Source organism: Dipteris shenzhenensis, chromosome 3, assembly GCF_047967505.1.
Source record: "Dipteris shenzhenensis isolate YYH24624 ecotype China chromosome 3, Dip_SZ_1.0, whole genome shotgun sequence".
NCBI lineage: Eukaryota > Viridiplantae > Streptophyta > Polypodiopsida > Gleicheniales > Dipteridaceae > Dipteris > Dipteris shenzhenensis.
In genome coordinates, this window is record NC_141598.1 from 59,952,213 (window position 1) to 60,024,301 (window position 72,089).

At 42.3% G+C, this 72,089-nt stretch overlaps 2 protein-coding genes and 1 pseudogene across 2 annotated transcripts; 2 read left to right on the forward strand and 1 right to left on the reverse strand.

Moving 5' to 3' along the window:
- The first annotated feature begins 18,087 nt into the window (after positions 1–18,087).
- LOC147904097 (uncharacterized) lies at positions 18,088–18,970 on the forward strand (annotated as a pseudogene).
- A 14,271-nt stretch (positions 18,971–33,241) lies between these two features.
- Positions 33,242–34,347, forward strand: LOC147904098 (S-adenosyl-L-methionine-dependent methyltransferases superfamily protein). Its single transcript, XM_087372807.1, has one exon. The coding sequence runs from the start codon at positions 33,308–33,310 to the stop codon at positions 34,115–34,117; it is 810 nt and encodes a 269-aa protein (XP_087228933.1). The 5' UTR covers positions 33,242–33,307; the 3' UTR covers positions 34,118–34,347.
- Positions 34,348–53,615: 19,268 nt separating this feature from the next.
- LOC147904099 (large ribosomal subunit protein eL43z) lies at positions 53,616–55,354 on the reverse strand. Its single transcript, XM_087372696.1, has 5 exons — positions 55,219–55,354; positions 54,944–54,983; positions 54,773–54,861; positions 54,000–54,082; positions 53,616–53,861 (listed from the first exon to the last, which is right to left on the reverse strand). The coding sequence occupies exons 1-5, from the start codon at positions 55,219–55,221 to the stop codon at positions 53,798–53,800; spliced, it is 279 nt and encodes a 92-aa protein (XP_087228822.1). The 5' UTR covers positions 55,222–55,354; the 3' UTR covers positions 53,616–53,797.
- Between the last annotated feature and the right edge of the window lie 16,735 nt (positions 55,355–72,089).

Genomic DNA, 72,089 nt, shown 5'->3' on the forward strand with positions numbered 1-72,089 from the left:
GGAAATCAGTATAATCACCCGTGCAGGTACAAAGCCACATGGGTCAACCATAAAGAAAGATGGCAAGATGATGGATTGGCCAATATAGGAGCAATTGCAACATCAGGTTTGAGATTTGGTGGCAAATGAGTCCCCCTTTTGATGATGACAATTGAGCCAGAAAGGGTGCCCGAAGGATCACGCAAGGTTTAGTTTGCAGATTCGGTTGCTCAACCAAAGTTAGAGATTGCACAATAAAAATTCAAACTTCATTTACTAGGAAATGGTCCAAAGGTAGTTGAAGCGGCTCCACTATTGGTGGCTAATCAAGCCCAAAAGCGGGCAACTTATCCACAAAGGCAGTCGGAAATGGAATTCATTCTGGAAGCACCTATCCAGATTTCTCTTGGGAGGTTTCTCAACTTGGTACCCGGATTCCATCGACAATTGTTGTAATCCCTTCACAAGGAGTCAGAGCTGGAAGAGGTTGATGTATGCTAAGATGATTCTTCTTCGGTACCAGCAGTTCCTCTCACAGATATGAGAATTCTAATGATCATGGCAAAATCACAAGGCCGGACATTCAAGCAAGTTTTGGTTGATGGAGGTTTTGGAGTCAACATCGTCACCTTGAAGACATGCCAAGAAATGGGATGGATGTCATGGGAACCGAGGCCGTTCCTAGTCCGCGTAGACCAACATAGAGTTTGGCCATTGAAGATCTTGCTAGCGGTTTGGAGGTGGTTGGCATCTCGTTTGTGTCCTTTGTGGTGCTAAATATGGAGGCCCTGTCACAAGAATACAGCGTGCTCTTGGGTAGGCCCTGGCTGTGCCAAGCAAAGGTCAAGTAGAATTGGGAGCATAATGTCATCTTTGTGTAGAGAGGCAAGAAGAAGGTACAGGTTGCGATGGCAATAGTGGCGCCCTTGGCAGATGCAGTGCGACTAGTACTATGGCAGAGACGGTGAATATGGCAGATTGCCTAGATGATGATGAAGAAGAGCCATTCCTCAAAGCTAACCTGGAATTGGTCCCGATATTTTTGGTTGATGTGGAAGGAAGTAAGGAGCATTATCTGCACTAGAATCTATTTGCAGGCTCCATCAGTACAGTCCATGATGAGGTGTTCGAGCAGCAACAAGTAGCACACCTGACATGGATTTGTAGGATCTTTTGCAAGCAGGAGCAAGAATTCGAGGAATGGATGAGCAAAATCACAAGGGTGTAGGAAGATGCGCTAGATACATTATTTTTTGGAAAAGATGGCGCATCAAAACCAGTGAAAATTAGCACTCTTCTGATAGTAGATTTTCGAACAGCACTGATCACACTACTGAAGGACTTCTCCAATGTGTTCGCCTGGGACTATGTTGACATGAAGGGCTTGGATCCAAAATTCTACCAACATCGGGTCAATTTGAAGCCATATGCACCTCCGACCAAGACACAGTGGTATCAAATGAATCCGCATGTGGCTAAACAAATGTGAGAGGCATTGGAGCATTTCTTGAAGGTGGGATTCATCGCACTAATTGAGAATCCAAAGTGGATCTCACCTATTGTCATCGTGCCTAAGAAAAATAAGAAGTTGCAGATTTGTGTGGATTATCGCAAGTTGAATGTGGCCACGGTACCAAATCCTTTCCCTCTACCATACATGGACTCAATGCTTAATGAAGTGGCGGGTCATGAGGTGTACTCCTTTCTAGATGGGTATAGTGGATACAACCAAATATGGATGGCCCTGTAAGATTAGCCAAAGATAATATCTATCACATCGTGGGGAGTATATGTATGTACAGTCATGTGGTTTGGATTGCAGAACGCTCCCTCCACTTTTCAAAGGGCAATGCAAGAAATTTTTGGTTCATACTTGACAAAGTTCATGTAGATCTTTCTAGATAACCTCAGCATGTTCAAAACTTTTACCGAGCACTTAGAGCATCTGTGGAAGTGTTTCCAGTGATGTCGGGAGGTCTCTTTAAGTTTAAATCCCATGAAATGCGCATTTGTAATGCGCATTTGTGGTACATAGCGGTGGGCAACTCTTGGGTCATGTCATCTTGAGGGAAGGAATTGTGGTTGATCTAGACAAGGTGGCCGTGATCATCACCCACAACACCTAAAGAGTGCCTGCGGTTCCTGGTCCAGATCCGATGGCATGGCAAACATTTGTGGTTCCTAGCTCATATGGCTATTCCCTTGAATGCACTCGCCCATGTGGGGCCAAAGGCATTTTTGTGGACCGAGCGACAAAGCATACCGAAAACTCAAAATTCAACTCTCACAAGCACCGGTGTTGATGTCTCCCAATTGGGAGAAGAATTTTCATGTGTTTGTTGATGCTTCAGATAGGGCTAGTCTTGATGCAGGAGGATGCATACAAATGGTATCGCCTAGTCTACTATGTGAGCCGATGACTTTCAATAGCTTAAAAAAATTATTCCGTCACTAAATGAGAGGATGCATACAAATGGTATCGCCTAGTCTACTATGTGAGCCGATGACTTTCAATAGCTTAAAAAAATTATTCCCTCACTAAATGAGAAGGATTGGGAATGATTTTATTCAGTCAACAAATTTTGGCACTACCTGTTGGGCCGACCTTTTGTGTTTCATGTTGACCATTCTATGTTGTTGTACTTAGTTAAACAGCAAAATCTTACGAGTCGATTGGCACGTTCGGCGTTATTGCTGCAGGAATATGATTTTGACGTCATTCATTGGCCAGGCTTGCAGCATGCGGTAGAGGACTACTTATCTCGATTAGAGTCTGGGGAGATGCCAACTGGAGTGGAAGATGAGTTCCCCAATGTAGAGCTTGCGGCTATCTTTCAGGTAGATCCGATAGACATGGAATCTGAGGTGGTTCTGAAAGGTCTGTGGTCTTGGTATGATGAGATGCTCTCGTTCTTGACTACTGGAGTAATGCCCAAGTACCTAAATCAAGACCAAAGGAAGAAATTGGCATTGCGAAGCCATTCTTTTGAAGCAGTGCTAGGCCAACTGTACCGACGGCATTTGATGAAAGCCTTGCTGTGGTGTTTCCAACCTCATGAGGAAGAGGCAGTGCTAATGGAGGCCCATTGCGAGGTTTCAGGTGGACATTTTGCGGGGGCAATAACCACAAAGAAAATTCTACAAGCAGGCCTATGGTAGCCAACCATGCAGAAGGATGACCGGTGGTTCACAAAGAGTTGCAATCTTTTCAAAAATGGGTTCTGGACTTCATGGGTCCATTTCGGCCAGCTACTACCCGCATGCAGAATTGTTACATGCTAGTGGAAATTGATTACTGTACCAAATGGGTGGAGGCACGAGCTTTGCGAGATAATACTGAAACTCCAAATTCACAACCTTTGCGTCGATGGACTGAGAATAAATATATACCAAAGGATGAAAGGATGAAACTATGTGTGTGCGTGCCATCACCATAGCGATGCGAAGCAGGGGGAAGCAAAGAGAGTTGAATGCAGGTAGAGGCAGGAAGATGAAGGAAGTTAGAGGACTGATAGTGTGATGAGAAAGAATAGGAACACAATAGGTATATGTAAAAAAATGACCAAAGATTGCAGTCCAAATTGCCAATACCCCTCCTTGACGACAAGGTGTTGCATGGCGGCTGGGATAAGACCTTGTAGAAGACTGTTATCATCATGATCTTACCATCCTACCACATGTACTCCCGTGACTGTTGTCATCATGCATCTTACCATCCTTCCACATGTCCTCCCGTGATTGCTCTGCCGCCTCCACCTCAAACTAGGAAATTTGTGCCTCATTAGATATCAGAAAGGGGCACTGAAGAATCCCGTCATGAATAATATGGATGCAACTAAAAGCCATTAATTGGATGTGAAGAAAACGTGCCCTTCCAAGTCTGCAAGATAAAATGATGTAGACAAGCACTTATGAAATATACAGAATGGTCCCCGACCATCGCAACTTCAGCTTCCCGAGCATCTACCCTAGACGATTGTTGAATAGCAACACCAATTGCCTGCATTCAAACAACTTTTTTTTTGATGCTAAATACACCCTCCGCTTCTGCTTGCTTGAATCTCTAGAGTGAGATAATATCTTTCCATCCACATCATCCAGCTAAGCAAGCACATCTAGACGAAATACCATAGACTCCTGCAGAAGAAGCCTATCCTCCACCCCAATGAGCAAACTAGGAAGTACATGATCAATCGGGATAATTGCTTCTATCCCAAGTGCCAACTTGAAAGGAGTCAACCCTATTGCCACCTTGAAGGATGTGTGGTAAGCCCATAATACTACCGACAACTTTTTGTCCCAATTCGTGTGATGCTTATTTACTAACAGTGAAATAATCCGCTTGAATGTATGATTGGTCGATTCGGTCAATCCATTAGCCTATGGAGGATAGTAGGGAGAAGACTTCTTGTGAATCACCATATAGAAAGAATTCATCCACTTAATGACTTTATTGACAAAGTGGGAAACCCTGTCGTGAGTAGCAGCAGCGACCAGCTCAATTGGGCAACCAAACCGGGTGAACACATCATGATAGGGGCACTTTGCAATAGCATTGATTGGCTGAGGGTGAACATTCACCCAAACACATTAGCACTTTTCCAGTAGCTTGCACTTGGATCGACTATGGAGTTTTTGGGAGAGCATCGGGAGCTAACCACCCAATTGACTTATCAGAGCAGTGATTGTTTTTGCCCATGGATGGGGAGCTGTTTGTACAACCAACATGTTTAGCAGAAGAGATGGTGGCTGAGTTTTGTAATCATGCTTGAGGTGAGTACAAGATAAGCGCATGTAAAGACATTAAAATTCGGAAACTTTATCACTGGATACTAGAGTCTGTGTGTTTGCAAGCAAAGACCTACATGATCACTCCTAGGTCTCGAGGGATGATCGCGCGATAGCAGAACAATGACCAGTGCCTTGGGCACCTATTTTGAACGAGCGAATCCATGCTGAGGGGTGGCAACGGCAATAGAAAAGAAGCAAACTATGAATTCAAAGATTGGGCAGATTTTGGAGATTCTGTTTCCCTTGCAGCTTGACTCTATTGTCCCTCGATGGAACACGGCACTGGTTTTGACTCTTGAGCCCGAAGGACCTCTACAGGATGTGGCTGAAGGCTTGTCTGGTCGAGAGCCTAAGAAGCAAAGATGATAAGGTCCTCGAATCCATGGAGTGCTTCCCTCTATTGCTCCCCTTACTCCTTCCTATGCACTCACGCCATCAGGGGCGTTAGAGATCTTGTTTCACAGTGGGTTGTCCTCAACACAACTCAGTGTGATGCCCCCACCTTCCCCACTGGTAATTGTAGAGCAGGTTACTATTTCGGTGGCACCTGTGTCGACAGTGGTGGGTGTTTCATCCTGAAGTCCGTTGGTTGGTGGGTCACTTAATGCACATCGGCCACCACAGCAGCAACCTCCACTACGGTGCTAGTAGTGACGGACGTAGTTCGAGCAACAATAGCAATAGTAGCAGAGGAAGTCCTTGCAGTGGTCTCTGAGCCTGGGGTGGTCTCTCTGACACCCTCAGTTGGATTTTCAATGCGATTGCAACCAACGCATGTCTAGCTTCAGTTTTGTGCGCAGTTGCTAGATCGACTTGCAACATAGTATTCTACGGCCGGGAACCCCGATCCCTCCAGAGTTGCAGCCTTGGAATATGAAGTTCTTCAGTTGCAAAGTGAGAATGAAGCCCTGTGAAATCAAATATGAGGATGCACAGGTGCTGGCCGCCGAAGCGTACTCAGAGGCTACTCAGTAGTTGTATTCAGAGTATGTTTTGAGCATTCAAGATGAATTATTACGCCAATGTAATACCGATGGACTAGTTGAGTATTTGTGGGCATTCCCTGGTAGGGTCAGTGTCAACATGGAGCAGGTGGGTTTGCTCCTTGATGCTTTGCAAGGGGTTGTGCGTGCGGAGTGGGATCAATAGTTCACACATTGGCGCGATACGATGGTTCCGCAAATGTGTAGGGCTATTGTTCCACACCAACGCTGACCCAAGATAGATGGTGATGCGGGTGCCGGTCGTTCTACAAAGTGGTCCTCAGGCGCAAATGGTCTCTAGTCTCTGATGGGGTCTAGTGCTTCCGCAGATGGGACCCACCTTTCATCTGTAACCACCAATGTTCCATAGTGCCCTTTTGTAAGGCCCCCATTATTAGGAGAAGCTATGGTGTGAGCACTGGACATTGGTAGGATCCTAGTTTTAACACTAGATGAGGTCTCACGGTGACCGTTTGATGGTTAGAAGATGGTTGTTATTGTTAGATATCAATGCTCCACTCTCATGTAACTACGCGAGAACCAGCTAACTCTACTTGTAAGCCCCCCATATGAGGAGAAGGCATTTGAGTAGCTCGGTTATCCAGTAGGTCCTGGTTTGGACACCAGATGGGGGCCATGTGTGGCCTAATGGCTGGACGGAGTTGGCACACTGCCAACTAGGCTACATGCAAGTGCAGGAAGGCATCCCATGACTGACCACATTGAGGGTAGACGGAGCATTTCTCGAGGCAGCCCACACTCGGGTTGCGGGGCCCATTTGGAGTCCCAAATGATCCAGGATGGTTGTGGGCCGAACGGAGTCCATAGGTCAATTGCTCTATTTTGTGCACCGGTTCTATCGTGTGGTCGGTGGCCTATTTCAGGACTGACCCCCAGTTGACCGTTTTGGGCGGACTGGTCACCCAATTGAGCCCAACCGACTATGACTGGTGGCTATATAAGAGCAAGCCCGTGAAGCCCATTTTATCACTGGCTATAGTAACCCTGATTCCTTAGCATCCAGCCTCCATCCTCTACTGTTTCCAGCTCGCCATCAAGGCTTCTTTCACAGGAGCACATGGTGACAAAATATGAAGAGGGGAGAGGAGAAGAGTGGAGATGAGGAGAGAGGGCACAGCTAGAGAGCACACCACAAATGACTAACTGTACACTAGAATTAGTTGAAAAAATAGAATATATACAAACCCTTTTAGGGTTAGGGTTAGGGGATCTAACCCTTTCCTTTATAGCACTCTATAAGGTTAGTGCTATGCACATATGATCACGTGATGGTGCTATGCACACATGATCACATGATGTTGAGCGTGAACTCTCAACACCTTCCCTCAAGATCAACATCATGAAGTAGGCCTTCCCTCAAGATGATGATTCTGGGGAATCGAAGAAGGACTGAGCATTACATTCCATCACACCCCTTTAATGGGAATGTCCTTCCTCTGCATCAAACCAAGAGCTAGTCGGTGTTTCTCGAATAGCTCTTTACCGAGTGGTTTGGTAAAGATGTCTGCAACATTTTCTTTGCTATCACAATGCTGCAGTGTGATGTCACCAAGTAACACTCTTTCTCTGATGAAGTGCTCTCTGACATCAATGTGCTTTGTCCTGGAGTGATATACTGGATTTTTGGCCAATGCTTGAGCCGATTGATTGTCACAGTATATTGTTGTTGGCTTTGACTCATCAAAGTAATCTATTTCTGACAATAGTCTTCTGAGCCATATAGCCTCACATGCACCTGTAGTGAGTGCTCTATATTCTGCTTCAGTCGAAGACAAAGAAACAGTTGGCTGTTTGTTTGACAACCATGATATAGCACCTTGACCAAGGAAAAATGCATATCCCTGTGTCGATCTTCTGGTCTCATGATCTCCGGCATAGTCACTGTCACAGTATCCATGCAACCGTGGATGACTTCCTCTGTATTCTATCCCAAACTGTCTTGTACCTCTGATGTATCTCAAGACTCTTTTGGCTGCATTCCAGTGAGACTGTTTTGGATTTGCCATAAACTGTGCTAGTGAGCTTACTGCATAACAAATATCTTGCCGTGTGATTGTCAGATATATAAGAGATCCAATGAGTTGCCTGTAGTATCTGTCATTGACTGTAGGCTTTTCTGAATCTTTAGTAAGTTTCAAACTCTGTTCCATGGGAGTGGCTGCAATCTTGCAATCTGCCATATGAAACTTCTTCAGGAGACTGTCAACATACTTGAGCTGACTCATGAATGTGCTATCCGAATCTCTCCAGAACTCAATTCCAAGACAATAGTGCATAAGTCCAAGATCTTTCATGTCGAACTCTGCAGATAAGTCTTGTTTTAGTTTTCTGATGAAGCTATCCTTGCTTCCTGTCACAATCAGATCATCTACGTACAAAAGTGCAATAGTAATGTTGTCCCCTTGAACTTTGTAGTAGAGAGTATGATCTGCATTGGACTTCATGTATCCCAGATCAGCAAAATACTTGTCAATTCTGATGTACCAACTTCTGGGTGCTTGCTTTAAGCCATAGAGACTTTTCTTGAGATGGCAAACCTTGTTCTCCTTTCCTGGTTCAACATAACCGGCTGGTTGTTGCATGTAGACTTCCTCATCTAGATAACCATTGAGAAATGCATTCTTGACATCGAGCTGATACACATTCCATTTGCTGAGTGTCGCTAGTGATATCAAGAACCGTATGGAATCCATCTTTGCTACTGGAGCATAAGTCTCATCATAATCTTGGCCATATTGTTGTGCAAATCCTTTTGCAACTAATCTGGCTTTGTATCTCTGAATACTACCATCTGGATTGTACTTCACTTTGTATACCCATTTGTTGGCTATGGCCTTCTTTCCTGGTGGAAGGTCGCATAATTCCCAAGTGTTATTTTTATACAAAGCATCCATTTCTTCATTCATAGCAGTTTGCCATTCTGGCTTATCTACTGCGTCTTCGAAGTACACTGGCTCTTTTGTAGCCATGATGGTAGTCATAAGAGCAAAGTTGGTGGTTTCCACCTGAATTGCTTTGCCTTTCTGAGCATATGTCAATCTGGCTGGTGGTCTGCTTTCCCTAGTACACCGTCTGAGCTGCTGTGGCGCTGCTTGGGGTGTTGCTGGCAATTCTTGCTCTTCTTCATCAACCTGTTCTGTAGATGATTGTGAAGTCGATGCTTCTATCTCCTGTGTAGGTGAGGTTTTCCATTCTGATTCCTCATCAAAGATTACATCTCTGGAGATAATGACTTTACGGTTGATGGGATCATACAATTTGTATGCTTTGCTTTCTTCACTGTAGCCAACCATGATGCATTTGCATGACTTCGCATCCAGTTTCCTGCGATGATCATCATGTATGTGGGCATATGCTATGCAACCAAATATGCGGAGATGCCCAATGCGTGGCTTGTGTCCAGTGAATGCTTCATAAGGAGTCATACCTTGTATCGGTTCGGTAGGAAGCCGATTAAGCAAGTAGTTAGCTGTAGCTATTGCTTCTGCCCAATACTGATTCGGAAGATGCTTTTCACTAAGCATTGCTCTAGCACTGTCTGCTAAAGTCCCATTCTTCCTTTCAGCTCTTGCATTCTGCTGAGGAGTATCTGCACATGTGAATTGTCTTCGAATGCCGTGATTTTTGCAAAAGTTTATGAATGCTGAAGACATGTATTCACCTCCTCTGTCTGATCTCATGACCTTGATCTTTCTGCCTGTTTGGTTTTCTACCATGGCTTTGAATTTTTGAAATCTGGCAAACACTTCAAATTTTTCTTTCAGAAAGTAGACCCAACAATATCTGCTGTAGTCGTCGATGAAGGTCAAGTAATAAAGTGAACCATTGATGCTGCGGGTCTGGGCATAACCCCATACATCTGTATGAATCAAATCAAGAATACCTCGTGCACGAGAGGTACTTCTGACAAAGTTGGTTCGCTTTTGTTTGCCGAAGCAGCATGCTTCACAAACTTTTCCAAGAAACTGTAGCTTCGGAATCCCAATTGCCATATTCTGATTCCGGAGATCTAACAAGTACTTGAAGTTGACATGACCATATCTCTTGTGCCATTTTGCAGATAGTGGCATCTGTTGCATTTGAGCTGACATGGCATGCTTATCTGGTACTATAGCTAGCATCTTGTATAAGCGTCCTTCCTTAACACCTTTTGCTACTAGCTGACCTCTTTTGGATTTGTCTCTGATAGTGCATTCATCACCGTCGAAGATGACTTTGTAGTTGTGTTCCGTCATTTGACCTACTGACAAAAGGTTCTTGCTGAGCTTCGGAACATAGAGCACATCTTTGACTAATCCTTTTGTACCAGTGAAATTGTTCATAGGGATAACACCTGTCCCTTGAACCGGATTCGGTGTATTGTCTGCTGTGTAGATGACATTCTTTTGACCTTCTAATGGCTTCATTTCTGTGAACCATTCCTGATGATTTGTCATATGAGATGATGCACCGCTGTCGATGTACCAAGGATCCTGTTCCACTTGGTCGACTTGATAGCTGAAATCCTCTTTGGGATTGAAATCAGTGTCTAGGTGCATTGTATCAGTCTGATGCAATTCCTCACTTGCAAGAAACATATTTCCATGTTCATTTGCAAAATGACTGTGACTAGAATGTCCACCACGATGATTTCCTCTTCCTCGGGAATTCCCTCGATTATTGCTGGATTGACCGCCTTGGTCATACTGCTTCTTGCGGCAATCTCTTTCATAGTGTCCAAACTTGTGACAGTAGTTGCACTGGATGTTTGACACATTGGTGGATGCATTCCCTCGTCCTTGGAATCTTCCTCGGTTGGAATGATTTCCTCTTTGCTGATTTTGATGTTGCTGAGGATGATGCTAATGCTGATGCTGATTCTGACTTTGATTTTGTTGATGATGACCACTTTTCTGATATGATCTACCTCTGTTTCTGCCTTTGCCTCTGCTTCTGTCTGAAGCTGTGAATGCCTGATCATTAGAATGACCTTTACGTGCTTGAATGGCCTGAGTCCTGGGTTCTTCACCAAGTAGAACTGACTGAAGTTCTTCCAGTGTTGGAATTTGCCGTTGGATGGCAATACTTTGGACTAGATTCTCATATCCTTCTCCTAGTCCATTCAGGATTACTTGAACCATTTCTGCGGGATTCATAGTCTCTCCTGCTACTGCAAGTTGATTGTTGTAGTCTTTGATGCGGAGTACATAAGCATGACCGGTTTCATTGCTATTGCGGAAACTCTGGTTGATCTGGTTTCTCAGGGTGAGAATCCTGGATGTGTTCTTGGACTCGTAGAGAGCTGCGAACATATCCCATGCTTCTTTTGATGTCTTAACTGTGTTGAGCTATCCTAGCATGACATCTTGCACATTCTGCTTCATCAGGTGATAGGCATACTTGTCTTTCTTATCCCATTCTGCTTGAGCTCGGGCAATGGCAGGATCTGCTACTGGTGCGGAAACTGTTTGTGTAGATGTAGATCCTGATGTAGATCCCGTTGCTGGTACTGTGACAATAGATGGAGTAGAGCTATTGGTGGCTGGATCGGCCAATGGTCTAGGTATAGATCCATCGACATACTCCCATTTGTCCTGAAGCACAAGAATGGTCTCCATTCGGTATTTCCATGTACCGTAATTGGAGTTGTCTAACTTAGCAGATGCCTCCAGATTGAGGTTGCTAGTCGACATGGTGCAAACAATGTACTCAAAAAGTGTCCTAGAAAACTCTGTATGAATCAACTGCAAATACACTGAAGATGCCAAGTGAAATCTCTGTACCGTCGGTGAAGATAGAACTGCAGTAAATAAGATCTGATCTGTGTTACAAGGCTTGTGGCAATGATGCCGGGAATAGCCAAGAGGCTTTACAAGGCTGAAATGACGTGCACGATGCCGTGAGATAGCCGAATAGGCTTTACAATGGTGGCATGTGTGTGTGAAATCAAGTGCTATCTGCCCACTGAATCAATCTGCAATGCCTCTGAACTCTAAAGTCTGCTCACTGAACTGATGAACGTAAGGTTTCAGGTAATGTAATGATGTGAAATCGGATGTGAGCGTATGGACTGACTCCGAGTAGGTACTAGTCGGGAATTTCGGGCATGGCTTAGATTGGCAACTTGGGGAATTCAAAGCGTCCCCTCTATGGCGATCTAGTCTACTCTGATCTAGATCTAAACCAGCCGTCGATCGATGAAAGAGCAGCAAATAATTCCTTTTCTTTTGTTCTTTTTAAGTGCTGGGTCAGATGCTTCGATGTAGAGGCAAATGTGTGTGAAGGAAGTGGTTTTGTCGGCGAGGCACAAATGTGAGTGTAACTTGTGCCAAAATATGCGCGTGATGTGACGAGCACGTAGAGCACGAAAAAAAGAGTGACTTTCCTTTTTGAAGCACCCTCAAATTCTTCCTGGATCAAGAGATATGACTTGATCTAGGTGGAGGGGCAAAAGGAGTGCAAATGGTGCTCAATGATGATGTGTCACTGTGAGTCACATGCAGTGATGATGTGGCACTGTGCTTAGCAAGAGGTGTGCCAGTGAAGCTTTGTGCTGAGGTGGCAGGAGTGTGCACATGCAGTGTGTGCACAGTGTGCCTGGCAAGGGACTGTGCCTGCAGAGGGTCAGTGCTGACTGGACTGCTGAGGTGGCAGTGCTGAGGTGGCACTGATGATGTCAGCAGGGTGACATGGCAATGCTGACGTGGCACTAATGACGTGTCCCTGATGACGTTGCACAGGTGACGTGGCTGATGACGTGTCACTGATGACGTGGTAGGTGACGTGGCTGATGACGTGTCACTGATGACGTGGCAGGTGATGTGGCTGATGACGTGTCACTGATGATGTGGCAGGTGACATGGCTGATGATGTGTCACTGATGACGTGGTAGGCGACGTGGATTGCTGACGTGGTTGCCGGTGCTGACGTGGCAATGGTGACGTGTCAGCTGACGTGGTGCTAGTGACGTGGCAAATAGGATTGCCACGTGTCACTTGGCTGACCACACCTCAATGTGGTGAGGTTGAGGATAAGATATCCTCCCTCGTTGCCACGTGGCACTAGGAGGGCGGCCGAAATCTTTTGAGATGCCAACGGAATCTTGAAGATTCCGTCGTCGTTTTCGTTGGAGAGGCCGATTGGAGAGCGCGGCTTGAAGTTGATGGAGATGGAGCGCTTTGGAGCCCTAGAGCCACGATTGGCTGGTCAATGGAGAAGCTGCGGTTGCTGTGAGTGGGGCTGTGCTTCATCAACGGCTTTGGTCGCGGGGCTGTGCGCGGGCCTTTGGTTGTTTGGAGGCGCTCGTTGGAGGCGGCTTTGAGAGGCTCTATGACAAAATATGAAGAGGGGAGAGGAGAAGAGTGGAGATGAGGAGAGAGGGCACAGCTAGAGAGCACACCACAAATGACTAACTGTACACTAGAATTAGTTGAAAAAATAGAATATATACAAACCCTTTTAGGGTTAGGGTTAGGGGATCTAACCCTTTCCTTTATAGCACTCTATAAGGTTAGTGCTATGCACATATGATCACGTGATGGTGCTATGCACACATGATCACATGATGTTGAGCGTGAACTCTCAACACACGGTTGGGAGGCAGCGCCATCTATTGTATCAGTTCTACAGTAATCAAATTTTTGATTCTCCATACTATCTATGTTCTCTCTTACGTACGAGATCCTGTTATCTGTTGAGCACAGACGTTGTATTGTTTTCTTACATGGTATCAGAGCCTGGACTCTAGCAAGAAGATTTGGTAGTGTGTTTCTGTTTGCGAGCAGATTGTGAGAGATGGCCAACCTGCAAGACTGCAAATCCCACTGTTCGGCGAAAGCAAAAAGTTGGACGGCTCTAACTATCCACTCTGGAAGTTCAAGATGAAGACCATCCTAAGCGCATATGAGCTTTGGGACACTGCTACTAGGGTGGACATGAGGCCGGTTGCGACGAGACCGGATCCAGCCAATGCCAGACAATAGATACTACCAACTACGGATGAGATTCTCCCGTGGACAAGAAGAAATACAGATGCACTGTGTTCTATTGTCTGCAGTGTAAGTGATTTCGTCATGGCATTAATTCAACATGTCACCACAGCAGAGGAGGCATGGACGGTCTTGAAAAATCAGTACGAGACCACGAATTCAGAATCTGGAGACTCAACTCACGAATGAGAAATTGTCTGAGTCTGAAGCGGCAGAGAAGTTCATCACCAGGGTGAAGAATTTGCGCGATTAGATGACTGCGATTGGCATCACCATCACCAGCGAGAATCTAGCATGAAGGTGTATAAGGATTCTCCCACCAAAGTACGACTGTCTTGTTACGATGCTGAATACACAGAACAGAAATCCGCCCCTCAACTTTGAGGATTTCAGCGCGATGCTTTTGGAGGAGGAGATGCATCAAAAGACAAGGACTAGAGAAGATTCGGCTTTCTATGCTGGATCAAAGAAAGGTAAGGGTAAGGACTCTGGTAACCCATCTTCTTCTGATGATAAAAAGAGAAAGAAGAAGATCAAGTGCTTCTATTGCAACAAGGAAGGGCACAAGCAGAATCAGTGCCGAAAGAAGATTGCAGATGAGAAGAACGGAGTAAAGAAAGACTCCAACAACAGTGCGCAGGTAGCACCAGTAGAGCTGTTCATAGCAATTGAGGAGATTTGCATGGAGGCAGTTCATGTACCTGCGAATGAACCTTGGATCATTGACAGTGGTGCGTCACGCCACATGACCAGTCGGAAGGATTGGTATACCTCTCTACAGCCGGTAGGGAATGACATTCTGGTAGCAATCGGCAATGATGCAAAATGTCAGCAAAAGGAAAAGGTACGATTGCTCTCAAGTCAGATGGAGTTGTAAAATAGTTGTTCGATGTTCTTTATGTGCCAAATATCAAGAGGAACTTGTTGTCCATTTTTGTGATCACGGATCGGGACCTTAAAGTTCAATTCGATAAGAATGGTGTACAGATCCTGGATCTTTAAGGAAAGGTCATTGGTAAAGGAACACAGTGCAACAACATCTATGAACTCTCAGCTTTTAGTGCTCGAACCGATGTGAAGAACACTAAGCTATGGCATGAGAGGTTTGGTCATCTAAACCTTAGTTCTTTTAAGGAGATGCATAAAAGTGGAATGATTGCAAACCTACTAGAAATTTTAGATCTGCCCGATGTATGTGAAGCTTGCATGATTGGCAAGTAGCATTGGCAGCCCTTTCCTAAAGAGGCTAGTAGGGCAAAGGCTCCTCTAGAGCTCATTCACACGGACCTCTGTGGAAAGATGGAGACGAAAGCTTTGGGTGGTTCCTACTACTTCATGATGCTGATCGATGACTACAGTAGAAGGATATGGATATACTTACTGAAGACTAAAGACGAGGCTTTTAATAAGTTCAAGGAATGGCATGTAATGGTCGAGAAAGAAACGAGGAAGAACGTGAAGAAATTGAGATCATACAGAGATGGAGAGTTCACATCAACTGAATTCGAGAGTTACTGCAAAAGTCACGGGATCAAGAGGTAGAAACCCCCACCACATACATCACAGCAAAATGGAGTAGCAGAATGCAAGATGCGCGTCATCTATGAAATGGGCAGGAGTATGATGAAAGGGAAAGATTTGCCAAAGGCTTTCAGGGCTAAAGCATGTAACACTGCAGTTTACATTATGAATCGTAGCTACACGAAAGCTGTGAATGGGATGACTCCACTGTAGGCCTTTTCTGGTAAGAAACCTTCAGCTGCACATTTCAGAGTTTTTGGATGTGACTGTTTTGTGCATGTCCCTGATGCTAACAGGACCAAATGGGAACTGAAGAGCCGGAAGTGTATTTTCTTGGGCTACAGTGAAGAGGCGAAGGGTTAGCATCTCTATAACCCTGTTACCAAGAAGGTAATAGTAAGTCGCGATGTGGTCTTCTCAAAACATCCACATCAATTGGAGGAGGATGCTTCCTTTCCAGACAACCAAGACTAGGATATCCATCCAGTACCACCACCAACAGCAGACCGAACTCCCCCAACGGTGCTTGGGAGGATTCAAGATAAAGAAGATGAAGAAGAGCCTACAGAACCACAACAGCAAAAAGTGGGTAAAGCAGCATTTGGACGGCAGAGAACCTCTAGCCATTGAGGAGGAACCATCCGAACAACGTCGGTCCAAGAGATTAGAGGAGCAAAGAAGAGCGCAGGAACACTTGGTCAACTATGCTTTGATGACAGAAGTGATCCGTGCTGTTGAACCCAAGTGTCTTGAAGAGGCACAGGGTGATGATAGGTGGATGGAGGCTATGCAGTCGGAGTATGGCTCCATAATGAAGAACAACACTTGGGACCTTGTGGATCGTCCACCAAAATGCAAGGTAATCGGCACCAAGTGGGTGTACAAGACCAAGTACAAGTCTGACGGCACGCTGGATAAGTACAAGGCTCAGCTCGTGGCAAAAGGATTTGCACAGGTACATGGTTTTGATTATCAGGATACTTTTGCTCCCACAGCTCGACTAACCACAATTTGCAGTGTTTTGGCTTTAGCTACCCAAGGAAGTTGGCCCGTGTTTCAAATGGATGTAAAATCTGCCTTTCTAAATGGGGATCTCAAGGACGAGGTATACATGGAACAACCACCAGGTTTTGTGATCCTCGGTTCATAAGTAAAGTCTGTAAACTAAAGAAGGCACTTTATGGGCTAAAATAGGCCCCATGAGCGTGGTACTAGCGAATTGATGCCTACTTTCTGCAAAACGGGTTCAGGAGGAGCCCATCAGATGCAAATTTGTATATCTTTAGAGAAGGAGGCAGGTGTATGATCGTGGTCCTTTATGTGGACGACCTTGTCATAACAGGGAACCATGAAGAGAAGATCTCGCAGACAAAGCATTTGCTAGGAAGAGAGTTTGAAATGACAGGACTGATGCATTTCTGTTTGGGGATTGAAGTTTGGCAAGAGCTGAAACAAATCTTCATTTCACAGCTGAAGTATGCTGGAGAGATACTGAAGGCATTTGGCATGGCTGAGTGCAAGACAGTTGGTACCCCTATGGAGGTTGACGTGAAGCTCTCAAATAAGGATTCATCACCACTGGTGGACGAAGTGAAGTATAGAAGGCTTGTGGACAGTTTGATTTACTTGTGCAACACATGACCAGACATCAGCTTTGCGGTTGGTGTACTAAGTAGGTTTTCCAATAAGCCCCGGGAGAACCATTGGAGGGCAGGGATGTGGGTGCTGAAATACATCAAAGGCACACTTGATTATGGCATCACCTATACCAAGGGCAACATCTTGACCGAATTCTATGACTCGGATTGGGCAGGAGACATGGACAGCAGGAGATCAGTGACAGGTTACTGTTTCTCACTTAGAGCTGTGTCATGGGTCAGCAAGAAGCAACCCATAGTTGCTCTTTCTTCTACCGAGGCTGAGTACAAATTAGCATGCTTTGCTTCTTGCGAGGCAGTGTGGTTGAGGAGGATTCTGGGGGACATGGGTGTAGTGCAAGCCTACGCAGTTATCATGTGATAATCAGAGTTACATGGCGATTGCAAAGAACCCTATGTTCCACGCTCGCACAAAAGACATTGAGATTCAATATCACTTTGTACGCAAGCTCATCATGGATGGAGAGGTCGACTTGGTGTACTGTCCGACTACAGAGAATGCTGCAGACATCTTCACAAAAGGAAGAGAACAATTTTTGGAGAAAGACTATGAAACAAAACGATTCGAAACATTGCAGAGTTGAAGGCTGGTAGTGTAGGATGCAAGCATTGAATTCAACTAGTAAGGTAAGCAAACAGTTAATTTAATTTATCAATCCAATTCTTTAAATAGGATGTTCTTTATTCAATGATTCTTATTACAAGTGAAATTGGTATTGCTTGTTTATTGTTGTAAGAAAATATTAGAGCCTGCAAAGGAAAACATAGACCCAAAGGTTATTCCTGTCAAACAAATAAAAGGATTGCTATCCGGTCACGTAGCAAAGGGATTGATTAAAGAGAAGAAGTTCAAAACAATATGACTGAATGTTGTGGAGGAATTCATTTCCAATAATAAGGTTGATGTGGATACAATGCAAGAAGCTTTTGATGTCAGTGGAGTCAGCAAAAAAGAATATGCTTCAATTTACAATGCTCTCTCCTCTAACTTAAGAGATAGAGAATAAATGAGTGCTTCTACCCAGCCCAGCAGCTATATGGAGAAAAAGAGGATTATTGAATACATAAATAGATCAGTATATTGGACAATATAACCATATTGAAGGGATCTATCATGGTAGTAAGGGAAGCACTGTGTATGATCCTTTTAATAATATTTTTGTGGATGTTAAACAAATGCAGAGAAGAATGGTAGAGTTTTATAGTCTTTCATTCGAAGAATGCAAAGGTGTTTTGAAATTTGTTATCAAATTGGATGAGTGTGAGATTGTTAAGGAAAAAAAGATCGAGAGAGTCACTGTTACCTTAATGAATCGAGCACTTGATACATCACAAGCTATTTGAGTGTGCAATCAGAAAAACATATATGGTAGTTAGGCTCCTTTGAGGTATGCAAACATTCCATATTGTATAAGGCAATGCTCTTTTTTTTAATCTTAAAATAATCTTACAGTGTGAATTTTATTTTTCACAGGTCAAGACAGAGGACCATGAAACTCTTTCTTGGGTATTTCATCATACTGACATACCAACAATAATCAAGAGTCAAATTCAAGGTGAACATCTCCATGTTGCAAGAAAAGGTGACTTTCAAGTAGAGTGGCATATGGCAGGTGATTTGAAAACACTTAAGTGTATGTATAATGTAAGTAAAGGAGGAAATTCAAAGTCTCCTTCTCTATATTGCAAAGAGCCAGCACATGTGATGGATCATAAATGGTGGAAGAGAGCACCAAATAGAGACAAAGTAGATCCAAAATTTAAGTCTATTCTTGACATTCCATTAAGTAATGTTCATATATACATATTGCATGCACTGTGTCGAATTGTGGAGAAGTTGGTCTTCCTTTATATTGGATTTTCTTGGAAGCTTCATCCTGAAAGAAGTAGAAAACATGCTCTCCAAGCATTGGAGAAAGTGTTGTCTCATATGGGTCTCCATGGAGGTGATGTTCATATAACAAAGGATTTGAAAAAATCTACAAATGGCAAAGAGGTACCAATCAAGCCATGTATTGGTGGTGTCACTTACAAAAAGTATCATGTATGACATGCCATGGGTCACAAAAGAATGATAAAGGCAAGGAATACGAGTTCGAAAAGATCGATACCAAAGACCAAGGGTGTAGCAGTCAAGGGAGAAATGAAGACGACATGGATGCATGCCTCCGTTCTCCTCCACCCCACCGCCTAGACCGCCCCCAATTGACCCTCCCCCCAACTAGAGTGTTTCTCCCTATGAGAATTCAATCTCGATTTTGATGTTCATAAAAGAAATTTCATTAAGCATATCCGTGTTCAAGACATGCTCGAGTACAAAAACAAAATCAATTTTTACCATAAGATTGAAAGGTGTTAAAAAAAGCAATTTTATGCGTGTGTGTTCGAGCACAAAGACCAAATCGCTTTTTTAAGCATGCAAAGCAAGAATCACGATTTCAAAAGCACAATTTCATATGTGGAGCTTAAGATAATTTGCAGTAGACCTTTTTTGATTGACTTTGATTTGTACATGCTAAAAAATGTGATTTTAGCATAGGAAGAGGTGTTTGCTGCCCCAAATCACGTTTTTCAACCGTTTCTTATATTTGTTGCTCACACAAATCTTGGCCAATAAAAACACTAGTGGAATCGATAGTTGCATGTAAAAAATGGAGTACCTCTTGCATCCTCGTCCATGGTATTAGTGTAAGTCTCTCGTCTGGCTATGCTTCATGTAAGTCTCTCGTTCGCAAATCTCGCCTTCTCACACAAGCCTTCTTCTGCCTCTTCTCGCAAGAGACTTCTCGCTTCCGCTTCTAGAGCCTTATAGAGTGCCACTTCCTCCAAAGACTACTCACAAGAGACTACTCCCAAGAGCAAGAGACTACTCACAAGAGCCTTTTAGAGCGTTGCTTCTACCACCACCAATCGTCTCTCAGATTTGGTGCATGGTGCGAGACACCGAGGCCAACTAGTGAATTGTGACAATCCCAAATGAGGCGCACACCTGAATTAGTAGACGAATATTTATAAATAGATACTAAGCCCACCACCCCATTAAAAGCGAGTTTCCAAATAAAGCTATACTTCAAAAAATAGCAAGCTTCCGAATAAAAAGACATGTGGGGTCCATTTTGGCTCAACGTCATAGGGAGATGCAAGGCAGTGATTAGTCATCATAAGGTAGATGCGAGGTAGCGATTCGTTGTTTACAACAAGTTCGTGCAAGGATCGATGACGTTCTCCTACTCACAATTACCTCCCAGGTTGGTTCTCTTTTCCGTTTAAGGTAACATGCCATATCGCATTCTTGAGAATCTACAAATGCCAATCATGAATATCTCGTTGAAAAAGGCGATTTCACATCTCAAGATTTGGGCAACATGCTAGATAGCTTTTTCGAGTGTGTCTCAATCAAAATTAAAAAAGCGAGTTTTTAAAATTGATATCTTCCTCCAAAAAATGTGATTTTATGTAGGGATGCATTGGGTAACAAGCGAAATTGCTTTTATGAGCGAAATTGCTTTTGGAGACTCTAAACTCAAAGTCCGCTCGAAAAAGTGATTTGTTGCTTCTTAGCAAGCCAATTCATACCAATTCGCTTTTTTGAGCATGATTTAAAGATAATCTAGGCTCTATGTCAAGATTTGCTCACAAATGCAATTTGATGCTTCTTAGTAGCAAGCTATCTCACACAAACTTGCAAGTTTGTGGAGCATCTTGTATAGACATTTCTAAATAACAAAAAATGTGAAGCATCTTTTGATGATTTGAAATCTCAATCCATTAGAAAATGTGATTTCATAATGTCACACGGTATTGTTTCATATCATATCGCTTTTTTCAACTATTGGAACAATTTGAACATTTTTTACAAGGTATTGCTCAATAGAAAAAGAGAGACTTTGCTATGGACTCGATAAATAGAGTGTTGTGGAAAGGTAGCACTATGCCAAATATGTAGATCTTGGAGTTGTAAAATAAGACCTCTACCAATTATAAAAATGTTGTAGTCGGTGGGCCCCAAGAGAGCACTTTGACTAAGATAACGGCTATCCTAGCCATTATTAGCTTGCACGTGTAAGCGTCCAGTAAGGGTCCACTTTCAACCTACCATATATTGGATTCTAGGCCATTTACAACAAAGACTGAACGGCTAGCATGATTTTCCTTTATTATCTTCAACTCGTGCATTACTATCAACCCAAGATAAGGGTTGGACTGTCTCTCTTTTTCCTAAGGTAGATAATGATCATCAAGTCAGTGCAAGGAAAAAATCCCCCCAATAGACGATCAATACCCTCCAGGTTGGTTTCCTTGTTTGTTTCTTTATTTGTTATCATCGTTTGAAAAAAAATGCTCAAAGAAGCCATTTCAAGTCTTTCAAGAAGTCGTCATATAGAAAATAGAGTTGTTCAACATAATTGTTTAAGTGTATGGTATAATTACAAAAACATTATATTTTGTGTTTAAAAAAGCGATTTCATCCTCCACAACAGGTTGTGGCATACCAAATCACTTTTTTGAGCATGATATGAAGACATTATAGGTTAGAATTGAAGCTCCGCTCAAAAAAGCGATTTCATGCTTCCTAGGCAAGTTATCTCACACAAAATCACTTTTTTGAGCATATTTCATAGACATGGCTACTCATTACTCGAAACTATTTCCAAAAAGTGAATTCAGCCTTGATGGCTAGTGTATGACACTTGAAATCGCTTTTTCAAACATTTTTTACCTGTGAAGCGATTTTAGTATGTTGGTATTGTTTAGAGTATATTGTTTTAAAAATCTTTCTTTAGCATATTTTCCATTGTTTGAAGCATGAGAAAGTGGTTTGGTATGTTGGTGTACTATGATGTAATTCTAAATCTCTTTGTTGAGCATGTTTTGCATATGTCCTATTGTGGTTTGCAATCTTACAACCTCTCTTGATGCTTTGAGGATTGTGTTTGATGTTTTTTTAGTTAAGAAGATTGGATATGGCAAGGACCAAATCTCTAGCAAGAAAACATGGAAAAGGTCTTGACATCACAGTAGTTGCTACCAAAGTAGAAGCATCTCAAAGGGGCCATCACCAAAGAAAGGGTAAATCAGTGCATATACTCAAGCAAGCTAAACTAAGAAGGTTTAGGCAAAAAACATTAGCACTAAGAGAGATTAGAGAAGCACAATTGGCCATGGGATTTGCTATCCCAAAAGCCCCATTCCAAAGGCTTGTCAGGAGAATTTGTGTTGAGGATTGGAATCTTGAACATCGATGGCAGAGAACAGCTTTGCATACTCTTCAAGAAGTTGCTGAAGATTATATGATAGAGTTTTTTTAGGATGGAATGCTTGTAGCTACCCATGCACATAGAGTCACATTCATGGTTAAAGATATTGAGACCGTGAAGAGGGTAAGATATAGATATGACAAGCTCCTTCATCCCACTAGTTGGGTGGATAAAAAAATAAGAGACATCTTATTGGTTCCACCAGCCCGACAGCCAAAGGATGAGGGCATTCAAATACAAGAAGTGACACATAACAGAGACACAAGGGCCAAGGTTGCCTACTATGAAGAGTACATTTCACTAGAAAGGGAGAAAAGCAACCAGCAATTTATTCACGAGACAACTTTAAGAGATTCGATAAATTGTCAAAGGTTGGCTGAGTTGGGTTCTAGATTTTTTATTTCTTATGTGACTATGTTTGAGGCAAGACATATTACCATGACAACTGAATGCATAAATGCATTCAAATCAAAGAATGAGTGGGTCACTGATCAGATTATCATGGATGTCCTTTGGTAAGTTTTTTTAGACGTTTTCATATTTAATATAGTCTTAATAATGTTGAAGTGCTTAACAATTGATTTTGAATATTGGGGGACAATACATAAACCTTGTTCAAGAACTCTTCCTCTTCATTGATGTAGTTGATGTTTTCTTGAACAGTATATACTAGAATGAATTGCGTCAGGAAGCCCAGCATGAAGTCTTTATAATTGATACTACCTTCTCTATAAAACTCGAAGATCCGAGGGTTGCACCAACTGAGTTGAAGAAGTGGTTTACATATTGCAACTTCACAAATGTTACTCTTGTTATTTGCTTTCAATGCAAGGTACGTGATTAAATTGTATTAGAATACATATTTGTCTCTTAGTAGAGAATCACTGATGTATTTTTCTTCTCTTGTAGCAACCATTGGAGCCTAGTTTGTGTAGATCTTAAAGACAAGCGGTGCTTTAAAATCAACTCTCTATATGGCACCCATAAAGGATTCAATCTGTATGTTGTTTTCATCCTTTATCTTTTATTTTATTTATTAGAAACATTGCAGGTGTTTGAAGAGACTTTTCACTGCATTGGATTTATGTCCTCCCAATGTAAATTTATTAGACACCATTCAAATTATTGATATGCTAGTGAGAGAACAATTTCTTTTCCACAAACTTGATACATCTTTCTTCACAACCATCTCTCAATGTTGATATCCTTGTGCAGGCACCACAATAAGATGATCCAAATTCATGTGGGTGGAGAACATTATTCCATGCCAAGTACATGCTAGACACTTTTTTTGGAGCACAAATACTAGAGATGGTAAATATAAAGATCTTTATTGCATATCTTATATATAATGACAAGATGTTAATGAATATTTGATACATTTCTCTCTCCTCATAGCTTCAAGAGGATAGCTACACATCCATTGATATAAATGGATATACAGCTCAAGTATGCAAAGAAGGCTCCTAAAGAGAAGCAAAAAAAGAAGCCCATTCGTGTTGGATCTAGTTCTTCTATTAAAGAGAATGCAAAGCAGGAGCCACTGATGGTGGATGAGGAGCCGGTAAGGCAAGAGCCTGTTAAAGTTGATGAGGAGAAGATTCAAGAGCAGGTGAAGGTGGATGAGTAGAATACACAAGAGGGCGCTCACAAGGAGGAACAGCTGGAGGAGAAATAGGAACACATTTATTCCGAACATCAGCCTTCTCAGCAATCTTTCTCAAACCCTCCCATAAAGCCTTCCACTAAGCAGCAGACTCCTTGAATGAAGTGGATATGCCATGGCATGTTTAATGCAGGCTTATGGATGTTTTTCATCTGCAGTAGAGACAGTCCATGTCATTTAACTTCTCTTGACAAATATATTCTTGTAACACAATTTTGTGACAAAACAGCAGCTATTATCCTAAGAATTTGATGTAATTGAGTGTACAAGTTTCAAATTTTTTTGCAAAAAAATGCGGTTTCTTTTTAATAATAGCTTGGTATACCTCATTCCATCCCAAACACATGAACATAATTAAAGTCTTTGATATCTACAAAGCAACAAGTTTAAATTAGGTCTAGACTTTGTTATTAGTTTAGATTTAAAATCACTTAAAACATTACCTGATCTCATGAGCTTTGATCTATCTCAATAATTGTACTCGCAAGATCTTTGCACTTTATTGTGCTTTCTCTTCTTTGTAGAATCTACACATACACACAATGTCAAAATTGTAACTGAAATAATTAAACTAAAAGCAATCTTAAAAATCTACTTCACCTTCTTGTTGTTGAGAACAAATGAAAATCATTTGTTCTCAACAACGTCATTACGTAAAATCAGAGAGGGTGCAACATTCCCTCCGACTCCGTTAAAATGTCATTACGTAATTGAGAGAGCGTGCAACATTCCCAGAGTGAGATGATGCGCAACACACTTCCATTCTCAGTGACTATAATTTCAATTAAACCATTTTTTGGACCAAAAGAGTTCTCATCTTGATCCAGTGGCACAAGTTCTAAACCAATCATCCTACCTTGTTTGTAGTAGAAAGAAAGTATGCAGTTTTGAGATGAAATCATATATTTCACTTGGAGTGAGTTATGGAGAACCTCACAATACACATTGCTGGTGGTTGTTCTATCCCAATCAGCATCTAGAAAGTTTGGAATGCCATCGTCTCCTTTTGCTTTAAAAGTCAACATGGTCTTGCAAACCTTCATTTGGAAATCATGAAAAAGATCTACAAATACTGTAAGTGGCATGCAAATGTTTATTTTGACTATTCTCATGGCAATGTTTGGTCTCAAAGACTTCTGCACTTCTCCAAACAGCTTAGCTCCATATGCTTCTGTTATCATGCCATTTGGAACAGGCCAATGAACTGTATTCCATGCTGGAATATCTTGTTCTTGCAATACACCATAAGTATTATCCTTGTCCAGTAATTGGTAAAAGTGGTCATAAAAATATATACCCGATTGAGCCAACTATGCTGCAGGTCTATCTTGATATTGTAGCTCTCCAATGGCTCCGTGTAGAACATCAAAGAATCCCAATATGCACTCTATTGGCTGCCATTCCACATACGATGAAGGATATATGTCTAAAATAAGCCAAGAGGCAATATCAAGATATAATGAGCCAACCCAAAATTTGGTTCAAATACGAACTCACTCAAAATGAAAACTTACAAATGGGTCTATGTTGTGGAAGATATGTTGTATAATCTTGCAAAACAAGTTCTCGATGCATATAGACATGTTGTACAAGATTTCATTTATAGACCTCCTCCCTTCTTTGATTCTAAAATCTTTTACTCTGCCCTTCCAAGAAGCTTGGAAGACGTTAAATGATTGTGGTTTCATCCTCTTGTTGGGTTGCATTAGTACCCATGCTCCTTTTGCCAGTGCTAGTCTTTTCCACCTGCCATCCATAGTAACAGTACTAGAAACTTTTATGCACGAGATAGAAGAGGAAGGTCGACGAGATAAACAATAACTCTTCACATCACCATCTTCGTCTACATTCACCACAGATCATTTTTTACAGATACGTCCATAGTTTATCCAGCCATCAAAACCTTTCAAAGACTCCAACTGTGAAATCAAAGAGACGAACAAGATTAAAAGTTAGTACATGTACTTTTATTGTTGTTGCCAAAATAGAGCTCCGTAATGGTGTAAATGAAAGAGTAAAATCAACTTGAAATGAGCATACAAAGGGTGAGAAGGGCTTATCGTTATGAAACCGACAGAGTAGCAATAACACGATGCAAGATCCTCAAAGAGAGCTTTCAAAAAAGGTTTGTTGAATAGAGCAAAAGAGGAAATTGGTGGTTCAAAGAAAGTTGGAAGCGGGAAAGCTTCTTTAGGAGGGAATACGATTCAAAATGCATGTTTTGTCTCAAACATAATTCACAGTTGCAGTGAGACAGAGAGAAGATCTCATAAAATCAAAATCAGAGCTCCTCATTAATGTGGCACACTTCTAGTAACATAAAATACTATTTCTTTTTCTTATTTTCACCTTATTTTGTTGAAATTTCAACGTTACATTGGCCCTTTGCTCATTGGCCTAGAGACTCTTTTCCTAAATCCTAAAAGGCCCCAAAACGAGCTCTCTTTTTTCCTAATGATGCAGATTCTAATGGAATCTATAAAAGATTATGCTGATGGGCTAAATCTATGTTGTCTTCTCCCTTTGGTCGTGCATTGTGGGGAGTCGACTCTCGCGTGTTTGGTGCTGTTCAAAGTAGTTGATGGAGATGCTTTGGAGTCAAACTGCGGCGACTGTTGATTTCGTGTGGCACTGCTACTGTAGATAGGTTGTGTGCCCGCGTTGGTGTGGAGTTGGTGTCGTTGATGGCGTCCCACGGCTGTTATGGTTGATGAAGCTGTGAAAGTGACCTCGTTGGGCCTACCATCGGGTCGAGTTGTGGATGCACCTCTGTAGCTCGTTGGAATGATGTAGTCATCGTTGTGTGTTGTGCGTGCATTGAGAAGGCACTTGCATTGTCGTTTGTCGTTGGAGCAGAGTATGGTGACCAAGCTCATGGAGTGTAGGCTTGTATGAAGTAGGAGCTGCAGATAGTAGTCGTTGTAGACACGGGTCGTGGCCAACACTTACTATGTGTGTTTGTCACTGTGAAGAGAAAGTCACCTAATGAGTGCTATTTCTTGCTAGTTGCTTGGCGCACTTAGTTTCTTGCGTGAAGTTTGCTAGCCACTTGCTTTGTTGCTTGAGAATCAAGGTTATCTTTGTGACGCTACGTCGTTGTAGATTGCTTTGGGAGCTGTAGTTGAGACGCAATGGCTTTATTGAAGCCTTTGATAGTCACTATGCTTGGATAGAGCTACATGTGGGGCACTTTTGGCTTCGCCTATGGGTTTCGTGAGAGTCACTCATTGTAGCATCATAACTATGTGTAGACGCTATGGGAAACAGAGATAAAACGATATGCGCAACATCTATGGAAAAGGAATACAGAGAATGCAAATAGAGATAGAACATTGAAGAAATCTGTATCCTGGAGCAAGAGCTTGCACAAAAATTGTGTAAGGAACAATGTCGAAATGCTAGTAATAGCATGCGTACAAGAACCGTCTGACGGATAGAGAAGTGACCGTTGAAGACTCAACCATTTGGAGAACTGAACTGCCAATCCATGCGGCTAACCTACCCTCGCACACCCCTCAGAGTCATTGCTGCTAACCCGCATGGTTATGCAATAACACATGGCACTCACGGTGGACTGTGCGAACCACACAATGCACATTCCCAGAATAGAAGTTAGATGCCTACATAGTGCATGTGCAACAATCATTTTGGGCATAGCCTCGGCAGAGAACCAGGTGCCGTAAGTTAGTCCTAATCCTTCATGAATCAAAAAGCATCTCATTTTCGAATACCATTCAAAAAAACATCAACTGTTATCAGTGTAAATGCATGTCTGAACGTCCTTTGTTGCCTTCACCTACTTGTGCACTAGCACACAGCACTCCGGTTAGCTTTTAGCTTCCCTATCCAAAAGCATCCCGCACTTTGGGTACTTCTAATCTTTGCCTGTCCAAAAGCATCCCGCACTTTAGATGCTTCTATTCTACAAGGCCATCCAATAGCCATCGCCGCATCGCTACTCTTCATCCAAACTGGAAATACATTGAACAGGCACATCAATGACACCCACCTTGCTTAGTCCTGCATCATCGCTTCCAAGGCACTCCTTCTACAACTGTGTTGTCAGTTTCGCTCCACTCGAACTAGCAGCAGCAGTCTCCAGCTGCCTCTTCCGCAACAGCTTCATCCTGCGATCCTGCTCCATATTCATCAGCCACTGCAAATGATGTGGCTTGGACCAACCACCACTTGTAGGTTAGGCCACTGCTTTGTGGGCAACACCTCCTCAATCCATGCACTCAGTGACAACTGCTGCTACCAGCGCTCCTGTAGCGTAGCTAGTCGCTGAATTACCATAGGCTCATAGGAAGGAGGATCTAGCAATCCAGGAAAGGAAGTGTGCTTATTATAAAATTTCTTCAAAAACCTATCCGCTTCTTTCCACCAAGGAGGACGAGGAGGCAATGACAGACGAAAGGAATGAGCACACAATTCTAACCACAAACACAGGGAATGCCTTTGCTGCTTTAGCACTTCCACTCTTTTGCTAGAGCGAGCAACCGCATTCACAATGCCATCCGCCAACTCTTTGTACTTTGCATCCCAATCCTCCCTAGTCTACACAGACTCCGCAACGACTCCTTTACCCTTATCTGCACCACCATTACCACCTATGGAACTACTGGAACCCATTGGTCCAGATATCGTATGCACTTGCAGACCACTTTGTGGACTGAAACCCACACTAGCACCCACATCCCCATTCTTTTCGGGTCAACGTTGTGGAACCAGCTCCTGACATGTTTGCGGAACGACAGCTCCATGCCAGCGTGCAACTTGTATGTCCCACTCCGCCCGAACAGCCCCTTGAAGAGCCTCCAAGAGCACGCCCATCTACTCCATGTTGACACTTACATTTCTCAAAAAAGCCTGTAAGTACTCAGCCAATGCATCGATAGTACGTCCTAACAATTCCTCCTGAATGCCCGAAACATACTCCGAATGCAGTTGTTGAGTGGCCTCTGAGTGAGCTTCCGCCACTTACACATTTCCTTCGAGGACTGCCACCCTGTCCTCTAGTTGCTATAACCTTGCCTCCTGACTCCGCAAGGACTCATTCTCAATCCGCAATTGAGTGATGTCCGATTCCAAACTTGTCACCCTTGCTGAATCACCCCCCTCACCATATTGCGTGGCTAGACGAGTGAACAACTGAGAACAAAACTGCAGCTGTACATTAAGAGGCTACGGCCAAAAAGAAAATCCGACCGAGGACACCGAAGAAACAATTGCAGGCTCAAAGATCACTACCAATGCCTCTGGTGGAGATACCCGCACTGCCTCAGACACCGCCACCACCGTTGGAGAAGTCATCACAGTGGTCGTTGTTTGCTGAACGTTGAAGCTACTCCATCCACCTTTGCATGAGTGACCCTCCTACTAGCGAACTACCTCTGGAAACCCCCATCGTAATGGTTGCGGGAGCTACCATCACCATCACCATCACCCTCTCAACCATGACCGGTGGTGCAAGTGGAGGCATAACACTGATCTGAGTTGATGCCGCCCCACTGGAGAACACACTCCCCGTTCCACTTGCATGAGAAGGAGTCAAGGGTGCAAGAGAAGAAACCACTACCTGACTGATACGAGGCCCTTGTCTTCTCTGCTTCTTGGGCGCTCTACCAACATGTTTATGTTTGCAAGTTCTCTATTAGTTGTTTATGTTTACCATTTAACGGGGATTATATTTTATACCCACTAGGCGGGATTCTATTTGGCGAGTTTTTTTTCCTAGTGAGTTTGGCAAGGATTCTATTACTTCTTTATGTTCTTAGGAGCAAAAAAACTCACAAACTCGCCAAATAGAATCCCCCTCTATGTGTGTGTGTGTGTGTGTGTAGATTAAAAAGTCCCATCAATAATTGAGACATACAATTAATTCCATCAATTCAATAATTTTTTTTATAAAGGGAAACATATAAGAAACCCTCAGCCTCCCCTTGGACAGGTTCCTCAGGCTCAAGAGTAAGAGTCAAAGCCATATTCTGTCGAGGCGCCATAGACTCAAGATGTAAGGGAAACAAGATCTCCAGAATTTGACCAATCTTTGAGTTCACTGCCTGCTTCTTCTCAATCGTTGTCGCCACCCTTTGAGCCTCTGCATGGATGCGCTCCTTCAAAACACGAGCCCATGGCACTACCCATTGCTCAGCAAACCATGATCATCCCTTGAGACCGAGGAGTGATTGTATAAGTTTTGGCCTGCAAAAACACAAACTCCAGAATCCACCGATATAAATCCAGCACAATGTTTTTGCAAGGGTCAAGGAAGAAGGAGGGGTCAAAGAAAGGGGTTAGAGTATGTGTTTTTCTTGTGAAATTTCCATTTTCAAGGCAAAAGATAATGGGAGGAGGAGCCTCCCAAGAGGCCGCGATATCACGGCCTCTTGGGAGGCTCCTTCTGCCAATTTTATTTGGGCCATAACTTGGTCAATCAAACTCCAAATATGGTCATGTTTGTAGTCAAAACGATCGAAATGATATGAATGAATCCATTTATCATGTTAGAATGTCTAAATTCTACAACTTTAAAAAGTTTGTACTTATCTTTGTTTCATTAGGGCTAAACCTTATCAAACTCTTATATTTTCTTAAATTTTTCTCATATAGAGTTCGGGTCCTTGGTTCTCTCCCTCCCTCCCACAAGTATATACATGGTCATGGACATATGAAGGTGATCCATATTTTGTTAGCATCATGGTCATAAGGTGATCAATAATTTATTAGCTCCATAGTTTAAACATTTTATTCATGTTATCATTTTGTGTACAAAATGGATCATATCATATGGGTAGCATAAAAATCGATGAGCTACATAGTACAAATAGTTTTTTGTGAAGGATTTTTATAGGAGGAGCTTCTATATCATGGATGGGACTATTTTTGTTTGTATGTAAGTCCACAAAATAAAGAAACCCGTTCAACTCACGTGCTACCTTACATAATTTTGAGTGACTACCTCGAGGTGTAGACATTGCAACATTTCCCCTTTTGTATCTATTGAATGATTTCTAACTTGCATGGATTTATTATTTATCAAATAATAGGTTTTCTCTTTGTATGTTGCCAATAAGTTTTCATTTGGTATTCATTGAGAATCATTGCTAACTTGTATGGACTTATCAGTTATCCCCAATAGTAGGTTTTATCTTTGTATGTTGCCAAGAATCATACGAAAAATAAGAAGAACAATCTCTAATATGGTCATGTAGATTCAACCATTTCTAGTAAAAAACTATTGCTACTATAGGTTCAGAAAAAGTTCATCACAAGCATCACTCGAACTCTGGGCTCGCTCGAACATAGTCGCTCGATGTTTTGACTTACTCGATGAATATTCACCCTTTGCCAATCAATGCTACTGAAATTCCAAAGGCATAGTAGTTCAAGACGAGCATCAATCAACTGGGACCAGTGGAAGTAAAGGAAGAAACTGTGCATGAGCCATCCCCATAGCGATGCGAAGTAGAAGGAAGGAAAGGGCCTTGAATGCACATGAAAATTGGAAGGCAAACTCCTCAAGAGGATTGCCAGTGCGATGAGGAAGAACAAGCAAGCAACTGGTACATGCAAACAAATGCTCAAGAATTGCGATCCAGATTTCCAATACCCTGCCTTTACAATAGGTAGTTGCATGGCGGCTGGGATAGGACCTTGCAGAAGACTGCTGTCATCATGCCTCGAACCCTTCTGCCACATGTCCTGATGCGATAAATTTGCCGCCTCCACCTCAACCAAGGAAATATGCCCCTATTAGATATCGAAAATGGGAGCTGAAGACTGCTATCATGATGGTATGGACGAAGCCGAAAACCATTAACTGGATGTGGAAGTACGTGCCCTTGCAAATCCGTAAGATAGAACGATGTCGATCCGCAATCATGAAAAATCCAAAATGGACCAGGCCATCTCAATTTCAACTTCCCTGGCATCCGCCCAAGGCGAGTGTTGAACAAAAGAATCAATTACCCGTGCTCAAAAGATTTTTTCTTTGTGGCCAAATCCACCCTCTGCTTCCATCTTGCTTGAATCTCCAAAGTCAGATAGTAGCTCTCCAGATGCATATCATCCAACTGATCTAGAACATCCAACCGGAACACCATAGATTCCTACGGAAGGAGTCTATCCTCCACCGTAATCCGCAGACTCATAACAATATGCTCGATTGGCGTAATTGCTTCCAACCCAATTTGAAAGGAGTCAACCCCGTGGCCACCTTGAATGATGTGCGATAAGCCCATAGTGCCGCCAGCAACTTCTCATCCCAATGTGCGGTGCTCATTCACCCCAATAGCGAAATAATTCACTTGAAAGAATGATTTGTAGAATCAGCCAATCCATTAGCCTGTGGATAGTAGGGCAAGACTTCTTGTGAATCACCATATAGAAATAATTCATCCGCTTGATGACCTTATTGACAAAGTGAGTACGCAACGGGCTTCCATCAGCATTGCCTCCTACTCATGAGGTTGAACACACCGCAGTAGGGCCTTTGTCAGATGTCACTGGTACAACTGGCCCAAGACTACTTCAAAGGATCAATCTCTATTCATGTACTTAGGCATGATGCCGATAGAAAGGAACGAGAGCATCTCATCATACCATGACCATGGGCCTTCCGGAACAACTTCAGCCTCCACCTCGATCAGCCACCTCGATCAGATCCGCTCGAAAAATAGCCGCCACCTCCACATCAGGAAACTCACCCTCCACTCCCATTGGCAGTTCTCCAGTCGAGATAAGTAATCTGCTACCGCATGCTGCGAGCCCGACCGTATGAATCACATCAAAATCATATTCCTACAGTAGCAACACCCATCATGCCAATCGGCCCATAAGACTTTTTTGTTATACCAAATACAACAATGTGGAATGATCAACATGGAATACTCTCCAGAGATACTTTTTAAAAAAGTAACCAAGTTGTGTGTTTCAAATTGGTGTTTATGGAGATCATACCTAAAGTCCTTTTTGGCCTCTCCCTCAGGGATAGCCTTAGTTACGATTCCTCTTTTCTCAAAGAGAAAATCGGCGGCTTCTATTTTTGAAATCAGGGCTACACCGAGTTGCTATTTCCTTCTATGAGGCTCCTTCTTTTTCTCTATCCCCGCTCCCTCTCTTTCTTTCTCATAGCTTTGCGAAATCAGGGCTACTAGCTCTCTCTCTCTCTCACCCTCACACACATCTTTCAATTCATCATCTGAGGCAACGTGCCTTTTGAATGATTGTCACCCTTGTTTGCTTGGGGCAATGGCTATGGCTATGGAGGTGGAGGGTTCATCCATTGGAATGGCTCTATGGCTATGCAGGTGGAGGGTTCAAGGTGAGGGTCATCACTTTGTCGTGGCCATTGCTGTGGCTCCGAGCTCTTTGCTTTGGACACGTTGCTTGGATACCCAGCCCCTTCGATTCTCAGCATATCCTCCATTTCATCCTCCAACGCGATCTCGATCCGGCAGCCATGGCGGCTTCGGTTGCCTGCCATGCTCCTCTGTTTCATCTCTCCCCTTCTTGCTCCCTCTCCCTCACACCCATCCTCACCTCACACCATAACTACACCATGAGTGGCGACATCAAACGTCTCGTGCTTAACAACGAAGGTCGATCCAAGCTCAACCCCTCCTCCGATCGTGAATTCTACTCCTTCCCTCGCTTCGTCACCCACGTTGATGATGGGTTCCTTTCCTCGCTCACCCAGCTCTACCGTGAGCACATCCCGCCCGACTCTGAGGTCTTGGACCTGATGAGCTCCTGGGTGAGTCACTTGCCACCCGAGGTAAAGTACCGGCGAGTCGTCGGACATGGGCTCAATGCCGCAGAGCTTGCCCGGAACAAACGCTTGGATTCCTTTTTTGTCAAGGATTTGAACCAGGAGCCCAGGTTTGAAGCCAGCGATCGAAGCTTTGATGCGGTGATTTGTACCGTAAGCGTACAATACCTACAGCAGCCCGAGAAGGTTTTCGCAGAGATCTATAGGCTGCTTCGACCGGGTGGTGTGTCCATCGTAAGTTTCAGCAATCGAATGTTTTATGAGAAAGCCATTGCTGCTTGGAGAGACGGGACGTCTTACAGCAGGACCCAACTAGTGGTGCAGTATTTCCAATGCGTTGCTGGGTTCACGGAACCAGAGGTGATCAAGAAGCAGCCTCCGAAACGAAATCCAGATGACGGAAATCCGTCTCCAGTAGATTGGCTTTTTGGCTTATTGCAACCAAGTGCCAAAGATCCCTTCTACGCTGTTGTCTCGTACAGAAATTTCAAACCAATCTAGCTTAGATCCGAATTTAAAGCTTTCTAATAGGGAGACAGGCTTTCTTCTAATAGACAAAGAGCAAGTGGAACCTCGTCCAATTTGACAGGCTTCTGCGATTACGGTTTCATTTCATTGATCCGAACTTTGAAGTTCGCCTAAGGCTGCAAGACGAGCTCTTAATATTTACTTTTGGTCCTCGACATTTTCCACTCACAGCACTTACCGCGAGCAGCGCCTCAAAGTCTTCACTATTAGAAGACCCGTTTCGTTGAGGGCGTATAAGTTGTTGATAAAAGTAGAATGTTTCTCTTTCAATTTTTATTTTTATTTTTTAAAAAGTAGAATGTTTCTTGCGTGGGAAACTTGGGAACTATCCCCTTAGAATCAAATTATGAAAGTGGAAAATGCAAGCATCTTCGCCTTTCGAAGTGGGGGTATCTGAAAAGGTAGTGCAGCTCTTCCAGGTTGCAGCAACAGGAGTCTCAGATAGCTATACCATTTGGCCACCCCCTTAGTTTTGGATCACAGGAAGAGCTGTGGTATACATTCTTACGACTATCATTGTACGAATGCATTTAAGCATCTGAATTTGGTTGCATCAATTCGCCGATAGGTATTTCTCTATGAATGTCACTTCAAAGTGATTCCAAAGCCCCAGAAATGCTATTCATTTTTCCCTTAAAATTTGTGAAGGTCTGTAATTTCACTTGTGCGTCATCTGTCGAATGCCTTGTTGAACAATATTTTGGTCTTGTATCAGGAATGGATCGTATATTTTTATAGCATTTCATGTGGTCAAGAATCAGCGTTTTATACGCTAGGTTATGATTATGTAATGGGGAATGGATCCCCGGAAAGGAAACCTGGCCGGGCACAACTGGACAAAATGTGGGAGTACTGCAGTTCAATGGCATCTTGATGGGACGGCAGAGATTTACCTTCCGTCGCCCAGTGCAAGGAAACCTCTCCTCTGTGAACTCTGGAATTTACTTCTTCCACTGCCATACATTGTAGGATGATGCTGTAAGTATGTTTTTGTACGAGAGAGAGAGAGAGAGGTCCTGAATTTGCCACTAGTGTTGGCATCGGTTTTAAAATGGGGTTTCAGTACTAAAGAAACAGTCATCCACAAAGGGCACTCTGTCATGTGCCAACAGTGTTTCCAGAGCAGGGATTGTTGGAAACAGACACTCAAAACTAGTGGTAACTGGGGAGTGGGGGACCTTATAGAGGAATGGCCAAGGGAAGAGCTTTCCTTGTAGGAAGAGCTTTCCTTGTAGGAACATACTTCTAGTAGTGGCCAAGATCAAGCAAAAACAGAAGGACGAATAGGTTACGAAACAAAGAGACCTTTATCTAGAGCACTACTTTTGGAAAAATTTAGGGAGCTAGAGCCCCAAGTTATGATATAAAGACATGGCATAGAGTACCTAGCTCTCAAGCACACCCAATATTTAAACTTAGGCATGGAGGAACAAGTGGTGAAGATAAGCCAGAAGGTAACTTCAACCTAGCTCGGAGAGATAAAGACCTTGTTCATAGAAGTTTCGAGACATTTTTGCCTGGAACTACACTGACGTAAGAGATGTACCTCCTAAAATCTGCCAACACAAGATACCATTGGCCCCTATGCAAACTTAGCATGCCACAGCAAAGGTACGAGATAAATCCAAACTATGCCAAGCATGTGAAATCATTGCTTTGACCAGCTCATTAGAGCAAGGCTCATTTATTCCATATGGCGGTTTTCGATCTTGGTGGTCTGAAGAAGACTGGAAAATTTCAAGTTTGCATTGATTGTTATAGATGTCCAAACCATACCAGATCCATTCCAATTTCCCATCGCTTTCATCACAGATAGTATCTAAGGCCAAGTAGTGGGCATTCCAAAAAGAGGTGAAGTTCCAATGGAATAATAAATTATCAATAGCATTCAAGGCATTAAAGGACCAAGCTGTGACCATAGCCATTCTACGTCAACCTCGTTCATGTCGGCACCTCAAGCTATGCAGCCAGGTAGCCCAATTCAATGGCCAACTAAACTATCCAATTTACTACGCAACGTAGCCCTATTCAACGGCCAACTAAACTACCCAATTTACTACGCAAGTCACTTGATAACACCCTCGGAGGGTAACTATATTACCAATGATGAGCGGAAAGCACTCAAGATGGTAAACAATGCCCAAAAGTTTCATCATTATTATTTAGCAATCCCTTCAGATTTTGTGTTGACCACTAATCAATAAAACAGTCATCTAAGGGCGACTGGTGTGTTGCATGTTTATCTTGTAGGAATTCAACTTCGATTTGTCCACAACGCAAAGGAATTTGCATCTCTATATATCTTAAGGAGACAAATACCAAACCTGCTCGAAGGGAGGTTCGCGCGAGATTCGATAAGAGGACGAGGAATTTCGAGGCTTGGAGGGAGGCTTGGAGGCAGGGAGAGAGAGAGAGGATGAGTGAGAATTCACCAAGTGGTGCAACAGTAGCGAGATTGCCACATGGCAGTACGGGATAGAGCAAGGCGGACGACACTCAAGCCGAGGAGGGGGGCGGAATGTCAGACAAACACGTGCCAAAATGGGCAACTAAAATGGTGCAAGAGATAGCAGGGATGCTGTGCGAGATAGGACCCGTCGTCACACCACATGTCTCGAATGCCACGTGTTGCCTCACAAAAATTTCCTCGCACATTGGCAGTGGTCTAACACGGGGGCCCGTAGTTTGCTGACACAGTCTGACACATGGTGCAAGAGCCCTCATTCTACTAACGCAAGGTCTGACACGTAGTCTGCTAACATGTAGTCTGACATGCAAAGAGAGAGAGAGAGAGAGAGAGAGAGAGAGAGAGAGGATATATTATATATTTTATATAATATTATACATATATGTAAATATACATATACATATATATTCCATATATAGAAAATATATTATATATTGCATAAATTTACATACTATTTGTTTACATATATATTATATTATATTATTTCTCTCTCTCTCTCTCTCTCTCTCTCTCTCTATATATATATATATATATATATATATATATTATAGGAGAGAGAAAACACACACACACACAGAGGGGGGGGGGAGACTCTGTGTGTGTGTGTGTGTGTGTATCATAGGGATAGAAATGCATACATTTCTATGGAAATCCTCATATATTTTTAATGTGCAGATATCTCCTAGTGGTAGTTTTTAAAATTCAATAGGGTCAAGATTTAATCAAAACAAGTCTTTTTATATTTTATTTGAATTAAGAATTTATCAATGAGAGAATTATGAAATGCTTACCCAATTTGATATCTTGATATGCAATTATTACCTCTTATACATAAAAATAAGCTCCTTGAGTATGATATTAGACAACATTAAAAGTATGAAATGCTTACCCATATTCCGAAAGGCATATAACGCTTGGTTGATATAAAAATAAGGGTTACCAGGTGTAGACTATAATGGTGGTGTTATAAAGGTATATCATTTACGAAAAGTATGAATAAAACTTTTCAAAAAGATCAATGAAAGTGTTATTATCTAGAATTTTCATATTTCTCTCTATGGCATTCCCATAGTGAATATTGCTTTTGCCATTACTTTGATTTTTGTAAATATGCCCAAAAAAAAAAGATATTGTTTAGATTAGCATGTATACCACATTCGTTTTATTTATTTTTACACATATAAGTTAATTCCATCAAATTGGTCAAGCATTTCATAATTTTCTCATTGATTAATAGGTGGCACATGGCACCCAGAGGAACCCCTCATTGGGGATGGATGTGCTAGTTCTTTGCTCGAGCAAAGTGGAAACGGCAGGCACAAGATGAAGATCTCTAATCACCATGCTACACACCATCTTGATCTTTTTGCATCCCTCCCTCAAATGGTAGAGATTCTAATGATCTTAGTTGGGGCTTAGCTACTCTCACCTCCCAAGAGCATGAAGCTTGCCCTTCTTCATTAGCTTTGTATTCTTTGGTGCCGATCATCGTGCTACACACCATCTCGATCTTTTTGTATCTCTCCGTCAAATGGCAGAGATTCTAATGAGCTTAGTTGGGGCTTAGCTATCTCTCACCTCCCAAGAGCATGAAGCTTTCCCTTCTTCATTAGCTTTGCATTCTTTGGTGCTCCTGCCCTATTGTTTCATTGTGGAGACTATGCAATCCAAGGGTGGCTATTGTTTTTTTCTTTTCAAGTGCTTTTTGGGTGATGGTAAGCTATTTTATAGCTTAGCAGAGGTAGTTTTCTTTGCATTGAAAATCTTTTTCTTCCCTCACTCCTCTATTAAGATCCCATGGAGATGTCCACTTGGAGCATCTTAAGTAGCCTGGTAGCTTGGGTATTTTTTGGTGCTTGGTAGCTTGGACACTACAAGCAGTAGTAACAATTCCTTACATAGCAAGCGTGTAAATATATGGTTGGCGTGCAACCCCCTGCAACTGTATATGGTTGGCGTGCAACCGCCTACAATTGTAGATGTATCCCTTTTTTAACTTTAAAAAGTTAAAAAAGCGAAACATATAAGGAAAAAATGTTTGAGACATCTAAGTTGAAAAATGCAACTAGAGTTTGCAAAAAATTCGATCAAAATTAAGAATTTTTAATGATATTGAGTTTGACAAACATAATATTGAAATAGATGTCGAATCCTAAGGCAATCCATGTTTCGAGGCCAAGGTCCACTTACATGCCGACATCCAAACAAACTAGGTGTTAGAACATCATAGTTACATTTGGGTAGACAGGTAATGCCTGTTTTTCCTGGCTTGTTATTGCTTTACCTAGGAATATAGACAACCATATGGATTCTTATATAATTAAAAAAACAATTTTAGCCACAAGTGAAGTTTAAGTCACAAGTGGAGTAAGGAGCGAATGAGTGCATGGGTTAAGAAGAGATTAGAGGAGTTATGGGACGATTAGTGGGCTTGCTATGTGGGGTGGTTAAAAGGAAAGTGTAAAGCGAAGATTTCACGGGGGTACATGACTATTCATGCATATCAAGCGACCCATTCTTTATTCAATACCCCCGTGATCAAATACACATTTTTTTCCTTAAAATTCTTTTCTTTATGATTTCCCCTTTATAATAAGGCAAGAATTGTCCCTAATTCCACACTTCTCTTCAGTCCAAAATTTTTTTCCTTTTTAAGGGTTAATTTCATGTAATTGCCAAGTTATAGTCAATCATATACCCATTGGAGTTGTTAGATCTTTGAATAAATATATAGGTCATGTGTCATTCGACCTATAGCATAGAAAAAATCCTTTTTATACATGGGGAAAAAAACCCAATCCTTCCTGACCAGAATTGTCAGGAAGGTGTGTGTGTGTGTGTGTGTGTGTACCTACCCTTATCCCATGCTGGGCACAACACCATAATTGGAGTGATGGTAGACACCCCAATATGGGAAGTGCCTACCATTCTTGACAACCATATCAATTTCTTCACATAGAATCATACCTTCAAGGAGTTCAACCAGTTTTGGTACTTTAATTAGCACACCAGGAATCTCTGAGGACGTTAGGAAATGTCGTATGAGATGTAATAATTTTTGCTTTTTGAAACCATTGTTGGTCATAAAATTGACCATTTCTAAAATAGTTGTAATAGGTTTGGCTTTACTGTTGCATATGTAGGGAATAGAAAAGATTTGGGAAAGGATCCTTTTGTAGGCTTGGCCAATAGGCCTATTAGATTAAAAGTGGATAAATCTGGATATAGGAAAAGGCAGTGCTTTTGTTTAATCAAACTTATCCACTGTAAGGCTACCATCTCCCATAATTTCAATAGAGAGATTCATAAATTTTGTGGATAGAGTTATTACTTTATTTAGCACACAAATGGATTTGTGAATGGTTTCCTTAATCTCAATGATAGGTAGCTGAAAAATCCAAAAAGGATTATTTGGATCTCTAATAGCATTTGGATGAAGAAAATCTTTTATACAACTGTTGTTAATACATAGAATATCATCAATGTATCTAAACACATGTTTAAATAGTGGTAACAAGTCGATTCTGCCAAGTCTCATGAGCCTTAAAATGAAAGAAGAATCATACCAAAAGAAATATAAATTGCACCATAATGGGGAGCACGAAAAACCCATTGGAGTCCCTTTAACCTGTTTCCAAACTCTGTCACCACATTGTACAAAACAATGAGTGATAAGCCATGTTTGTAACAAGATCAACTTATCTTGGTCTAGGCAAATAGAACCTTGTGTATTTGTCATAGATTTAGACCACTTTGGTTTACCCCATGTCCCTTTTGACTCATTAAAATGTGTCAAGATGAAGAGATATAAGGATTTTTGCTTAAAGGTTAGAGTAATTACTTTAGCAAGTATAGTGACTAATCCATCCTCCCCATATAGAGATAAAGATTCATAGCATTTTGCTATGTCTGCACAAAAGATAGAGTTGACTATCCAGAATAAGAGAAACCTCAAATATAGAATTGACTATCCAGAATAAAGACGAATCCACCTTTGAAAAGGTTTTAGCAATCAAGGTTTTGTTATGTTACCATTCCAAGGTTATGAGCATTGGTAATCCATCTTTGAGTTCCTTTGTGTGGTTTAAATATTGAACACAAGAAAGGTAGATTATCATGAGATGGTGTCACACTAGGTAAAAGGTGAATCAAATCCTTAAAGAGATTTTGTTTTGGGATGGTCCATGTATTTCCATCCATGCATGGGTTAAAGTCCGGCCCATTAAGTCTACAACCAACCATATCACGTATCCAATGAATGCATTCAAATACCATAGTATTAGAGCATTTCTCTAAGCTTGAAATGTACAAATGTGATTTTATCCATTCAATTTCATCCAAACATCCTTGTTGTCTGACCAAAATTCAAATTTTTTAAATTTTTTAGTGTTGAAAGATTTAAGTTGGTCGGCACAGTCCTTTAAGAAAGATGACATAGCTGATTGTTTATTGACCAAGTTGCATTTAGCCACTAAATCCATCCATAAATTACTGAGGGACTTAAGGGCTAGAGAAAAAAGACAAGGTTTACAAGGGATGTGATTTAAGCCCTTGTAAAGTGTTTGTCAAATAACTTTACTTCGAAAGATTTTAATATCTATTAACGTTTGAACACATGATCCCATTCCCCTGGCCACTTCCATAATAAATGTTTTAAATCATTTAAAAGTAGAGCATTTACACTTATCTTCCTCCTTTTCCCATGAAAAAGTATGGAATACCTCTTTTGAGTTAAGAAGTATCCAACTTATTGGTTTATCATACCTCCATCCAAAAATGAGATTGGAAAGTGTAATAGCTGAACTGGGTAAAAATTTATTAAAGCAAGATACTAGATTATCCCTAAGAGATATCCTCTCCAAAACTCGAGAGGAGTAATATAAAGATGCAAGATGCTAGCGATTTCTTTATTAAGAGAATTTTTTACCAAAACCAATCTTCCATAAGACTCCATCAAAGATCTAGAACATGTGTCACACAGAAGACCATTTGAGTTTTTTTGCCAAGGTAGGAGCATTACTGTTATTGTAGGTCATATCTTTTGCCCTTATTGGAGCTAGAGCCTGAAGCCGGAGTACTATCCCTAATTATTAGAACCGCACTGCCAGGGGTATTAGAGGGTGGTGTGGATACATCCACAATGTCTTGGCGAGGAAAAGTAGATCCACAACCACTATTATGATGTCCTCTTGTAAAATGTCTTCCAGATTTGGCCCCACCCCAAAAAGGGACCGGATTGCCTCTTACATTGCCTCTGCCACCGTATTTTGGCTTCATAGGGTTGGCACTTTCTCTTAAAAAGGCAGGGGGTTTGATTAATTTTTCAATCATAGTGAGTCCTTGCTCATTATCCATTGAAGAAAAAAGTGTGGCCTTTGGATTTTCTACATATTCCAAGACCCCTTGAGTCATAAACTCTCTCACAAAGATGAAAGTGACAAGAGTTTCAACCATGGGTTTTGCCGGTCCATTCAGCCAAATGAGGAATGCAATAAAAGATGCAGCTAAACTCATATCCGGGTAAAAGAAATCCAAGTGATTCACCATATAGCATATAACATGGTCTGCCCAAATGAGAGAGCCACCACATTTGTCAGAAACATAGGCACACCCAAGGAATGGTCGTAACCAATTCCACCACATGGATTTGTAATTTGTAGCCCTTTCTGTACTGGAGTAAAAGCTTCCCCGAACAACTAATAGTATTTTGGAGTTAGAACATTTCCTAGCATCCATTGTAGATAGTGTAGGTGCACAAGGATGCTTACCTTTTTTAAACTTGTTAATGAGACTCCTTTGAAAGCAGCCTATTTGCATTTTTCCACATCCACATTAGATAGTGAGCCCTAAAATTTTAAGATATCTATGCTCAAAGGTGCTAATAGATTCAAATTATTAAGAGTCCACATCTTGTTTTGATGAGTCTCTTGAGACACATTAAATTCCACCTCCCGAGCAAGCAATGTAGGAATGCATGATGATCCTTGTGGTGTGGTGAGATTGTCCTTAGCTTCCTGTTCTACTGAAGTAGTGAGTAAGTTGGAGAAAGTATCCAACTTCTCTTGCTCCAATGAAGAAAGAGCAATTTTTTTGAACCAAGAAAGTTCGGTAGTGACCTCAGTTATAACGGTAGAAGATAGAGCCTTTTCAATTCTAGGCAGCATTTCTTCATGATGACACACATTGACATCATCGTTGGAAATGATTTCATGAATCATAGTTTCCATTTCAGAAAGTACTGCATGGGCTTTTTTTGTACTCTTTCGGCTTGTATCAAGGGCCAACGACCATTCTTCAATGCCAAGGGTATGTAACAATGTGTTATTACCTACTTCCTTGGCCACCATGTCATGCTCAATTATCTTTTTGTGTATCTCTTTATTATCGATAAGGGCCAGAGTAGCTTGTACCACTAGACTAGGAATCTAAAGATTATCAGAATATCCTATGTCCACCAGATTAGCATGCCATTGTAGATCCATCTGAAAAATAACCATAAGATGTAGTGTTAGTCATATATTCAAGGAATCAGAGTGACCAAACCCTGATGGCAATATTTGTGTGTGTGTTTAAGATTTAGATTAGAACCCGTCAAGAAGATCCAAAAATATATGAACAACATTTTTACATGGGTGTTGTGGCTTCCATGTTGAGCACCACAAAAGACACTACGAATGATATGCCCACCACCTCCAGAACAATGGTCCTCGCACACATAAAATATCCCCACATAAGCATAAAATTAATTATCCCATTATAAAGATATAGCCATATAAAAAGCTAATGCTATTAGAAAAATATAGGCATATACTTTTTTATACTTAAAAACTTTTTCTTCAAACTTGGTAATGCCTTTTCTTTTTGAAATTTTGATTTTCTACAAGATCTCATGTTTTGCCTACAACCCAATGAAAAACGCCTTTCAATAAGGAAAAACAATCAAAAGACCATAAGGTACTTAAGGTATAAAGAGGTCGAAAAAGGCCTAAATGGACAAGTACCAATGGTCCAGTTTAAAAAGTATCAAGGACCCAAGGTACAAGTAAAAGGTCCTAAGGTCCTAAGGTCACATTAAAGGGCCTAGACAATTTAGAAGAATGGCCTTTAACATATGTAAGGCATAAGGTCCTTATAAAAATCAATCCCATGGCTCGAGGCCACAGGACCTAAGGGATCAAGGGATCGGAACTCCCGTACTATATGTCTTGGACTACGTAGTCTAATTCAGAGTAAATGAGGAAATGCCCATCGCACATTCCATTAATGGCTCTCTAGGGTACCCGCTACTTGTGTGCTCGGCCAGTCCAATGTACCCAAGGGCCCATGGAGTTAGATCTCCCACGCCGCACATGTTGTACTGTGTACAATGTATATAACTGTATATGACTATGACCATCACTGCGTTGCCCTGCGCAAACTCTATTAATGGCACGACTATGTGCATTGTGTATTACACTTAGCATATTGTGTGTGTGCGGTCAGTGCTAGTCCCATGTGGCTTAGAGACCCACGACTCAGCACTATGCATGGAATGCTAGTACATACCTAAAGATTTGGGTAGAAGCACCCATGTACTTCGGCCGTCGGAGGATTTAAAGCACAAGAATTCGACCTATGACTACGTAGGCCTACGGGGTTTAATGCATAAGCATTTCCCTATGCATCATTTTTCAAGTATGAAACAAAAGTGGGAGGTAGCATCCACTTACCTTATGAAGCCGTCCGCACAGCCAATCGTAAAATCTTATGCACACACTTCTCAATGCTCCCCTCTTGAAGAAGAGGTGGCATTTATAGCAGTGCCTCCCCAATAAATGAAGGGTTATCTTGGGAGATGAAGGGTCCTTTAGAACGATTCATTTTCCCTTCTTGTACACGAATCGTCTCAGTCTTGGGATCTCCAAAGAATCCCAATAATTACACAAACACTAAGCAGTGTATAATTAATTGTCTAGTGAATATTGGCCTTTGAGTTTTTAATAGCATGACTCATGCATATCAAGCGACCCATTCTTTACCCAATACCCCCGTGATCAAAGTACATATTTTTTTCCCTTAAAAGCCTTTTATTTATGATTTCCCTTTTATAACAAGGCAAGAATTGTCCCTAATTCCACACTTCTCTTGAGTCCAAATTTTTTTCCCTTTTTAAGGGTTGATTTCATGTAATTGCCAGGTTATGGTCAATTATATACCCATTGGAGTTGTTAGATCTTTGAATAAATATATAGGCCATGTGTCATTTGACCTATAGCATAGAAAAGCTCCTTTTTATACATAGGGAAAAAAACCCGATTGTTCCTGACCAGAATTATCAGAAAGGTGTGTGGGTGGGTAGGTGTATGTGTGTGTCTTTCGATTAAAAGTCCATCAATTGGATAAAAAGTAAAAAATAAGGAAAAAATGCTTGAGACATCTAAGTTGAAAAATGCAACAACTAGAGTTTGCAAAAATTTTGATCAAAATTAAGAATTTTTAATAATATTGAGTTTGATTAACACAATATGGAAAAAAGATGTCGAATCCTCAGGCAGTCCAGGTTCCAAGGTCGGGGTCCACTTACCTGCCACCATCCAAACAAACTAGGTGTTAGAACATCATAGTTACGTTTGGGTAGACAGGAAATGCCTGTTTTCCCCGGCTTGTTATCTAGAAGGTGTGTAGGTGGGTGGGTGGGTGGGTGGGTGTGTGTGTGTGTGTGTGTTTCGATTAAAAGTCCCGTCAATAATTGAGCCATACCATTAATTCCATCAATTGGATAAAAAGTAAAAAAAGGGAAACATATAAGGAAAAAATGTTTGAGACATCTAACTTGAAAAATGCAACAACTAGAGTTTGCAAAAATTTTGATCAAAATTAAGAATTTTTAATAATATTGAGTTTGATTAACACAATATGGAAAAAAGATGTCGAATCCTCAGGCAGTCCAGGTTCCAAGGTCGGGGTCCACTTACCTGCCACCATCCAGACAAACTAGGTGTTAGACATCATAGTTACGTTTGGGTAGACAGGCAATGCATGTTTTCCCCGGCTTGTTATCTTTACCTAGGAATATAGACAACCATATGGATTCTTAGATAATAATAAAAATTTGAAGCCATAAGTGAAGTTTAAGTCACAAGTGGAGAAGGAGTGAATGAGTACATGGGTTGAGAAGAAATTAGAGGAGGTATGGGACAATTAGTGGGCTTGGTGTGGGGTGGTTAAAAAGAGAGTGTAAAGGGAAGATTTCATGAGGGTACATGAAAGAATAATTTAGTTAGGAAAGTATACGTGTGTGTGTGTGTGTGTGTGTGTGTGAGAGAGAGAGAGAGAGAGAGTGTGTGTGTGTGTGTGTGGGTGTGTGTGGGTGTGGGAGTGTGGGTGGGGGAGGGTTGGGTGGGGGTGGGGGTGGGGGTGGGCGTGGGTGTGGGCATGGGAGCATAGTGGGGGCGGGCAGACAGGCGCGCGCGCGTGTGTGTGTGTGTGTGTGTGTGTGTGTGAGAGAGAGAGAGAGAGAGAGAGAGAGAGAGAAAGGGCATGAAGGACTTAGATCAACCTCACATCCAAACTTTCTCTAAAGATAATCACGTAGAATTTAAAGATCGAGATGTAGTAGTGTGTGTGGTATGGGACCAATGATTTGTAGGTCATGTTTAACTAGCTCAAATGTTTTGAGAGGGCATATGTATTGGAACTACGAAATAGGTTGCAAGGTAGGGGCATCTTTAGGTTATTATTTGAGGATGCTTCAAGATCGCAAGTATTATTTATCGGCATCCTAGGTCACACCCTACAAGGGAAGACACATGGATCATGCACTCTGGCAAGCTATGGTTCCACCAATTTCAATGGCTGCCAACGACATGACCAACATTTTTTACACTTTTTGCATACCACACACATGACCCCATGTTGAAGCACATCAAAGGCTTATTCCATGTAGCTCCTAGGTACTTTGAGCTGAGCTCAAGTTGATCATCCATGGTAACCAACAGGAATGGCCCTATAGATGTCTCGAGTGCAAAGAATGTTGATGCAAATACTAGTAAGATGAAATGTGCATTGGTTCACCAAATTCAAAAGTATACCCACCCCCAAAGTATGTTGTGGACCTAGGATATTGCACATAGAAGGAGCCAATGGTCACGATAACACCCAATAATGATAGTGCGAATAGTGTTCCCACCTCATTAGTCATCAAAAGTACCATGGAAATACACATAGAATAGATTTATTTTCATTTTACATCATGCCTTTGTTTTCTTTTTCTTTTTTGCTTTATGGATTAGAGATGTTATAAAGTGCAACTCATGTATGTTGAATCCATGAATTTAATATTGTATGGTTTCTAGGCTTAGAATTTTTCTATTATACGATATTCTTGAGCTTAGAATCATGCTCATTTAAGAATGTGCAAATTTTTCTAGTAACCATGAAGAGCATGGGAAATACAATACGATCATGTTACAACACTCTTAACTTCACATTAGTCATTTATATGATCAAAAGCTAAAATGTGCAATCATTATGCTGCAATTCTACACTCAACCGACAAAAAGATTTGTTAATTTGAACGATTCTATTCAAATTGAGTGCAATTCTATTCATAAATGACGCCTTCACTCTAAGCATGCCATATCTAGGTCTCTATGGCAGATGTCTAACTGGAATTGCTTTGCTCTCTAGGAAGGGGGCTAAAGTTTGTTCCTCAATTTTTGCCCATCAAGCAACTAATCAGCCTATGTGCATAGGCTAATTTATTCTGAAGCGCAAGTTCGTCTTTTTACCTATATCTAATGAGCTTTCAAGGTTACCAAAGGTTTTCATGAGAAGATTTAACCTCTACTTGATTTCCACCATGTGCACACTACCATTAAGGAATTAAATACTATATGTTTCTATTGGGAACCATAACATTATTATAAATGTCCCCTAAGATGTAGGCCATGAAATATATTCCTTTGGTAGTGTGAAATCTGAGCTTTAATTTCTAATGTGTTGTATTGGGTACACATTTATAATGAGCTATTACTTTCTAACAAGCTCCTATGAAGGTTCATGAAAAGAATCAACCTCTTAGATCTTCAATTTCCACCGTGTGTGCCCCACCACTAAGATATTCAATGCTATAATGTACCAATTGGAAACCATACACATACCATTACTTCATCATATTTTTTTTTAATTATTATTATAGGTCTACTTATATATTAATCCAAACGACTAGCTTACAACTAAAACAAAATGCTCTCAAGACGAGCTCTTACAGAGTCATCAGGCCAGCTAGCTACCATCCATCTGGTTTGGTTCGCTATATCCATAACAACCTTCTTACATGTCAGGGAAAACACATCAGTCTTGTTCATAGAGGCCTCACATCTAGCTAACCATATTCTATGAAGCGTTGAATATCTAATAACATCCCACATAATGGACTTATATGTCCCGAGGTCTGCTCCAAAGATGGCGGCACCCTTGGAGATATACTCCAGCCCTAGGTCCTTGGCACACCATGCTTGGATAGCTCCCCAGAGATTCCGCACTCACGGGCATCCCCAGAACAGATGGGTAAGAGACTCTGCTCCAGCTTTGCAAATTTTGCATCTATCGTCGACTTGTAGCTAAGGGACTAGGCTGCCTACTGGGAACTGCCCCCCTCCTATCCTCCACAGGAAAAAATTGACCCGGCTATAGGGAGTGGCTTTCCATGCCTGGCCAAATCTACCCCTCCATGTTGTCTCCAAGTCCTCCCTCTGTCATCTGTCATTATATCTTTGATGCCAGCTCTCCTTGACTGCACACATTGCATCCATTTGCTTCACTATCAGTTTGTTTAGCGGGATCCCCGAGTCCCATTCCCATTCCTTTGCAGTTGAGGCCATTGAGGAGCATACATAAGACGCCACATAGATGGTATTTGACTCATAATCCTAGCCAAGAAAATAAGCTCAGCTAGGGACAGCTGAAACGTGTCCTCAATCTGAGCTAGGGACATCCACCCTTCACCGTGTGGGTTCCACAGGTCTTCCCAACAATGTATGCCCATGGCATCTATTCTCCCTGCCATGGCTTCATTTCCAACTGCAAAGCAGCCTCCTCCTGGCCAGGCCACTTGCCACCACAACGATAATTTGAGTGAAAAGTCTGCATTTGCTGCAAGTAGCCCTTTCCACCTTAGCTTGCTGACTCCTTCCTTCCACCCAACCACCAGCTTGTTAAGAAAACTAGACTTTAGAGTAACCGAGGCAACCGAAAATATTTTGGTCCACATGTCCAGTCCCGTAAAGTGTTTGACAGATACCTTACGGATCGCATCCTCCAGGAAACCTGCCCAAGGCTCTTTAGACTCAAGGAAACGTACCCACACTGAAAGGAAGTAGACCGTCTTATTAGGTCTGGGATCCCAAAACCTCCCTGCGACTTAGGTGCACACAGAATTGACCAACAGAGCCACTTCCATTTAGTTTTCTTCCAGATGAAAGCTCTCAGCTCTTTCTCGACCAATAGCAGGTGTGATTTGAAAAAGGCACTAACTGATAGGATATAGAATGACGCCGGAGCCAAAATATGTTTCACTATCATGCATCTGCCAAGCATGGTCAGTGGCACCTTCGACCAAGCCTATATCTTGGCCTTAATCTTTGGCCACCACCACATGAATCGCTGGCGAACAGTAATCCGACCCCAATGGGGACTCCGAGATGTCTGATGACTTGTCCCTTGGGCACCCACTATAGGCCCGTTGCCTTCGTCCACTCAGGGGGGCCCTTCCTGGAAACATACATAGCTTTGGATCTTTCCCATTGGATTTTAGAGCCTGAAGCTTCACAATGGACCTCAAAAGCCCTAGAACTATCTGAAGCTGTTCTGGATCTGCCTTGCAAATCAAGTTCGAGTTGTCTGCAAAAAGTTGGGCAAAGAGAGGGGCATTCGTCGATCCTGGGATTCGCATTGGGTCGATTGATCCTCTTGTAATTAGCATACGAAACATTGCAAGAGCGGCTCAATAATTATTGCGAACAGCAATGGGGCCAAGGGACACCCTTGCCTTTGGACCTTCTGAGCGTAAAGCCCCCAACTTTTGAGCCGTTCACCGAAACCGTGGCCGTTGCATTAGACATCAAAGCCCTGATTATAGACAAAAATCTGTGGCCAAATCCCATCGCTTGCAAAACCTCAATGATGTAGCCCCACTCAACCCAATCATACGCCTTGTCAAAGTCGATGTTGAGGACGATGATTTCTTCCTTGTTCACCCCTGCATGTTCCTGTGCCGAGATGACATTCAGCACATGCTGTCTTTCTTTAACAAAGCCATATTGCTGGCCTGACACTACCTTAGGGACGAGGCTAGCGATCCGATTTGCCACCATTTTAGCTAACAGCTTATATGACACATTCAAAAGAGATAAAGGGCGCCAGTCCCCCATTTTCTGTGTTGGGAACCGCTTGGGGATCAGCCTAATTAGGCCTCTATTTACTTTGGGAGAGAGGATCTCCCTTTCCATACAACATTAGCCATCCTCACGAAAGAGCCCCTCGCTACGCCCCAGATTGCAAGTACAGCTCGACAGCAAGACCATCCGACCCAGGGGAATTGTTCTTTTTCATGTGCAAAAACCTCCTCAACAACGAAAGGGGATCCTAGCACTAGCTTGTCCTCTTCAATAATTTTTTGATCCACACATTCGAGCAGCAGCTACCGGGCATCTACCTTGCAGTCTGTCTTAAGCTCAACAGCCCCCAGAATCAACTCCAGAGAGGTAGTGATGTGTTTGTTTATGCAATCCGGCTCAATGATCCAGTTCCCAACCTCGTCTCGAATGCGATAGATATTGTCTTTAACCTTGTCCGAATTTAATGTTCTAAAGAAGAAGGTTGAAGGTGCATCCCCAAATGTCATCCATTTTACTCAAGATCGAATTCTAGCACCTTCTGCCTTATGTAGCTTTGCTTGTCTCAACAAAACCTCACTTTGCATTAATTACTTCAATTTAGAGTCTGAGAGAGACCCCTTCTGTCGTAGCAAGTTTACCTTCTCCCTTGCTTGAGCATCCAATGCCCTTTCGTTGAATGCCCTTGATTTCCCGAGAGCTCGTGCTGCCTTGACCACTGCCTCCACACCTCTATCAAAAGCCTCAATCAGGTCCATCACTCCCTCAAATCCCTATCTCCAAGTCTCCTCTAGCAGGTTGCAATTTGTCTCGTTAAGGAGTGAGGAGTAAAATTTGAATGTCTGCCTGCCCTTCCTCAACGGCTGGCTACCCACAATGAACGTGATAAGGCAAGGCATATGATCCGATACGATCTGAGAATGGTCGACACAGCCCTCCCATGGCAGACAGATCCAAGATGCACCACCACTGATCCAACACAGGTCCAAGATCGCCGATTGTATGCAATTGCCCCTTCTCCGATACCACGTCGGACTATTATCAAGCAAGTTCAACTTCTTGGCTTCGACTAGTGCGTGTTGTTCCTCCAACACAACCCAAGCTTTGCTACGAGCCTCAGAGTGGTTGAAGTCACCAACCACCACCAGCTTGGCATCCAACTTCAACCCACTCATCCAGTCCCACCTCTCCTCACACTCGCTAGGATCCGTCGAGGCATATACGGATGTAACTATAACAAGGTCTCCATCTATATCAAAACGGACCCCAACCGCCGAACCCTCGTGTGAAAAGGCTTTTGAAGCTTGAAGCCCCTACTACAGTATTACGGAGCCTCCAACACCCCTTTCCTTGCATGCATAAAAAACATCAAGCCTTTTGAAGAGGGCTGCCAAGAACTTCGCATCCTCCCCAAGCTTGATCTCCTGCAGACAAATGACATTGACCTTCCACTGGCCAATCTTCTCAGCAAGTACCCACCTCTTCGCCTTGAGCCCAAGGCCGTGCATGTTCCAAGAGACTAACTTAATCTGCATGAGTGATAGGTAAATTAGAACTGACCAACACATCGTAGAAGTTTTGCCTACTAGCTTTCCCCTTTTTGCCATAACCCTTCACTGGAGGATTTTCTTTATGAGTCCTTTCTGTTTGAGAACTTGCGCAGATCTTCCTCTGGCGGTCCGAGCCTTTGCAGTAGAGCCAACTTGTTGGTGGACATTTCTCCAAGTGGGGCTTGCTTCTGATTCCTCTGTGTGCTAGCAATTGTTGCGGGATTCTGGGAGGCTTTCTCCTTGATCATGTCCTCCAATATGAGCTCAGAGCTCCTTGCAAGGATCTTCTCAGAGCTCTAAGTTCCCACATTCTTGGCTCCTTTGGCTTTTCCATCTAATTGATTTCCTTTGGCACTTCTTCCTAGTTTCCCGCCTTCTTTTCCTAGCCAGCCTTGTGTGGACACTGTCAAGCGAAGTGGCCAATCTCTTTGCATGAAAAACAAGCGTTAGGGAAAGGGCTGAACTTGACTCCGATACAAATGAGTTCGAAGTCCCCAATATCCAACTATACCACCTCTAGAGGTTTCTATGAAATGTCCCACAAGATGCAAACCCTTGGCATTAGGTTGGTCTCAACTGTTTGGGAAGCGGGAGCAGAGATGACCAACCCCAGCTCCTTCGCAATCTCCTGCGCAACCAGTCTAAGCATGAAAGGAAGAGGGGATTAAGACCCAGATTGAGCACACATTTCGCAATTCTGTTGCTAGGTATGACACTACGTATCCCACAGAGCCAAAGAAGGGAATGCTTCCCCTATCCAAGATCTCCTCCACCGTCTCGACTCACATATCTGAGGGCTCATTCTCCACCTATCAAAGTCCGTTTCAACAAGTCTTGCCCATGAGATATACGACTACGTCCTTCTCCCTGAGCTTTGCGTATTCCCGTATAATAGTGCTACTGGAGACTAATGCTCTAAAGACCAACCGCATCCTCTGACACGCCAAGGACGAGCTTCCCAAGATCCCCAAAAATCTCGCCAATGAGGCCTTGGTAGGCCTGCCCGACTTCTTCTACAATATCCATGTCCTCCGGGTTAGTATTTTGTGTGCTGGATGTAACCGTCCCTTGGTCATCCTTCGCCCTCTTCACAACGAGGGATGCAAAGGGGGACTTGGGATTCATGAGGTTTGCCCCAGATATACCTTTTGACGGTTGGGAGCTTGAGGGAGCTATGGCGTGCAACAAAGCATCCAAGGTTGCCCAACAGCAGCTCGGTATGATAAACCCTTAACATTGAAGAGCTACACATTTCCCATTTACTTCATCATATTACATGAATCTTCATACCATTACACATCACATTACAATAAGTTATTCTCAATATGAGCTTTTTTTCTTGGCATGTTTTATTGGTAAAACATTAATAATGGGCTACTACTTCTACATGTTGGAGGATCATGGAATCCTTGGTTTCCTAAAAGAGTGCCCGCAAACATGTATTAAGGTTGGATATTATCCATAGAATGATGCTTAGAGCTAATCATTATTGCTCCCATAGACAACTTAGAGGGCTAGTGATCAATCTTTCATGTAAATGAACGTGGCTCTAAGTTTCTGATCTAGGAAGTAGAGGTAGTCGAAAAGATTAGTCACTTACGAGCAGCAAGAGGAGCAGTGGACTCTCTCTCTCTCTCTCTCCCTCTCCCTCTCTCTCTCTCTCTCATTTTTATCAAGGAAGAATAAGTAATCAAAAAGATTAGTCACTTAGAAGAAGGGGATGGGCGGGGGAGGGCCTCGCACTCCGCCAAATATGCTCTCTCTCTCTCTCTCCACCTCCGATCTAATTTATCAAAGAGAATTTGATCAAAAACATCATGGACTCGCTCCCCCAATCTGGCTGGCTGACTGGCTCTCTCTCTCTCTCCCTCTCTATCTCTCAAAACACAAACACACAAGCAATGACTTCCACCTTATCGCCAATGTTAATCCTTTACCAATGTATGCATTCCGAAATTTATACCTGATCCACTTTTGCTGCTCCCAAGAAATCTTACATCATGTCAAAAGGGCCTTGTAGAGATAATCATTAGACATGAATATAATATAAGCAAGCATAAGCCCATGCAGATACCATGAAACCAGAAAGATTCATCTTCATTCCAAATTATGACCTTCACAAATTACTACTAAAAACTTCAATGGGCAGTGAAACCAGAGATCAGCCATCACCACTGATGGAAAGTCATCGCTAACAGGTTGCACAAACTAATCTCCAAAAGCTCAAAAATTAGGTCTTTCCTAAGGGTGCACCTCAAAGTCACCCTTCTGTCTGCTCCCTTAAGCGCCTTATTGTACTTCTAACGGTCACCGCACTAGCCGTGCTGCAAAAGACATAAACAGAAACGTACATTGAAATAGAGCATCACGAGATAGAACCAAGCTGCAACAAAGATTTTCCTTCCATATAATCCTTACAATTCTTCCGTTATCAAATCCACCTTTTGAATTAAAATACTTACTTCAAGGTGTATGCACCCCCAGCCTTGATTTTGTTACAATCTTTGCAAGACCATATCCCAACAGCTTTCCTTTTTACTGCATACTGCCAATTTGTGTAGTAAGGAGGGTGAGACCTTGGAGGTAGGATCCAATCAAGAATCCCAAAACGATTATAGGCATAAAAAGAATAATACATACAACAAAAAACAGTTGATACATCGTCTGACTAGAGACAAGCCTCACAGCACTACTGTGTGAGACGTTGCACTCCATTCCTGGTCCGTCAGACTTTAAAAACTACTGTTACAAGGCTGCTGACATGCTAAGCTTGACCCAGCAGAGAATATATTTTCAGTGACAGAAAGCAGAGACCCTGCCAGTGCATTCCATAATGCAAAGGATTTTGTACCTTGAATGTGCCTGCATCATTTCTTATTTATTCGTCAATGTGTATGTGTGTTTAGTGCGAGGGCGCAAGAGTGAGTGAGAGTGAGTGTGCGTGCGTGGGCGTGTGTGTATGTGTGTGTGTGTTTTTTTTGGGGGGGGGGGGGGGGGGGGGTGAGAGAGAGAGAGAGAGCATAATTTGAGCTCTGCCTCCATCTGTGGTACCAGAGCACTCGCTAACGTCCATGACTCAGATAGAAAAAGTAGTAAAAAATGGACATCGTTGTTATGAGCATGTTTAGTTGGACTAAACTAAAACACATAAAAAATTTCTCTTCGAAGTTTCCGCAACGACTAGGCAATGAAGACTCTGCGAAATTAACAAAGAGAACATGTATCAAGGTCTCACCTTTCCACAAAATTCGCAGAAATACTTAGCGTGCTGGCTGACCTCCATCTTTTTTATTTGTTTCCTCAAGCTGGCACCATACCGAGTACCTGTATAAGAAACAAGCAAATTAAGTCTTCCATAACAGGATATAACTTGCCAAATGAAAGGTAATAAAACGTCAGAACGTACCATACTTTCCGACAATGCCAGCCTTCTTGGTGCGCTTAGTCTGCGGAAAAACGAATAAATCAGTAAACCACAGCTGAGATCTTAGTAGAGGAGAGAGATCCTTCGAAGAAGGACGCTAGGTTTAAGAAAATAAACTATGAAGGTAGTAAATGTATTCATAAACTCGGGAGGAGTCAAAAACAGAGCGAACATGTACAGGGAAAGATCAACAACAGTTACACAAATTGAACGAAAGTTTCCAAGGAAGGAGAGGTTACAAGAAATGAAGGACATACCATTTTGTGCAAGGCGGAGGTAGAGCAGGAGCCTTGCGGGAGACTTGAACACGCACACAAACAAGCTCAAAAGAGAACCCCTCAATACTGCTTCTCGCGATTTGTCTATTTAGGGTTTGCCTATAGGACCTTTCATAAGGTTGCCTTCACATATGACCTCCTAAGGACACTTTTTAGTGAAGATTGGCTTTCATAAGTCAAAAATATTTTTCGACGGAATTTCTTGGATCCCTTTCCGCGTGTAATTCTGTGGTTGGCACCGCCTTCATACGTGTCCTATTTCGTGTGGTTTGGGTTCGTTGCGTCGTGCATGGATATCGATGGCTTTCCACGCGTTGTTTTTTGGTTGGGACTCTTAATGCACCACTATTGTTGGCTTCCTTGCATTGTGCATGGACACTCTTCTTTCGTCGACTTCCTCCGTCGGTTCTTCGGATGGCAACGGATTTCGTGAGTATGGCCTCTGTTGTGGTGGAGAGAATCATGGAGCAATCAGGTGCAAGGACATGGGCGAAGATGCGTTCGCTAATTCCGTTCGTGGTTCCTGCCTACTACAAATATGCTTCTTTCTACTCCAAGGATCTTGCATGCACTGTTTTGGTGGTCTCTCGTAATTTTTTTTGTTGAAGCTATGGCTGAGCATCAATTGAGCGCGGAAGACAGTGTTGGACACCATGTTTGCACGCATTCGCCTCATGGAGGACACGGTTCCCCACAGTCGATGGATATTGGAGATAATACCTTCCACAGGGTTTGATTTCTGCCTCTTGTGTTTTCATTTTCGATTCGTTTATTTTCATTTTTCTTTTTGTGATTAAGTTTTTACTGATTATTCGTTGCCTTGTACAGAAATGGTGAAACATGCACTGGGCAAAGCTACTGTGGAAACGGACGAAGACACAATGTCAATGATGCATGGTATTGGTGGACGCTATGAAATTTATACCTGTTGTGTAGAATTACATAGTTTCTGTGTTTGTAATAGCTCTGCATGCATTTGTAGATCCGACTCCGCGAGCCTTCGACCGACCATAAATTAGAACACAAAAAGTCGCCACCAACATTCAGTTCTCCAATCTGATGTCATGTGCTAGTAGACGTCCGAAGCAGTCCGACCTATTGAAAAACTCGCCAATCGCCAAAGATACTAAACATTCTTTGCGCAAGCAGTTTCAGGCAGCAGCTCACGAAGCGTTTGTCGAAGGTACTATTCATTGTTTTGGTTTCAAGGTATACTGAGAATTCGTCAAAAAGCCTGTGGGGCTCGATTCTCCCATTTGCAAATTCTCTATGCTGTCGCCCGAAACACACTTTCTGAGGTTATAAGTTTCCTTAGACTTCACAAATATTTATGAGTGTGGCTAGACTCAAATCAGAAATATTCATGTGGATGGATTTTGGTTTCACCAGAACTCAAATGTGTGTTTGCTACTTTGTTAGTGAATTCTCTGTGTGAACGGATTCTCCTTTCGCTAACAATACATCTTTGATTTGTTTACAAGCGTGCGTTTCAAATTTCGGAACTACTGTATACATTTCATGAAAGGATTTGTCCCGAACCTCTCAAGTCGTTTGAGACTAGTGATTGATGAGTTTCTGAGCACGATTCGCTCCACTCTGCTTGTTGCTTTTCTAACATCAGCAAATTGTATCGCGCACTCCACACTAATCGTAGTATCGTTTCCTTCTTTGCCTTAGATGCAGTCATCCATCGCTATTTAGTTTTAGTATTTCGCTTTCCTCTTGCCATCAAGACGCTGCTGCTGTTTAAAATCGTGTAGAGGTGTTAGACTTATTTCCCAGCCATGCATCCCACTAAATTTCTGTCGCTTCTCATCACCTGTTGAAATTGCATTTGAAGTTTGAAGCTGATGCCTCTCCTCCTGCCAAATTTGGGCCGATCCAGGCTTCCAGCCATTCCTGGCCTCGTTTTTGTTTCCTCCTACTGCAACCTCCTGCTTTTTCGCCTTTGCAACTTAGCCTCTCTGGTTGCATAATTTTGGGCTGAAAAGCCTTGTTGTTGCTTCTGATAGTGTTCGAAGGTAATGGCATGCTTTAACTCTAGTTGTTTGAGTTTCATGGTATTTCAAACTTAACAAAGTTTTGGGAAGCTAACGGCATCCTTTAACTCTAGCTGTTTGAGTTTCATGGTATTTCAAACTTAGTAAAGTTTCGGGAATTTCCATTTCCTGTGTTTTAACTTTGCGATGTGGAGTGTGTTTTACCTACGTGTTTAAATCTAACATATGCTAATAAGTAAAGACAACATATGCTAATAAGTAAACCAACAAAGAGCAATACAACATGCAATTCAAATAAATCTTGATTGAAATACATTAAGAAGTCTTTATGAATGTCTCATTTGGTGCACCACAATTTTGTTCTTTTAAATTCATACACTGCATGAATTGTTGCAGCAAGCAAAGCATCGTCTCTGAATAAAACACCATAGAATGATTTGGCGCAACCTTTGGATCGTAAAATGAAGCAATCTCAGCCGAGCACAAGGACATTCCCATAGAGCACAAAGCTATAGTACCTTCATATAATAACTTTGTAGGAGGTGGGAATGGTTTGCCCTTGCTATCCATTAGTGAAATCACAGTTGACATCACACATAGGTTTGCTTTTGAGGGCAAACTTTTGGTGAAGTACAGCACTTTCAAAGCAAAGAACACCAAGTACGACGCATGCTTGTGCACTAATTTCACTAATCACCACAACTATGATACTATCACCTTAGTTGTACCTCATTCCTTTGTCCAACAATACAAGGACGTTCTATTGCCAGATTCCTTTTACAGGGTTGAGGGTGCCATTCCAACAAAGAAAAGTTCAAGGGAGGGAGGCAGCTCGTACTACTCTTTGTATGTCAATGCAACCACACTAGTGGTCAAAGCGAAAGAGTTTGAAGGCACCATCCACTTTGTGAATGAAACAACAATAGCCGATTTTGCAACTCTTGTATCTTGGAGGTTGAAGATGAAGGAAGGGTCAATTTCAACTATAACAGGCACTATCAGTGTGGTCATCATAAAGGTACATAGCGAGGGAGGCACAATCGACCAAGTCATTATAGCTGACGGTCCACGTGACCAAGATCGTGCTACTGTAAGTTTTCACTAAAAACATTGAGCTTGCTTTGCAACTTCCCAACACAAATTCCTAAAACTATTCATTTGTTGCAACTTGCATTCGTCAAAGAGTAGAAGACCATCTTGACACACCTCATCCAAAAGTACAACGAGCATGGGATTGTCATGTACACCCTCAAAAATGTTTCATACATGACATCAAAAAACACTTGGGCTTCTATGACTTCTCCAGATTGGCTCAAATCCCTGATGGCAACAAGAAAGCGGAGCTTCAACAAGTGTTCATGGCTCAAGTGTCAAAGCTTGGCTATGGCCAAAGAGTAATCTCAAAGTGCCCTTTCCTTCCAAACTTTGTTCAATCAAGTTTCTGACCATTGAAATTGCCTTTTGGCAGGTCTCAGGGATTCTGTACTTCACAAATCTAAATGCCCAACTAGTGGAGTTCCAATGTAGCAACTGTGGTGGTATTTGTGTTAGCCGTGATCCAAAACACCCTTACTGCTACACTTACAAGTCGATTTAGTTCATTTCGAAGGTCGTTGTCTTGAAGGGGCGAATCTATGGCTGCAATGGAAACAATGTGACTGCAACCGTCCGGGGAGTGCAAGTGGATGCTCTGCTCTAGTTCCAAACACCTTTCTTGGACTTGTATGCAGAGAGTGTTTTGTCTGTCCAATCCATGCTCTCATCCATCAAACCAACTGGAAGCTTTACTATCAATAGTTCCAGTCACTTGGTGGCGTTCGAAGCAAGCACTTGAGGAATGCCATTGTATCTGTTTGATCTTTCTTGCGATAAAGTTTGCCAGCTTTGTGGCTTTGGTTTGCAGTATCATTTGTGCTTCTTCTATCCCTCCACTTTTTGTGTTACAATAGCAATCAACATTTCACATGGTTGACATTGAAAAGTATGACACAGAGAGATGCAAACTTTATGAGAATGCACCCACAAAACTATGATGTTGTGCTACGCCTGGTTGATTTTTCCACAACTCACACGTACCAAACATTGCTGCAAGAAGTTTGCGATCAGATTCTTGATAGTGCAGCACGTACAGCTCGTCCATGGAAATATTTCATCATGGGCTCCATGTCAATGTACCCGGGCACTTCCAAAGTTCAACGTGTCATTGATGTTCTCAAATCCAATTCAAATTCTTGTGCGATCATACATGATTGCCTTATGTGCACCACCTCTTTCCTGCAATGCTCTTTTGAAGTCCTTGTGCAATATGCATCAGGAACACAGACTGCAATGCAATCGTTGAATGGTTCAGCACAAGTGATCACACTACCTATAAATGAACTAGGAAGTCCACCAGACATATTGCCACTCCACATTCGTAAGTGGAAGCGTGCTTATAATCACTGGAGCAAAGAGCACCACCAGAACACCTTGCTTTTGTTCGTTCAAAGAATTCCCCAAGCAATTGCAAAGAACATTGCTTCATGTTACATGCCGATTTCCCTAGTATTGCACACTCAATACAAGCTATAATAGCGAAAACATACAAAGCACAAAAATCCTTAACGTTTGCACACCCTTGCAACATTGTGATTGGTGCAACAGCTACTGGCTAGCTTGCAAACCACAAAGCCGGCCCATCCAATCATATTCCCACAGAAGAACACCTTGCACACCACACCCCAAAAATAAAAAATTTTATTAGAAGTGTTGCAGATACACCATCACTCTCATGCGTTTGCTGTGGGGTTTTAGAATTCCAAAAAAAAATGCAGTGCACTATCATAGCCACAAGCACGTTCATGTACGCGCAAGGCATTATTCCAGTAAACAATATGTCTGAAAGCCTTGTTTGCAAACTTTGTCACAATCAACTTAGGAAGAGCAAGGTTCTGAAATACGATTCCAGCAATATGCCTTTGCCCCAGCACCAAGAATTCACGAACAAACTCAACACACTTGAAGCACAATTAATTTCCATCAAAATTCCATTCGCACAAATATGCGAGCTCATGTATAAAGGGTAGTAGTCAACGTGTTCACTACTGATATTGATCGAGTTCAATGAATTTTGCCACGTTTCTTGAACGATAGTTCAATAGTTTTTGTCGCACTAAAACGGAAACTTTAGTTCACCCACAACTATATGAGTGGCCTGGTCTGACCAACACTCACACTTAGGGCACTTGCTGAATTACTAGACACACCACTGTACAAAGAATCTAATGTAGCAATGGACCCACAATGGGCTTCGCACATTAGCCAAAGTGCAAATGTCGCCACAGCACGCATAGATGCAGAAGAATTCGTGGATCCGCAAGAGGAGAACCAAACAGACACGCTCGTCCATAGTATTTACACAACTTGACAAGTGGTTAACTTTCAAGACAAGGCAATCAACGTTGTGCCTTCTAAGGGTTTCAACCCATTGAGCATCTTCAGAGATAAGTACTGTGAGGAGCTCATGTTTTCGAAGATTTTTTACGGCCACCCACGACAATACAAGCTGCCAGACCGCACTTCCTAACAAGACATTGTACGGTGGGAGCTACTTTTTCCATCGATTCTCCCTCATCATGGAATCATGGCCATTTAATGCTACACATTTTTGGGAGTCCATGGAATGATTTGGCACTCCTCTTAGTTAAAATTCTACCTAATCATATTGTTACTCCTAATTTGATGTGTAACAACCCTTTAGGATTAGTGCCCATCAAGTGATTGTTTGCGAGTGCCTTGGTGAATTCTATCCAATGAACTACACTTATGGCCAAAATAGTTTGATGATCTCATTGAGTCATTTTGGTAGTTTGTTTCATACTAGATCTTCCAAAGTGATGGTCCCATTGTTGAAGCACTACTAGATTCGGTATGGCCCAACCACACCTAATGGAGGTTCTTTTTCATTGGTCTTGGTGGGGTATTGTATAGCAATACAAGCATCTTGTCTTTGAATTCTCTCTTTTTTATGTGGTGTTCCTGCCACACCTTTCTCTTGTGCTAGATTGTGCTTTGCATCTAGGCTGCATTGAATCGCAATTCATCTATCTTCCTCTTGGACATTTGTATGTTGGATAGCCACACTTAGCACAAGGAATTCCACTAGTATGAATGCCTCATCTAGTAGGCCCATACGGTTGTTTGACGCTTGTGGTTTCTATGCTCATTCACCATCTTGTGAAGAATTAATTTGAGCACTTTGTTTGTTGCTTTGGCTTGACCATTAACTCATGGGTAGTATGTTGTGACTCGTGAATTTGTTATGTCAAATCAGGATTTTCCTCATCATGATCACAATCACTAAATTGATGAAGTAATTCCTTGGTTGGACATGATTTTAATGGGACACTTGAATCTATAGATAGAATTCTCATATAAGAACCTTGTGGTACTTAGGTGTGTTGTCCCTCGAGGCTTTTGCTTTGGCACATTTTGGTGACATAATAGATTGCCACCATGAGTAATTGTTTTTGGCTGGTGCATGGCCACTTTGAATTGAACAATGAAATATAAACCCCATTTTTGGAAGGGTCCCCATGGGTAGGTTGACCATAATGCCATTTGATGTTGGTACATGGGTGTCTTGATCGGTATCACTTTTTCTCTTATTTCTAAGTTTTGAGGATTAAGTTGCATACAATCATGGTTATTTGGCCATTGTAGCAGAGTGATCACAATTGTAGTATAGGACCTCATGCTGTATTCCAATGAGAGGTCTAGGCTAAATCATACAAACGGGTCCCTGTATGTGCTTAGGGAAAAAAGAATTTGTTGATCACAAGATTTGATGGCGGTTCTCACCTGCATAGGGGCTTAAGGGTTTAGGAAACATTTGTAGGGTTTAGAGGGAGGATGGGGTTGATAATGATAACTAGGGTTTAAAATTGAGAGAAGGTCACAAGGTTTAGGAAGAGTTCAGGGTTGAGAAAGAGTTGCAAGGTGGAGGAGAAAGAGTTGCAAGGTTGAGCAAGAGTCATAGGGTGGAGGAATGGAGAGCTGGTCTCCTTCATGGATTGATGGGAGTTCAGGGTTGAGGAGGAGTGAAAAAGAGGAGGGAGGAGGAGAAGGAGGGGGATAAGGTAGGAGGAGGAGGAGGAGAAGGGAGGAGGATTATAGGGAGGAGAGAGGAGGAGATGGAGGAGGAGGATGGGAGTTTACAAGGTCAGATCATGTTGTCATACATTGATACTCTTGAGGGAGCATGGACACAAGGAGATCAAGCACATGAGCACAAAAGTTAACTAAACATTGAGCCCTAAAGAGTCAGAGCTTATTTCTATTGAGATATATTTTATACATATCGGTCTCTACACAAAGTGTATGGGATAGTCTCTACACAAAGTGTAGGAGATAGTCTCTACATAAAGTGTAGGAGATAGCATGTACACAAAGTTTATGGGGCCTCAGCAACGTCTACACTTTTTGTAGGGCCATCAAGAGTCTTTGCACTTTTTGTATGGGACCTTAAGGGTCTCTACACTTTTTGTAGGGAACCTTCAAAGGTGTGACCATTACACCTTTTTGCCATCCAACGTGGACTCACCTCAAAGAAAGGGCAGAGCTGGTTGACATATCAGAAGAAACTGCCTTCACTTGGATGAATAACCAAGTAGGACACCTCCACAAAAAAGGGCAATTGGATAGAGCATATTGCTCTAAGAGAATAGTTGAGGAGATGTTGTGTGTTAAGTGCAGAGTGCTAGTAATGCTCCCCTTCTCGAACCACAAACCCATCTCCATAGTCCTGGAAAAGGAAGAAAGGATCATTGGCCGCTCTTGGTTCAAGGCCATGTGGGAGAGGAGAGCACACACAAAGGGATAGGAGACACCAAAAGTGGTGGAGCAAAAAAGCTACTCCAGCTTATTCCTCTTGCATATATATATATGAGTATACATGGGCATTGTACAAGTGGGTGGGCACACTGCCCTTTACCCCAACAACCTCCCACTTAAAGGCAGTGTGCCTTTAAGGGAGTATAGTACACATATAATACAATCAGCCATAGGCTGAAAAACAAGATGACCAGACCGTCATCCTATGCCCATCGGCACTTTACAATGTGTAAAGTGCATAGAGGATAAGCCGCTAGCAGACATCAGGTTTGCAGGATAGAAAATGACAAGCTGTAGATGCCTGTCAACCAAGATCTCATGCCAGATCTCACTGGGAGAGTGAACTCTCACCACCACATGCTCCTGTGCTAAGTCCATAGCACCCGAACTGTCACTATGCAGAGAAAATGTCTCTGTACCACTTGTGACCATAAGCACATAACCTACAATAGACCTCTGCTGGTCTACCCGACCTGCATCACCTGCATGCTGCTGCTGGAAGCATAAGGACCTGATGTCCACAACCGCTTCCCTACTATCAAAATCTACCATAATCATGCTACCAACTCCCACTGCAACGGAAGCAAGAACTGGAAGTGTAGCCCCAATGGCAAACATGTGAGAACCAAGTCTCAACACAGTCATGGATGCATGAAGTACTATGGCTGCCATATCAACCATAGCTTACTGCTCAACTAATCTGTGATCGTCAAACCTGCTGTGTTTCAAGTATGAAGCCAATACAGGCAATGGAGTACTCAGTAACTTCCCCCTCTCCATATTGAAACAACCAAGTATCTGACAAACATCATCAAGACCATGCAGCTCCCACTGTAAAGCATCCCTGTCCATAAGGAACCATATGGCAAGTAACCTCAGAAGGATAGCAACCTCCTGAATACTGAGACCATAACCTGTCTCACTGCGCATCACATCCTGAGCTCTCATAACGGTATCAAACCTATGAAGCCAAGCTCAGGGGGATTGCTTCTGGCCATGGAGGCACTTACAAAGCAAACATATCAATGATTCCTGTCCATGCACAATATGACCCGAGTCAATAACTGCAGAAACCACATCTGTCCTGGCATAACCAGCCAATGGATCATACCGAGCATCATTAGCCAAGGTATCCTCCTCACCATGCATAGCCTCATCCTCATCTGCAAGAGGCACTCCGCATCCTGGGAGTAAACTGTAACTGTCCATAGAAGATGCATCAACAATCTCCATAGGAGTATAAACCTGTGGAATACTCGAGACATCTGATTGTCTCTGACCAAAATCAGGAAGTAATCATGGCTGTCCTAACTTTATAACCTGTTCACCGTGGGAAAAACCTCCCACTCCAAGGGATATGGGCTGCCCTTGCATAGAATTCGGAGGTATCAGTGCACTTACACCCTCCTGGAACACCACTCTCCTGCTATCCACAGTCTTGGGCTGTCCAAACATAGCATCCTCTCTGAAATAGACATTATGGCTGCGTATCAACTCTCTAGTTGAAGAATCCCATAACCTGTAGTCCTTACTGGACTCACTATATCCAAGGAAGATGCACCTCCTCGATCGGGAACCATGAACATAAGCCTCGCAGCCAAACACACGTAAATGCTCATAACATGGTGCCTTGCCTGTCAAGAAGTCAAATGGTACTCTACCATTCAAAGATCTCTTGGGTGACCTGTTAAGCAAGGATGCAGCTGTCTTACATGCCTCAGCCCAATAGCATTCGGTAAGACCTGCATACCGTAGCATGCTACCAATCCTGTCCAATAGAATCTGATTTATGCCTTCTGCCAAGGCATCGTGAGCAGAAAGATGAGGAGTGGTCAACACCCTCCTGATACCAAGTGTATCACATAGATGCTGAAATCTAGGAGAGGTAAACTCTGCATCACCATCAGTCATCAAGCTCAATAGCTTCTTTCCTGACTGATTTTCAGCATTACCCAAGAAGCGCTGAAATGTATCATATACATCATGCTTCTGCCGTATCGGATATACCCATATGTACTTTGTAGCAGCATCAATAAATGTCACAAAGTAAGAGGCGCCACCTAGTAAAACGGTAGGCATAGGCCCACAAACTACACTATGAACCAACTGCAATGGCTCAAGATACCTCTCACTAACTGTCTTCCTCACAAAGGAGGATCCTGACTGCTGACCATCATCACAATCATGACATAAAATTTGAGAGACATCCATAAGAGGAATGTATCTCAATGTTGTAAGGGCTTCCATACCTGCAGTAGACATATGTCCAAGTCTGGCATACCATAAACTAGCTGATGGCTGCTTACTAATCATAAGCATCTTATCCTGGACACCTGATACATGCAATGCATAAGAGAATCCAACCCGTGATCCCCTAGCCATAACCAGATTGCCTCTAGCAATCTTCCATGCATGATCACCCAAAGAGACATGATAACCTGCCTCAACCAATTGTCCAGTACTGATCTTGCTCGTAGCAAGTCCTGGTATATGTCTAACCCTTTGTAGAACAAGAATAGAGCCACTAGGCATAACAAGGTGGATATCCCCATAACCATAGACATCCATAGAATGATCAATGCCCATCAAACTACTCTCCACAATGCAATCCTGATATGCACTGAACCATGACCTATGAGGGGTCATATGACATGAAGCACATGGATCTAACATCCAATCACCAAGAATGGGTACATCAGTGGCCAAGAAGGAGGTGTCAGACATAGACAAAAGAATGCCTTCATCACTGCTACTGTCAGTGGAAACCCTGGCATCCACGCCTTGAAGCTCAACATGCTTCTTCTCCTTCTTCCTGTCATTCTTAACCTTGCTCTTCTTCTTGCATTTTCTTAGCCATTTCTAGCAGTACTTTTTCATGTGGCCATACTTTCCACAATAGAAACATCTAACACAAGTCCGAGAGCTAGACTTGCTCCTGGAATTCCCCCTTGAACATGACTTGTTTCTACCAATTGATCGACCTTTGGAGTGCATATCAAGGCTGTATTTCAGCCCATCATGCTGTAACATAACACTATCATGGTCATACATCCGGCATATACGAGTATAGAACTCATATGCATGGTAGTCTACACCCTGTACACCATCCTGTACCTGCAAGTAGACTGACTTCGAGAGTGATGATTGAATGATAGAGCATGCTTGCTCATCCATGTCATCCCAATCACTCTGTTTAATGCTATTAGGCTTGATACCTTTGCATTGAATGGGCTTATGCTGCCTCTTCTGCACTAACACATCATAAATCTGCTCTTTCCAATACTGAAAGTTTGATCCATCCAACCTCTCAATATGAAAGAGGGCACTACCAGCTGTAGATGCCATATCTGTGGCACAATAGGTCACAACCAAAGAGCAGTATAGTGCAATAGGCAACCCAAATGACCAAAAAATATAGTGTTGTCCAGACCAATCAGGTCTCCAAATTAATTAGCTGATCCAATGCTCAAAAGCACTCAGCCATAAAGAGGCATAAACAAGAATATATGCAGCCCAGTAACTTGCTAATGCCTGGCAATCCAAGTAAGAAATGCACTGAACCAAATGAGCAATGCCTGCTCAACCAATGGCAATAGGAGCCCAGCTCAACTATCCATACACATCAGTGCGGCATCCATTAATGCAAATCCATAATGCATCGAAATGGCATTTACTGCAACACCAATGCATCACCTCAAGTGTGCAATCCTTTGGCAACAAAATCAAGCATTCACCACTTGCCAAATGTGCCAAAGTGACTTGCCAAAATGCCAATAATGCCCTTGGACTGAAGTGAGATCCCAATCACTTTATATAATTTACTGTGAGTTCCCAATTCACTGTTGTGCAAGAGAAATCCCTACAACAATACCTCACAGCCACTTCGGGCAAAATAACACGCTGTCCCTGTTTTTGAACAGCGATATCTTTTCACTGAAAGACCGGATGCCAAAGCTGTAAACAGCAAAGTTGTAGCTGGTAGAAAGATCTACAACTTGCCAGTTGACCTCAAGAGCCAAATCCTTCTGGATTCTCAGATATTCTCACCTGAAAAACAGCTTCCTGCACATTGGTTACAAATAGACAGCAGACTGCAACTTTTTGTGGTTTTGCAGAGGCTGTAACTCATGCAGCTTATACCAGATCAGCTTGCTTCCAAAAGCAAAGTTGTAGTATGTTCTGTGAACTACAACTTTCCAGTTTGGCACAAAGTGCAATTCCGCACCAGGAAAGAGATATTCAGTCCTGAAAATGACTGTTTTGTCATAAAAACAGCAACAGCAGCTTCCTTGAATGTTTGCTGCCCTTTACAGCACTCATCTACTCCGGCAAAAAACAGCCCCAAAAATGGTCAAAATACATCCAGCAGATCACCCCATATGTCAACTACAACACCAGCAAAATGGCAAGTACAATGCCCAACCAAATCAGCCCCGAGAATGCTCACAGATCAGCAATAAAATAGCCCAAAAGCACTGGTAAAACAGCCCCAAAATGTGCTCCAAACAATGCTAATCTGACAGGATCTCAATACATCACCGTACCACTGTATGTATCCAACATAGGCAAATAACCATGCATCCAACAAACTGTCAATGCATCTCAACCAGGCATGTACCACTGTCAAAGCATGTGTCATTGCCACTGCCAAAGTGATGTATCTGCAAAAAAGATATGCAACCCACTGACTAAATGTAACGGAATGTTCACAAGGACTAAGATGCACCAGAGTATGTCCGTACAAGGACCCAAATGCACGGGAAAACACGAGCTAACAAAGCTCAACTGCAACCAAAAGAAGCTGCATAGTGCACAAGCACATATCCCACACAATGTCCACAAGGCGTACTTCTGCAAAATGTCCCGCAAAGAGACCAAAATCAGCCAATGCTCAGCTCCAAGACCTCAAATGCAACACCGGCTATCCCCCAAGCATTCAACTACATCAAACATGCAATCCAGAGGCTCCCCAACAGCTCCCAGATGAGCTAGAGACAATGGCAAAGAACTATGCCAAGACTGGAACATCTCCAAAGACTGAGGCAGCTCCAGCTTCATCAATGTGAAGCCTCCACAGGAATACATGCTCCAAGCGCCCTCTCGGCCCAGCCACGTTCAAGATGGTGACTCAATAGAGCAAACAGCTCTACAATGGCTCCTCGGCATCGTCAACTCTTCTCTCCATGCACCTTGCATCGTCCAACGCCATCTCATTTTTGGCACCCTGAAAGCAACCATGACTCACAATCGCCACGAATGGGCTCACAAGCCAAGCGAAGTCCCATGATCCAAACAAAACAAGCAATAAGAGTGCCTCTCTAAGTCACAACACAATAGCCAGGCTCCCAGCCACCGAGACACTTCAGCGCCTCAAACTTCAAACAAGCGCCCATGTGACTCAGTCGATCTCAAAGGAGTTTGCAGTAGCAAACATGCCTAGAGTAGCAACCAAGGCTTCAGCTTCTCCAACGAGCTGCAAGAAAGCGGCCGCCATGACGATTCCTAAGCCGGCCTCTATGCAACAGTAGCTCCATTGATGGAACTACAACGAGCACCTAACGCAAGACTCCCGGCTCAACCCACAGTGCACCTTCAACGCCTTCATAGCATCTTCAATGTCAATGCTTCTCTACCATGACAAACGAGCTCCACGAGCTCCACCATCGCCATAGCCACCACTCCCAACAAATAGCTCCTTCCATGCCCGTGCTCTACGGCCATCAGCCTCCCGACAGCTCCATTGCTAAGCTCAGAGAGCTCCTCGTAGATCGAACGCCATGGGCTCTGATACCAATTGTGGGAGAGGAGAGCACACACAAAGGGATAGGAGACACCAAAAGTGGTGGAGCAAAAAAGCTACTCCAGCTTATTCCTCTTTCATATATATATATGAGTATACATGGGCATTGTACAAGTGGGTGGGCACACTGCCCTTTACCCCAACAGGCCAATCCTTTCTTTTTTCAACTCCCGTACGTCAGGGATAAGATTGTTAAAATTTGGCACAATGCCTTTGGGGGATAGCTACTGTAATGGATAAATGGATCAGAGCCACAGATAGGACAAAATTATTCTTAAAAGCAGTCAAATGCAGAGTTGACAAAGCCAGGTCTCTTTGATGTTGAGAGTATTATATGTCGTGTGTAGCATTCCACTTTGCATGTTGATAATGATTGCAAGCTTTCTTTGTTTCCTTGATACCAACAAGCATGTGGTTTTTCATATTGATAGGCTTTCTGTTTGATTATCTTGTTTGGCATCAATTTTGGATCACAAAAGAATTCCTATTAGTTGATGTATTCTATTTATATAGAATGTGAGGCTCTTAGGATCCAAGCATGTGATTTATTATTTTCAAGAGTGATGTTTGTAAGATGAGGTTGTTGATGACGAGGCCTAGAACTTGCATGTGTAGTTTTGAAATCCATGGGTTAATTGTTGTATTAACAATGTCAATAACTTTGAATTGGTTGTACTTACTTCTTATACTAACTTCTACTGATGTCATATGTTAAGCTCCTAACAGCTTCCTATTTCACCCAGAGATTGTGAAAGTTCAAACTTAGAGCTTATTGGGTGTCTTGCATTGCCTAAAGTAGATTTAGAAGATAACCTGTTCATCGTATAATGCATGAATGGTAGTAAAGACTATGCTTGCATTTTGAGATTGAGTGCTTGACATGTTTGTACCCTTGCCTATTCAATGGGGTTTTATTTGTGCATCTATCACGTCTAAATTATAAAAAATTGAGAGTTTATGGACCTAACTTATGTGTCTAGCTATGCATACTTATGGAGTTGTAGGATTTGAGAGTCTCTTAGCTACAATATTTGCTAGTGCCATGGTTTTGAAACAATTTTTAAATTTGTGACTCGGCCCGCACTTGGAGCTTTACCAAAATGCCACTAGGATAACGATTGGGGAACATGTTTCATGGTAAAACCACCTACTTGTTGGTTCTTTTGGATTTTGCTAAAGCCTTTCTAGCAAAATATCTTGTCCAAGTGTTGACGTCGACTAGGTGTAAAGTAGTACACGTCTTTCTTTTGTATCCATATGGATTTTGTCCTTGGTTGTGTGGACTATATCTAATTATATGGAGTGGAGTAGATGAAAGATCATGGCTTGTCTTGCTATTGATAGGCCCATCTTGACATTTTGTCAGGTTGCAATTTGACAGAGAGATTTTCTTTGGAGCCCTTGTTGACCTTTCTTTTTGAGTGGGTTTGGCCTTGAGACTCTTTCTATTTTTTTGATAGCATTGACACATCATTTTGGACTTTAACAAATGGTGCTGATATCTAATAGCGGCCAATGTCAATCGCTAAGGATGCTTTCCAAGAGCAATTTTAACTAATGCATGGTTTCTAGAATGCTTGGTAACAACAGCTGGCATAGCTCAGACAATAACAACAATAGGAGCAGGAGCAAAAGAACAAACTTATTTCATGTCGGGTTGAACAAGACAGTGAGGCACAAGACTTAAGAGAAGAGCTTAGTAACTCGAACAAATGTTGAATTGCTACAAATCTCTTGTTGGGTCTATTCCTTTTTGTTCTCCTTTCTTGAATGTGTCAAGCACTGGCCTTCAAGGATTTTGATACGAGAATGCTTTTGATGGTTCTATCCTTTTATTTGTCCTTGGGGAATCCTCTAATGTATGGGAAAGAGGTAATTCCTCTTCCATGGCTGGCATCCATTTGAGACTTATCAGAGAGAATAATTTCTCTGTCATTTTTATGCGTAGTTATTGTACTCAATGAGCTCGAGAGGTAGAGTTGTTCTTGAATGCTCCACAATTATACTGGTATACATGCTTACATATTGAGGTTGGTCCTTTGCAATCATATCCCAGTATGATCTTTTACTCTGGTTGGGGATTTGTCTTGTGGGAGATTTATCAAGTACAAGGATTGTAATCCAATACTAGTTGACCTTTGTTCCATTATGAAGTTTTAGTCTAGATATGGGTTCCATTATGAGATTTTACTCTGAAGTACAAGGATTGTAATTCAACACTAGTTGACCTTTGTTCCAATTGTGCTAGCTAAGGTAATAATCTATCAATCTTATTTACAGTGCATTCAAAATGCCCGACCTATCAATTGAATGGTCAATTGATCTGTAGATTTTGCTAGAACTATTATTTAGTGCCACCATTAGTTAATGAGCTTATGGTATGTGCTAATGAAGATCCCATGGTCACATTTTGTTGTAATGTGGAAATCCTCCAATTGATGATCTCCATATTGAACCTTGCAAATTTGTTGGTGGTGTTTCCCTTTAGATAATACTTTGATAGAGTTGCCCAATAATCTTTAGAATGATTGTAGAATATTGCCTTTGAATGGATAACCTATTGGTGGAGACTACTAATTAGACTTATGATGATTTCTCCTTCATGATGTGTGTGGAATTGGTGCAATGATTGACCCTGGAAATGATGTCCAAATTTTAGGTACAATGTATTGGGAAAACCTGCTCTTTCTGTGGGTGAAAGTTTGACTTTGATAGGTGTGGTTTGGGCTTCAATTGAGTGCAAACTTAGGGTGAAAATTAGGCTTTGGAGGGGCTTTTGGTGTTTAAGGATAGTATTGATAGGTGTGGTTTGGGCTTCAATTGAGTGCAAACTTAGGGTGAAAATTAGGCTTTGGAGGGGCTTTTGGTGTTTAAGGATAGTATGAACATACCCTTATCCTTAAGAAGACTAACCCTAATATAGTTAAACTAACTAGCGTAAGTGCACTTAGGTTAGGCTAACTATCGATAGATTCATCGAACCCAAGGTTAGTTCCACCTTAGTTAGGCTAGGCTAGTAGCTTTGGTTAGTTTAGGATAGCAATTAAGTTAGTTTGTAGGTTGGCTTAGGTTAGTTTGTCGGTTTGGTTAGTTAGGTTAGTGTTAGTCTTTTTGGGGGGGTGTATTATTGAGGCAGCTAGCGTTTAAAGGGCCATGGGCATCGCATGGGATGTTAGGGG

Coding starts and splice junctions, on each gene's coding strand:
- LOC147904098 (XM_087372807.1), top strand. CDS start 33,308: ATGGCGGCTTCGGTTGCCTGCCATGCTCCTCTGTTTCATCTCTCCCCT.
- LOC147904099 (XM_087372696.1), bottom strand. Junction 54,862..54,943: donor TGGCATTGTCGGAAAGTATG/GTACGTTCTGAC, acceptor TTTCTTATACAG/GTACTCGGTATGGTGCCAGC. Junction 53,862..53,999: donor GGGGGTGCATACACCTTGAA/GTAAGTATTTTA, acceptor TGTCTTTTGCAG/CACGGCTAGTGCGGTGACCG.